This window comes from Nomascus leucogenys, chromosome 24, assembly GCF_006542625.1.
Source record: "Nomascus leucogenys isolate Asia chromosome 24, Asia_NLE_v1, whole genome shotgun sequence".
In the NCBI taxonomy this organism is placed as follows: Eukaryota; Metazoa; Chordata; class Mammalia; order Primates; family Hylobatidae; genus Nomascus; species Nomascus leucogenys.
The window spans coordinates 28,943,878-29,004,825 of record NC_044404.1 but is presented as its reverse complement, the minus strand read 5'-3'; the positions used below and the strand labels follow the sequence as shown (position 1 = coordinate 29,004,825).

At 48.5% G+C, this 60,948-nt stretch overlaps 2 protein-coding genes across 12 annotated transcripts in view; both read left to right on the top strand.

Moving 5' to 3' along the window:
- Positions 1-669: 669 nt before the first annotated feature.
- MECR (mitochondrial trans-2-enoyl-CoA reductase) lies at positions 670-40,018 on the top strand. 10 transcript variants are annotated; one of them, XR_004028433.1, is made up of 12 exons: positions 670-898; positions 10,941-11,024; positions 15,210-15,307; positions 15,762-15,893; positions 25,755-25,898; positions 29,727-29,829; positions 30,916-31,018; positions 32,378-32,451; positions 36,668-36,728; positions 36,911-36,983; positions 38,714-39,041; positions 39,319-40,018. XR_004028433.1 is itself a non-coding variant. In XM_030805497.1 (12 exons), the coding sequence occupies exons 4-12, from the start codon at positions 15,262-15,264 to the stop codon at positions 38,869-38,871; spliced, it is 894 nt and encodes a 297-aa protein (XP_030661357.1). In that variant the 5' UTR covers positions 738-898; positions 7,020-8,426; positions 10,941-11,024; positions 15,210-15,261; the 3' UTR covers positions 38,872-40,016. The 10 variants fall into 10 exon arrangements, 8 of the variants coding, with proteins under 8 accessions (XP_012353933.1, XP_030661356.1, XP_003271772.1 ...); XM_030805497.1 differs by adding an exon at positions 7,020-8,426 and having other exon boundaries at positions 738-898; positions 38,714-40,016; XM_030805498.1 differs by adding an exon at positions 7,020-8,426 and having other exon boundaries at positions 738-898; positions 10,941-11,028; positions 38,714-40,016.
- Positions 40,019-46,664: 6,646 nt separating this feature from the next.
- SRSF4 (serine and arginine rich splicing factor 4) overlaps positions 46,665-60,948 on the top strand; it is a 41,222-nt gene continuing 26,938 nt past the window's right edge. The window contains exon 1 of one of the 2 annotated variants that reach the window (XM_030805664.1): positions 46,665-47,316. Coding sequence is in view for 1 of the 2 variants with exons in the window: in XM_003271722.3 (XP_003271770.1) it covers positions 52,165-52,271 (107 nt within the window). In the remaining variant the exon portion in view is untranslated. Of the gene's footprint in view, positions 47,317-51,788; positions 52,272-60,948 lie in introns of those variants that run through there. The other variant, XM_003271722.3, reaches the window with a different exon arrangement.

Here is a 60,948-nt window from a genome sequence, read left to right as displayed (position 1 = left end):
TTTGAGAGAGGGCCCTTCTCCTTGTGAGTCCTGTCTTGTATCTCAACAGAGTTTTTTACAATGCGTTCTCCCACCCACAATAACGTTCCTCTATTATTTCATCCAATCCTCACAACAATCTGGAAGGAGGCATATTATCCCCATTGTACCAACGAGAAAACAAATTGAGAGTTTCACTTGCCCAGGGTGGCCAAGCTAGGAAGTGGCAGTGCTAGGATTTGAACCTAAGTTTTCTGACTCCAAGCCCCATACTCCTGCCTCCACAGCAGCTTTCGTGTACTCTCCTCAGTATAGGAAAGTAAGCTTTGCCTCCCTATGCCGTTACATGGTAGTGGAGATTAAATGAGATAATACGTTAAAGAGCCTGGCTCGGTGAGCACTCAGTATATTATGCGAAGGGTAAACTGAGGCCAGGGAGAGTAAATGATTTCCTCCAAATCAAACACCGAACTGTAGACACGACTTTGGACCAGCCCCAGACTCTCCTTGTTGAGACAACAGCTTTAGCGGCCTCGCAAGCTCCGCACCCCCGGGTCCCTCCGGGACCCACACGCAGTCTAGCCAGGCGCCACCACGTGGGCAGCAGAGGAAGGAAACGCCCTTCAAAGGGAGCGTGGGGGCGTGGTCACCCGGCGGGGCAGGGGCGGGGCGCGGCGCAGGCGCGCGGTCGCTGGAAGATGACGTAGCCGGGGGCGTCAGGCTCTGTGTTGCTTGGAGGGAGCATGTGGGTCTGCAGTACCCTGTGGCGGGTGCGAACCCCCGCCCGGCAGTGGCAGGGGCTGCTCCCGGCTTCTGGCTGTCATGGACCTGCCGCCTCCTCCTACTCCGCGTCCGCCGAGACTGCCCGGGTCCGGGCGCTTGTCTATGGGCACCACGGGGATCCAGCCAAGGTCGTCGAGTAAGAGACGGCGCCGAAACCGGGGAAGGGGACTGGGGTTTCTGGAGGGCTTTAAGACGAGCTGCGGACTGGGAAGGGAGGGACAGGGTCCGAGGAAGGGAGCAGAGAATAGCAAACCGAAGCCGAAGCCCAGGGCGCTTTGGGTAGCTCAGAAAGACCGTACTTGAAGGTAGCTGAAGACCCGAGAGGCAATTATCAGGGTATTCATGGCTGATGTTTATTGATCGAATATTGTGTCAGGCAATCCCTTGTTTAAATGGATGCTCTCATTTAATTGTCACAACAATGTTTTGGTGTAGTTACTTGATTTATCCCCATTTTGCAGATGAAAACTGAGGCAGAAGAGGTAAAATCACTCGTCCAAGGTCACACAGCCAGTGACAGAGTCAGAATTTAAACCTATGTCTGACTGACTGACCTGCCTGAGTTCTTACTATTATTATTATTTTTTGGAAGAAGTTTTCAGAATACTTTTACATCCATTTGGATCTTCACTTGTCAGTAAAGAGTAGGTCATAGATCATTGTTTCCAGAGGGCAAGGGACTTGCCCATTGTGATATCGCTAATAAGTGACTGGAACGGGGACTGGAATCCATGGCTTCTGATTCCAAACTCATGTGAGTTTCTCTCCACTGCACCGTATGTGCATCTTGGCTTGGTTAAAAAGAGCTGCTTTGGTGCCATACAGACCCAAGTATCTATATTTGGTCAAATACAGGCTCAACCTCTTAGTAGCTGTGTGGTCTTAGAGAAGTCATTCAACTTCTCGTTACTTTTATGACTGTCCTCCTTCTAAAATTCTGTTGGATCTTAATTCATGCTTTTTGCATGTGGTTGATAAAAACAGTATGTCAGTTGCCAACCATTCTAAATCTGCACATAATAGCCATTCAGAAGGGCTATCGGGGCCACTGAAGTGGAGCTAAAGCAAAAGCACAGGTCTGGGAATCAAAATACTTGGGGTCAAATCCTTGTCCTAGCTTTGGATTTGGCAAGTTACTGAGGTTCTCTGAGCCTCGGTTTCTCATCTTTAAAAATGGAGACAGTACAAAGTTCATAGTGGTGATCACCTAAGATCTGGGTAGTGCTCTCCATCAAAAAACACCTGCATACTCTTGTGCATTACCTTCTTTTTAACTCTGATTCCCAGCAAATAGTTTGATTATTTTCCAAAGGATAGGCAAATGTGGTATTACTTTAATGGTTAAAATTCAGGCTAGAGCTGGGCACGGTGGCTCACGCCTGTAATCCCAGCACTTAGGGAGGCTGAGGTGGGTGGATCACCTGAGGTCACGAGTTCTAGACCAGCCTGGCCAACGTGGAGAAACCCCATCTCTACTAAAAATAGAAAAAAATTAGCCGGGCTTGGTGGTGGGCGCCTGTAATCCGTGCTACTCAGGAGGCTGAGGCAGGAGAATCGCTTGAACCCAGGAGGCGGAGGTTGCAGTGAGCCGAGATTGCGCCACTGCACTCCAGCCTGGGCAACAGAGCAAGGCTCCGTCTCAAAAAAAAAAAAAAAAAAAAAAATCAAGCTAGATGTTTTGACAGGTGGTGAGGATAAGCCTCAGATAAATTCAAGGTCATGCAATCAGCCTGGCCACATCCAGCATTACAGAAATTGAAAAGAACGTCAAGAAGACACATCAGTAAACTCCAAATTGTATGTTGATCGTAGGTAATAAAGCCTTGTGTCAGGGAAGACATCTCACTAAGGACTGTGTTGTAAGGAACTGGTACAGCTCTGATGAACACTCCTCCATTTCCAGGAATGTACCCCAAATGAGAACCATGTAGTGTCTCTCCCATGGACTTGTAGTTTGTGTCTGCAGCAGGACCTGCCACAAAACAGGTGTTCCTAAAATGTTAGTTCAATCTAAGTCTAAATTTCCAAAAAAAAAAAGTGAACCTTTTATTAAGTTCTGCTGTGGTGATGAGGAAGGCCTGGGAAAGTTCAGCTGAATGCAGTTGCCTCCTAATTGATTCCCTCGTCTTGGAGAGCCAGAGAAGCTGGAACAGACTGGTCTGTTTGCAGATGCCACTTAGGAACAAAAAAAGACAGCTCTATTATGTCTGTCTGTGGAACTTCAGTAATTTCCCTCTAGTTCAAAACATGATACTTCCGGCTGGGCGCGGTGGTTCATGCCTGTAATCCCCGCACTTTGGGAGGCTGACATGGGCAGATCATGGTGAAACCCTGTCTCTACTAAAAATACAAAAATTAGCTGGGCATGGTGGTGCACGCCTGTAGTCCCAGCTACTCGGGAGGCTGAGGCAGAATTGCCTGAACCAGGAGCGGAGGTTGCAGTGAGCCGAGATCGCGCCATTGAACTTTAGCCTGGGTAACAGAGCAAGACTTCCTCTCAAAAAAAAAAAAAAAAGATACTTCCACAAAGCATCATATTCAACTTTGGCTTCACAGCACAGTCACCATTTGTAGTGCTTTTATTTTTTGTATTTGCCCACATAAAATATCAGACAGCTTTTATTTTTTGTGTATATATTTATTTATTTTGAGATGAGATCACACAATGTTACCCAGGCTGGTCTTGAACTCCTGGGCTCAAGGGATCCTCCCACCTCAGCCTCCTGAGTAGCAGGGATTGCAGATGTGTACCACCACACCCAGCTTGACCTGTAGTGCTTTTAGAAAGTACCGTATGTATTCGTAGGCCCCACTCCTGAGGTACTTAGTAGGTCTAGGATGGCTTGGAGCATCTGTTTTTTTCAAAGCTCTCCAGGTGACTCTGCTGCCCAGGCCAGGCTTGAGAACCACTGCCCTGTGGATACAGATTGTCAGACAAGCAGTAATTCTCCCCGTGCTCCAGAAGGGCAGCTTTCCTTTCTGACCCAGATTCAGGCGGCTTTACTTGTTCTCGTATGGACTGAAGCCAGAGACTGGGATTCTCTTTGTAGTCATGTCTTACAAGGTTTAGGGTAACCACACTGTCACAGAAAGAATCAGGTGTCCTTTACACATCCTGGTAACTGGGTGTCTGGGTCAGGTTACACCAGGTAGGGGTCATGGGACTACCTAGAGTCTGAACAGAGCATTCTCAGAACCGGTGTGGTTTGTGATGCTTGCGCTGTGGGCCACTCCTCTGCAAGCAGGAGGGAAGGAAGGAGGAACAGCCTGCTCAGGTCTGAGTCCTCAAAAGGAGGCCTCCAGGTTTCTCCTGTTCTCACGTCCCTGTTTTCATTCCTGTTGGCCTCCAAACATTGCAGCTGTTCTCTCCTAAGCCATTTTCCCCTGTTGCTTAGTTTCTTTCCCTTTCTTCCAAAATGGGATTCCCTAAATAAGTATTTGGGCCTTTTTTATTTAAAAGATTAAACTGCAGATCTAAGTAAAGTAAGACTGTGCAGAAGAATGACAAACATTTGAGAAATTTCAGCGTTCTCCATAGCCACTGTCCCTTGTGCAGAGTTCTAGATTCCCTGTCAGATAGTTCCCAGAAACCCAGGGGCCAGGCACGGTGGCTCATGCCTGTAATCCCAGCACTTTGGGAGGCCGAGGCGGGCAGATCACCGGAGGTCAGGGGTTCGAGACCAGCCTGGCCACATGTCGAAACTCTGTCTCTACTAAAAATGCAAAAATTAGCCGGGCGCAGTGGTGCATGCCTGTAATCGTAGCTACTCGGGAGACTGAGGCAGGAGAATCGCTTGAACCCAGGAGGCAGAGGTTGCAGTGAGCTGAGATTGTGCCACTGCACTCCAGCCTCAGCGACAGAGTGAGGCTGTGTCGCAAAAAAAAAAAAAAAAAATTTCCCAGAAACCCTTAGTTCTTCTCTTGCCTTCTTTTTTTCCTGAAAGTCCCCTCAGAACTTTGCCATTCTCTGAATCTTCTGGTGAAAACAGCTTTCATTTGTTGTATACCTGCTATATAGCAAGCATTGGACTAAATGCCCCCTGTATATTACGGGGTTTTAAAACCACAACGATCCAGTTTGGTTATTATTACTTCCACTTTACAGATAAGGAAATTGAAGCTCAAGTAGATTGAAGGGCACTTATCCGAGATCACACAGCTAGGGTGCCCCTTCTTCATTAAAAGTCCTTGATGTAGACACATAGGCCTGAGGAAACAACAGCGGTCACCTCACATGATTTCTTTAAATCAGCTTTTTAAAATATTTTAAATAAAAAATATAGATGGGGTTTCACCATGTTGCCCAAGATGACCTCAAACACCTGAGCCCAAGTGATCCTTCTGCCTCAACCTCCCAAAGTCTCAAATGATTTCTGGGAATGAGATGGACTATAAAATTGGGAAAAAGGTCAGAAGAGAAGGTGAAATTGTAGGTCATTCAGGTAACCCCAAATTCCTATGCTATAGAAAGGGCAGCCCCAACCCTGGGAAAGTTTAGAAATACCATTCTCTGTCTCCTCCCCTTTTCAGGATCCCGAGGCTTTTGTAAAACAGCATCCTGATCATGGCTTTCTCACCTGCCTGCTGCTAGTACAACAGTGAAACTAAGCTGGAAAGCCCATGGACATATACCCATTCTGTCTTTGTTTTTTGTTGTTTTTTTGGGTTTTTTGTTTGTTTGTTTTTTGAGACAGAATCTGGCTTTGTCCCCCAGGCTGGAGTGCAGTGGCACGATCTCGGCTCACTGCAACCTCCACCTCCCAGGTTCAAGTGATTCTCCTGCCTCAGCCTCCTGAGTAGCTGGGATTACAGGCACGTGCCACCACACCTGGCTAATTTTTGTATTTTTAGTGGAGATGGGGTTTCACCATGTTGGCTAGGCTGGTCTTGAACTCTTGACCTCAGGTGATCCACCTGCCTCAGCCTCCCAAGTGCCGGGATTACAGGCGTGAGCCACTGCACCCAGCCTATCCATTCTGTCTTAAGCCAGATGGACTTTGGAGGAGCAGGTGGTGGGGCCCCAGGCTGTCCATTCTCACTATAGGGCACTGTTTACTCTCAGGAATTTCTTCTTTTTACAGTTAATATAAAGCAAAACTGCAGGTGACTTGATTTTTAAACCCAAATTTTAGTACTTTGGGAAAAAAATAGCATTTTGGGTTTGGTGCTCTGTTTAGAGCTCTTCATTGTGGTCATGAATGGAGTGGGAACAGAAGGCATTGATACAGTAAGTTGGCCAGCATGTATTCTTTGACAGTTTGCTGAGTGCAAGGCACTGAGGGTACAGAGTGGAATCTGTTGTGGTTGTTGCCCTCTGAGCCTCACAGCCTAATCCAGGAGAAAGGCCACCATAGTCCACTGGGATAAGTGCTGTGATGGGATGTGTTCAGAGTGCTGGGGACACCCAGAAGGGGGGTACCTAACCCCCTCGGGTTAGAGTGTTCTCTGAAGAGACAGGGTGTAAACTGAGTGCCCCAGAGATCCAGTGAGCAGTATATGAGGAGAGAATGTGGAGAAATGTCCCAAGCAGAGGAACCCGCATGTGTAAAGACCCCGAGGGAAGAGAAAACATGGTGTGTCATCAGTCCGTATTTGTTGACTGCCTACTGCACACTCATGTAATCCTGTGAGAAAGGTGTCTGCTGAAACCAGCTCAGAGGAGACTACCCTTAGATCACGGGGCTCAAGCCTAAGCGGATTCCACATCCTATAACTCACGTTACCTTCCATCTGGCCTTCAGACTAGGCTGTGGAGTTGAGGGCCAAGCCCTGCTACCCTGGTTTTCTCATTGTTGCCTCTGAAGGTGAAAGCTGCAGGCACACCCCCCAGGAATCACACAAAAGACTGGAGTTTTCCCTCTGTCCAGAGAGTCTGGGAGGAAAGCTGCCCCTCGGTGCCGCTCCAAGTTGCCTCTTGCCCACTCCTAGCAGCCCTCTGGGATGAACTGGCCTTTCCCACCCTGGGTGAGGAGGGAGGGGTCCTCATTTTAGAGAAGGAAAAGCAAAGATGACACAAGGTGAACCTGTGACTTGGGATGTTTCTTGCCTGTGTTCCAGTCCCACCTCTGCCACTAACTATGGCAGTGAGGAAATCACGTTAGTCTCCAATTATCTTCAGTTACTCCTTGATAAAATGAAGAGAGTGACCCAGGTTAGCAGTGGTAAATACGGGTATGTGTGCTGTCCCCATGCAGACCTTCACAGCCCCTTTCTGTAGACCTCAAAACCTACACTCGTCTTTATCACATTCTCCCCAGACAACGCTCTTCCTGCCAAGACAAGATGGGCCCTCAGCATCCTTCTCAGCATAACACCGCAGCCATGGAAATTATCATGAGACGTGAATCCTCTTTGCTCCAATTGTCCGGCTCTGACAATTCTATGGAAGTAACGCAGGCGCTGACTGCCTGCTCACCAGTGGTTGTTCCCGCAGCCTCCAGGGAGCAATGATTTGGTTTGAAATCTGGGATCCTGGGCACAAGATGTTACCAAGGACCCCTCCTTGGCCCTTGGCTGGTTACACAGTCAATAGCCCTCCCAGCTTCCAGCCAGACAGGAGCTGCATGGTTGTGTTTTTACCTGGCAAAGAGATCCAAGCAGCTTGCAGGCAGGGACCGTGCCCCCAAGAGTTGGTCCTCAGCAAGCTGAGTGGCAGATTCTGCAGCTCCCTTGTAGTGGAGTTTACGTGGTGTCAGCAGATGTGGAATATCATGGGGCCCACAGACTTTCTGGTCCTCTTAGTTTAGGGAAAGTAGGGGATTGAGAAGGTTTCTTTGCCAGCTGGGTAGAAACTTCCAGAAGTTGCCCTAAGTCTCTGATTCCTTCAGTTCAAAACTGAAGGCTCCTGTGCTAAAGAGCCAAAAAATGAGTCCTGAGTGGAGTCCTGGGAGCCGTAAGAGGCGCAGGGAGGGTGTGGTTGTGTCCAGCACACCAAACCACCCGGAACAAAGGAGCTTTGCTCAGGGAAAGGAGCTCTCCCGAGAGCCCAGGACTCCCTTCATTCCCTGGGAGCCAGCCCCTTACAAGCTGTGAGCTGAGGAACTTCGTTCCTTCACAACTGCCTAGTTGTGCCCTGCTTATTAATTATTAGTCAAATCCCAGAACAATGTACCTAGCGCACCAGGCATCACTGAATCACAGAGGGCAGCTTGGTGACCGGGGGACTGCAGACACACTGGGGAGGACCACATGAGAGTCAGTTACATTCACCCAGTGCCCTGTGATGACATAAACATTCTTGGTTCTGTGCTAAGTAGACGAGAAGGTCTCTGGCCAGCAACAATTTCTCCCTACCTGTTCTTCCTGCTCAAAATGGTATTGACCGTTTGATGTGATTGAGTAAAAGATGAAAGATAAGTACAAATGATTGCTAATTAAGTGTGGAACGCAGGAAAGAGATCTCAGCAGAGCTAGCTAATGCCCACCTTACACAGCAAGTATAACTGCCAGTCCCCAGGGTACTGGCCTCTTTTCCCCCCTCTCAAAAGGCTCTTTCTTCTGCCTGCTTTTGTCTCCCTTGTACTTCATATGGCATCACAGGTGTAGAGCCTTGGCCTCAAAGGAGCCATTGTGACCTTATCCAGGCTGGGATCTGTTGACTGAGGACAGTGGCATCCCCTTGAGTTGCATGGCGCCATTACACTCACAGAGGGAGGACGTGAACGGTATGGGGGAAGCAATTTGAGATCTAGCCAGGCTGGGTTGGGTGCCTCATTTGTACTCCGAAACATAGCCACTGTTTCCTTTGGTGAGTTTTGTTTTTTTTTTTTTTTTTTAAAGAACGAGGAAGAAATTGCTGTCATTATACTAGAGGTTTAACTCTTGGAACTCAGACTTGGTCCCTGTTTTCCCTCCTGTCTCAGCAGAATGGTGTCCTTGTCGACGTGGTTAGCACTGTCTGCAGGAACAGCAGTGTGTGTGGTGTTGATGGCGTTCCCTGGGGCGGGCCAAGGCTGGCCTCCCTGGTGAGAGGCAGCCGGACCCCCCTACCCCTAGGCTTGCAGCAAGTGTGGGGCCAGCCCCCACCACCATCCACCTGTGTTTGCAGCTTCAACTTAACTTCCCATCTCCTAAACCCTCACCCCTGCGTGGCCCTCTTCACTCTCCTTCCCTCCCACTTCGGTGAATCTCAAATGGCAGAGCTGCTGGGCTTCCCAGAAGACAAAGAAGAGAACGAAGGGCCCAGAGCATCGTTTCTCAAACTGCTGTTTGGGGCAGGCTGTGCTGTGAAAATACTGTAGTGTTCCCAGCCCGCGTTAAATCGGGAAAGCTCTGGATGACACAGGCCACATGGGTTTCTTTATTCCAGGACTTCTCAGAGCCTTTATGACTAACGTGTAGTCAGAATCTTAGAAAAGGGGCTTAGTAGGCAGCATTTCCCAAACTAATTGGATCGCAGGAAATACCTAACAGCCAGGTGCAGTGACTCACACCTGTAATCCCAGCATTTCGGGAGGCCCAGGCAGGTGGATCAGGAGGTCAGGAGTTTGAGACCAGCCTGACTAACATGGTAAAACCCTGTCTCTACTAAAAATACAAAAAAAATTAACCGGGCGTGGTGGCACGTACCTGTAATCCCAGCTACTCAGGAGGCTGAGACAGGAGAATTCCTTGAACCCGGGAGGCAGAGCTTGCAGTGAGCCGAGATTGTGCCACAGCACTCCAGCCTGGGCGACAAAGCAAGACTCTGTCTCAAAAAAAAAGAAAAGAAATACCTAACAGTATCTCCAAGAAAAATTCAGCACACACAGTGTAGTGAATGCTGGTGTAGGGTTCAACAGCCTGCATTTTGGAGTCTAGCTTAAGATCAAGACTCTTAAGCCGGGCGCGGTGGCTCACGCTTATAATCCAAGCACTTTGGGAGGCTGAGGCGGGCGGATCACGAGGTCAGGAGATCGAGACCACAGTGAAACCCCGTCTCTACTAAAAATACAAAAAATTAGCTGGGTGTGATGGCGGGCGCCTGTAGTCCCAGCTACTCGGAGAGGCTGAGGCAGGAGAATGGCGTGAACCTGGGAGGCGGAGCTTGCAGTGAGCCCACTGCACTCCAGCCTGGGCGACAGAGCGAGACTCTGTCTCAAAAAAAAAAAAAAAAAAAGATAAGACTCTTGAGCAAATTATTTCTCTGAGCCTCAGTTTCCTTTCCTTTAAATTTGAGTGATGCCACCCTCCACATAGGCATTTTGAGGACTGAATGGCAGTCAGTCCTCATGTATATAAAATGTTAAGCATACTTGGAGCTCAGTAAGCCATCGACATAAGTTGTCATTTCATTGTTCAGTGAAATCACCCAGAATAAGTTTTTCGACTCTCCTAGACTCCACCCACCCAGCCAACTCACAGTTCTGTATGTCTAGCCCTGAGCACTCTCTGCTCTGTATCCATACTGCAGGTCACCTGTGTCCCCTCTACAAATCTACTCTTCCTTCCTCCCTAGCTCAGCATTCAGTTGTCCAACCCAAAGGCCTGGGAGCCATCAAAGACTTCTCTTCCCTCCCACCACATGGAACTGGTCACCAAGTGACATTAGTGTCGCTTATTTAAGAGATTTTACGTTATTGAATTCTTCTGTCAATTCTCGTGGCTCTTATGCAGATTACACCTGTTGCCTGGTCTACTCCTCGGTCAGATTCTTTGTCATTCCCTCTGGCAGGAAAACCTTTTGTCTTTTCTCCACCCGCCCTGTAAATGCCTATTTATCCTTCAAACTATGGTATGCTTTCTTCCAAAGACCCTTTTCTAATCTTCTGTTTTCTTCCTCCCACCAGGCTAGACACTGTCAGCCAACCTCAGCACCACAGGCCTCCCTCTATTATAGCCCTTCTCCCAGTGTTTCCACGGATGGGTTCCCAGTCCATCAAGGCCCTGAGAAGGGGATTTTTTTTTTTCCCCTGAGACAGGGTCTCCTGTTGCCCAGGCTAGAGTGCAGTGGCCATTCACAGGTGTGACGGTGGTACACAATAGCCTTGAACTCCTGAGCACAAGCAACTCTCCTTCCTCAGCCTCCCAGGTAGCTGGGACTACAGCTGCATGCTACCATGCCCACCTTTATTCATCACGAAACCCCTTGGCACAGTATCTGGTACTTCGACTGTCCATAAATATTTGTTGAATTACGTTTACTTGAATTTTCCAAAAAGTTGCTGTCTTCCTCTCGGTGACTCAGTGATTCTTTTCAGAGGTATAACCAGGCAATGGTTTCAGAGGTTTCCTTGGATATTCCTACAATGGGTAACAGCTGCCGTTTCTTCAGCATCTACTGTGTAGGTACTTCCATAAATGCTTTACATATATTAACTCATGTAATCCTGTGAACTGAGTTCTCGTGTTATTTTACAGAGGAATATTCTGAGGTTTATCTAGCTGATAAATGACCAAGGTAGGATTCAAACCCAGGGCTGCCTGCTTCACTCCAGATCCGTGCTCTACCCATCATCTATGAACTGAGATCTACCTGTATTCTCATCTCGACCACGGTCATCTAGATTTTTAAGAAGTGCAGTCTCACTGCACATGTGATATGGATGCCTAGACTGAATGCTCTTAAGGATAATCTCCATCTTTATGTGAGCCCATCCTGCAGGACTATTTTCCTAAAAAGCCTAGAACAAGGAAGAGCAAGTTCAAATAGCTAAGTCCCTTTGGTTTGGGCCCTGCGTCTGATTTCCTAAATGACTGACACTTTTTTTCTTTTGAGATGGAGTCCCACTTTGTCGCCCAGGTTGGAGTACAGTGGCATGATCTCCACTTGTTGCAACCTCCGCCTCCCAGATTCAAGCAGTTCTCCTGCCTCAGCCTCCCAAATAGCTGGAACTACAGGAGCACACCACCACGCCCGGCTAATTTTTGTATTTTTTTTTTTTTTTTTTTTTTTTTTTTTTTTTTGGTAGAGACAGGGTTTCGCCATGTTGGTCAGGCTGATCTCCAACTCCTGACCTCAATTGATCCACCCACCTCGGCCTCCCAAAGTGCTGGGATTACAGGCGTGAGCCACCATGCCCAGTCATGACTGGCACTTATGCCACATTTTCTCACTAGTGAGAAAAGTTCGATCCCAGATGTTTGCTCAACAGTGAGTTAAAAGTTCTCTGCCCTCTGGGAACTAAAAGTCTAACAAGGAGACAGCACATATACACACATTTTGACTGCAAAACTAGGTGATAAGTAAAAAGAGCTCTGAACTCAGAGTCTGAAAGACCTGAATCCGAGTCTAAATTTGTATCTGCAGTTCCAAAATCCTGAAAGTTCTGGAAACTGACAGTTTTTTTCTGTAACTCATTTGAAGTAAACCTGATCTAGCATGAGGTTTTTATGTGGTCTTTATTCATCCCACTTAGCCTGAGTATTCCTACATTTTGCTTTAGAAACATTCATGTGTGTGATCACAGGGTGCTGCAACAGCCCCCAGTGGGTATGTGGATAATACACGGCCCTAACAGTTGTGGAAAAGGGATCGTGAACCTATGTCTTGTCCTGATCAATTGACAAAAATGTATGAAATGGCTTCACAAACTAAACATTAGTAAACTCATATGAGATAGTCTTAAATAGCATGATGTATAATTCTGTACAGTGGGAACACCCTGCAAGTGATTTTTTTTTTTTTTCTGTACTATGAAGAGGGTTGAAAGATGTCTTAAGGGGAGTAAACTTTGAACTGGGCCTTGAAGGGTGAGTTGAATTCCTCACTTCATAGAGAAGCTGTGGAAGAAACATTCTGGGCTGTAGGAAGAACGTATAGAAGATGTGCAGAAAAGATGTGTTTAAACAGCTTGAACACATGGATTTTGTCAGCTCACAGAAAACCTCTGATGATCTGTGAAAATGCAGGAGAGAAGCACTGTGGACAATATAAAGGAGCAGCTAGTCCAAAATCCATTTGCTTTGGGCAGGATTTTTCTTTCGAATGCAGACTTAATACACACATTGGGAGTCAAACATCACTATCTGGGCTGATGCCTCCTTGCCTGGTGCCCACCTGTTAGCGCTCCCTCCATCTCCCCGTAAGGCAACTGCAGCGGGTCCAGCCTGTGCTCATTTCACTGCCCTCTGCTTGGTATGGGGTCAGCCCCTTACCTGCTGGCTTCTCTAGATCACACTGCCAGGTTCAAATCAGGTCAGCCACTTGCTACTTTGTAGTGGCCACGAGCAAGTTGTTTACCTCTTAGAGCCTTTGTTCCTCAGCTGCAAAAGCAGAACAGTAGTATGAGAGCTATTGTAATAGGAAAGCTGGCAGGTAAAGCACTTAGCAGTGTGCCTGACTGGTAAGCACTGAATAAACAGTAGTTATTACTATGACAAGGACTCCCCGTCCTCCAGCTACGTGTAAATACATACATTCCTTAATTGAGTAGCTGGGACTAAGGCACACACCACCACACCTGGATAATTTTTGTATTTTTAGTAGAGATGGCGTTTCACTAGGTTGACCAGGCTGGTCTTGACCTCCTGACCTCGTGATCCATCCACCTCAGCCTCCCAAAGTGCCGGGATTACAGGCGTGAGCCACCGCGCCTAGCTATGATAAAACATTTCTTGATAAACCACACTTTTACCACAAGATCAAGCCTCCAGTATAATTAAAAGGTCAGATTTCTGCAGGAAGTAGGTGGAATTACATCAGCTTAGTTTGGTGATACTGTTGCCTAATGCTAAGAACCTCTTGTTGGCAGTTATATGTGTCTTGGGTAAGTAAAAATGAATTATGACTTAATAAATGCATTTGGGCAGAGGGAAGCATTGCAAACATGAAATCTTAGGGGTGTGGAGAAAGAAAGAAAGTCACTGGTGATTAAAAAGTCACAGGCCCCATGGGTCTAGTACACTGACCAGTACTATCTGGTTGGCAGAGCTCCTTTTTTAAAAAGCTTTTTGGAAATAACAAAAGTAACACATGCACATTGCCACTGGGCCTCCCTCAAAAGCCTTCTTGCAGGTTTTGCCCATTAAGCAACGTGTCAGTGGCATAAAGATGTTGCTACCGTGGTGTCCAAGACCCACCATGAGCAGAGGGACTTACCACTGACTTCACATGGAAGAGGCTCAGAGGGGGTCAGGTCCAAACCACCACTGCAGCTCTGTTTTACAAATGGAGAAACAGAAGCCTAGAGCAGAGAAGAAACGCGCCCATGGTGACCCAGGCATCCTGCGGTGGAGCTTTACACCCAGGACCCTCAGCCCCCTACCCAGGGTCCTTTCTGCCAGACAAGAATCCTCCTCCAGAAAGGACATCACTCAGAGTGAATCACGGCCACCCAGGGAGTTCTTTGTGAACTACACAGGCCATCTCCCCATTACTCCCACACTCTGCAACTAACAGAAATATCTCCTCTCCCCGGTATACGTTAGGACCAAGAATAAAATCAGACAGGTGGAGGACATGTCAGCTAGCCTGGGATTTCCCAGATATGCCTGTTGGTAAGAACTACTGGGGGTGCCCTCATCTGGAGATTCTGGCTCAGATCAGAGGTGGGCCTGATAATTTATATCCATGAGCATACCAGATAATTCTTACAACCAAGCGAGTTTTGGGAAACACAGGGCTCATCTAGGCCAGCAGAGGTTTCCTGTCCCAGAGTGGGCAGTGGGGTTGAAAGGCTGGGTGCAGTGGCCCACGCCTGTAATCCCAGCACTTTAGGAGCCCAAGGCAGGCGGATCACGAGGTCAGGAGTTCAAGACCAGCCTGGCCAACATAGCGAAACCCCGTCTCTACTAAAAAAAAAAAAAAAAAAATTAGCTGGGCGTGGTGGCAGGCACCTGTAGTCCCAGCTACTCAGGAGGCTGAGGCAGGAGAATCGCTTGAACCTGGGAGGCGGAGGTTGCAGTGAGCCAAGATTGTGCCACTGCACTCCAGCCTGGGCAACACAGTGAGACTCTGTCTTTAAAAAAAAAAAAAAAAAAACACTGTGGATTTTCGACTTGCAGTTAATGAGAGTCAACCTGTATCCTATGTTGATTTCTTTTTTTTTTTTTTTTTTTTTTTTTTTTGAGACAAAGTCTTGCTTTCTCACCCAGGCTGGATGGCACAATGTCGGCTCACTACAACCTCTGCCTCCCACGTTCAAGCAATTCTTCTGCCTCGGCCACTCGAGTAGCTGGGATTACAGGTGCCCACCACCACGCCCAGCTAATTTTTGTATTTTAGTAGAGACAGGTTTTTGCCATGTTGGCCAGGCTGGTCTTGAACTCCTGACCTCAGGTGATCTGCCTGTCTTGGCCTTCCGAAGTGCTAGGATTACAGGCGTGAGCCACCACGCCCAGCCTCCTTTTTATAACAGAACCGTATTATGGTACCTCTTATGGTACCTCTCTTTTAGAACAGAACCGTAATTCCCGGGCACACATGGCAGCTCAGAAATGTTGCCTGACCTACTTTGGGGAGATGATTTGAGTGAAACACCCAATCTAGCCTGGATGATATGAACATCTCCGTTTGGCTTTGTGCTTAGACTCAAGAACCTGGACCGAGCTGCTGTGGGAGGATCAGATGTCCGTGTGAAGATGCTGGCGGCCCCTATCAATCCATCTGACATAAATATGATCCAAGGTAACCTTGGTTTCTGTGGCTTATGTTAATTGGCTTTTTTGTTCAGCTGCCACCTCGTTTTCATTCCTTCTCAGGTGTGGGTGTGAAATGCCTGTGATTAGCAGCAGCTGTTCTCCAGATGAGCCGCCTGCAGGCTGTGTCAGCCTTGTCTGGCCTCCCTTTTCTGGAATGTGAGGCTTTTTGAGAAGAAGATTGCAGTGGGGAGTAAACTAAGCATTGTGAAGTGCCTGCGACATGCTGGTTTCACTTCATATGTTATCTGATCTTCATAATAACCATGAACACTAAAGAATATTGTCCCCCTATACAGACAAGCAAGCTAAGGCTCAGAGGTTGGTTAGGCAGACAGTCCAAAGCAGAGCCCAGATCAGGCCTAGGATGGCGTGGACTCAAGTCCATGCCCTTTCACTGCCCAAACGTCACTGGTTGACCCTTCAATGCTCTTCTCCCTCAGGAAACTACGGCCTCCTTCCCGAACTGCCTGCTGTTGGAGGGAACGAAGGTGTTGCACAGGTGGTAGCGGTGGGCAGCAATGTGACCAGGCTGAAGCCAGGAGACTGGGTGATTCCAGCAAATGCTGGTTTGGGTGAGTTTCTCCAGGTGTCAGCTGCCTATTCGTTCTTCCAGATCCTATTTCACCCACTCTGTCAACATCCACTGATTGGCTCAGTGTACCTGGGTAATGCAGGGTTTATTTATTTATTTATTTATTTTGAGATGGAGTTTTGCTCTTATTGCCCAGGCTGGAGTGCAATGGCGTGATCTCGGCTCACCACAACCTCCGCCTCCCCGGTTCAAGTGATTCTTCTGCCTCAGCCTCCTAAGTAGCTGGGATTACAGGTGCCCACCACACCCAGCTAATTTTTGTGTTTTTAGTAGAGATGGGGTTTCACCATGTTGGCCAGGCTGGGTCTCAAACTTCTGACCTCAGGGATCCGCCTGCCTCAGCCTCCCAAAATGCTGGGACTACAGGTGTGAGCCACCACGCTTGGCCTTGTTTTGTTTTTTTTTTGAGACAGAGTCTCACTTTGTCACCTATGCTGGAGTGCAGTGGTGCGATCTCGGCTCGCTGCAACCTCCACCTCCCAGGTTCAAGCGATTCTCTTGCCTCAGCCTCCCGAGTAGCTGGGATTACAGGTGCACACCACCATGCCCGATAAATTTTTGTATTTTTAGTGGAGAGGAGTTTTTTTTTTCTGAAACAGAGCCTCGCTCTGTCGCCCAGGCTGGAGTGCAGTGGCGCAATCTCGGCTCACTGCAAGCTCCGCCTCCCGGGTTCACGCCATTCTCCTGCCTCAGCCTCTCCGAGTAGCTGGGACTACAGGCACCTGCCACCACGCCCGGCTAATTTTTTGTATTTTTAGTAGAGACGGGGTTTCACCGTGGTCTCGATCTCCAGACCTCGTGATCCGCCCGCCTCGGCCTCCCAAAGTGCTGGGATTACAAGCGTGAGCCACCGTGCCTGGCCTGAGAGGGGGTTTTATCATGTAGACCAGGCTGTTCTCGAACTCCTGACCTCAAGTGACCTACCACCTCAGCCTCCCAAAGTGCTGGGATTACAGGCGTGAGCCACTGTGCCCAGCCTGAATTTTGTTTATACATGGAGATGAGCCAAAAGTCATTTCATATGGAGGATGTAAAATGAGCAAAGACACAAACGTGAGATTGGGAAATGGTGGAAAATCCATCGTAGCCTCAGGAGAGGGTTTGCGTATGGGAGAAGATTGCACAAGTGAGAAAGAAGGCCAAAAAGGCAGGTTCAATCACATGAGCCCAGGAGTTCCAGGCTACAGTGAGCTATGATCGCACCATTGCACTCCAGCCTGGGCAACAGAGTGAGACCCTGTCTCTATTTTTATAAAAAAAGGTAGCTTGGGTCCACATGGGGTAAGGCCCTGCCCAAGCCAAGCTAATGAGTAGGGTTTTCTTTGATATATTATAAGGAGTCATAGGTGAGTTTTGTTTTTTAGCACTTAACAGTTTTCAAGGCATATCTGTTATACACATACATCCTCACAGCAGCTACAAAAGGGAAGCAGGACAGGTATTATCCATCCATTGGACATAAACTGAAGCTTCAGAAGTAAAGTCCTGGCCCAGACTCAAACAGCAAAGTGAGAGTGCCCACTGGATTCTTTCTCCTGGGTTCCCACTACACACCAGTGTTATGATCTTCTGGGTTGTAACTTACAGTGACCCAGCTCAAACTTGCTTTAAAAAAAGAAGTTGGGGCCGGGCCCGGTGGCTCACGCCTGTAATCCCAGCACTTTGGGAGGCCGAGGCGGGCGGATCACGAGGTCAGGAGATCGAGACCATCTGGATAACACGGTGAAACCCCATCTCTACTAAAAATACAAAAAAATAGCCGGGCATGGTGGCGGGCGCCTGTAGTCCCAGCTACTCGGGAGGCTGAGGCAGGAGAATGGTGTGAACCCAGGAGGCGGAGCTTGCAGTGAGCCGAGATCGCACCACTGCACTCCAGTCTCTGGGCGACAGAGCAAGACTCCGTCTCAAAAAAAAAAAAAAAAAAGAAGTTGGGGCCGGCCGCGGTGGCTCACGCCTGTAATCCCAGCACTTTGGGAGGCCGAGGTGGGTGGATCACCTGAGGTCAGGAGTTTGAGACTAGCCTGGCCAACATGGTGAAACCCCGTCTCTAATAAAAATACAAAAATTAGCCAATTAGCCGGGTGTGGTGGCACACGTCTGTAGTCGCAGCTACTCAGGAGACTGAGGCAGGACAATCTCTTGAACTCAGTAGGCGGAGGCTGCAGTGAGCCGAGATCACACCACTGCACTCCAGCCTGGGCAACAGAGCGAGACCGCATCTCCAAAAAAAAAATAAGGCCAGGCGAAGTGGCTCATGCCTGTAATCTCAGCACTTTGGGAGGCTGGGGCAGGCAGATCACCTGAGGTCAGGAGTTCGAGACCAGCCTGGCCAACATGGTAAAACCCTGTCTCTACTAAAAATAAAAAATTAGCCAGGCATGGTGGCATGCACCCGTAGTCTCAGCTACTCAGGAAGTTGAAGCAGGAGAATCACTTGATCCCAGGAGGCAGAGGTTACAATGAGCCGAGATTGTGCCACTGCACTCCAACCGGGGCAACAGAGTAAGACTCCATCTCAAAAAAAAAAAAAAAACGTTAATTGATTTGTGGAACTGAGAAGTGTAACAGGTTGAAAGCTTCAGGTTCAGCTAGATCGAGGAACCCCAGTACTATCAGAGTTGTGTCTCTCACTTGTTCTCAGATGAGATCTCCCTACATATTGATACAATCAAACCAACAAATATTGGCCACTCTCTTTGTGCCAGGCACTGCTCTAAGCACTTCATGTATATTAACTCAATTGTTCCCACAACATGAGGTGGATACTTCATCATTCCCACTTTTCAGGTGATATAACAGTAAATGCAACAGAAAACTGTAAACTCTTAAGCAGTTTATCCAAGATCACCCAGCCAAAAGTGATGGAGTTAGAATTCAGATCCACTCTGATACATACCTCTCATAGATGGCCACCAGCAGTCTGAGCTTCATATCACCCTAAAAACAAACAAATGAGCATATCCTCCACAATCATGTCCAGCACAACCATATCCATCCCCCAGAAGGGCCCTGAATGGGCCTTGCCCATCCCTGAACCAGTCCCCTGGGGTGGGGTAGGGCCACTCCGGTTGCTCTGATTGAGTCTCTCACCCTCCTCTGTGGTACAGAAGGTGGGGCCTTGTGGTTGACAGCCCCAGAGATTAGGAAGGAGCACTTGTAGAAAGAAAAAGATACTAGGCAGGAAAAAAAAAAACAGTAATAGGAGTCTACTACAAGCTCTTTGCTTCTCTGAGATCAGGAAGGCTGCCAAGAATGGCTCCACCGTCTCCTACACCCACCTGGCGGTGAAGGAGCTCAGCCATTTGAACAAATTGAGAGCTGCAAGGATTCACTGGATCCTGATGCCAGTGCTTCGGGCCAGCCCCCGTGCTGAGTGAAGGTCCTATCAAGGTGAGCAGACAGTTCCTGCCCTCAGAGTGCTCTTGGCTGGCAGTGAGAGGCCCAGGAAAGGAAAAACAACACTTAATACAATACAGTATTACAAGTGCTATAATCACAGGATTGACACAAAGACAAGAGTCCTCTATCTTGGAAAGCCTGAAGAAAGGCTTCCCAGAGAAGTGATGCTTGAACTCAGTCTGGAAGAGCTGCTGGAAGTGCAGGCAGTGGGCTAGGTGAGGAGGGCCTTCCCAGGCACAGAGTACAGCGTGTGTGAATGTAAGTGATGAGAGAAGGCACAGCACTGGTGGGGAACTGCAGTTAGCTCAGGGTGGCTGGCTCATGGGTGCGAGTGGGAGAGGAGTGAGATGGAGCTGGAAAGGTGGGCTGGGACTGGATCCCGGTGGGCCTACATCCGCAGTGCGAGGGGTACCAACAGAGAGTTAAGCAGAGGAATGATTTGATAGGATTTGTGCAATGCAGAGAATGGTCTGGAAACCATTGGTCTGGAAAGGCAGAGGGTGGAGGCAGAAAGCCAGTGAGGAGGTGGGCAAACAAGTCAGGCTTCAGATGATGAAGTGTGAGGGTCTGAATAAGACAGTGCCATAGGGCTGGAGAAGAGGGCATGGAGTCAAGAGCTAAAGTAACAGGACTTGGCAATACTTTCAGTTTGGAGAAGAGAACAATAAAGGATGTCTGCCAGGTGTATGGGTAATTGTACATGTGGTGGTGGGGTACCCAGAACAGGGATTCTTCCCTGGAGAAAAGGTGATTCTTTTGTTTTGTTTTGTTTTTCTTTTGAGACAGAGTCTCGCTCTGTTGCCCAGGCTGGTGCAATCTCGGCTCACTGCACCCTGCAACCTCCACCTCGTGGGTTCAAGCAATTCTCCTGCCTCAGCCTCCCGAGTAGCTGGGACTACAGGCGCCCACCACCACACCTGGCTAATTTTTGTACTTTTAGTAGAGACGGGGTTTCGTCTTGTTGGCCAGGCTGGTCTTGAACTCCTGACCTCAGGTGATCTGCCCGCCTCCGCCTCCCAAAATGTTGGGATTACAGGCGTTGAGGCACTGCGCCTGGCCAACAGGTGAGTCTTTTAAGCAAGGTGCCAGCCGGAGAGGATGAGGATTTTATAATTGGGAGGACTGCAATTAACTCAGGGTATTCAGTAAACATTTTGTGAGCATCTGCAGCATGCTGGGCTCGAGGACACAGCAGTGAACAGACATGGTCTTTCTTCTCGTGAAGACTGCCATTTAGTAAGAGTGGCAACTATTAAACACGTAAGTTCTTAGCCGGCCACAGCTTGGTCATTTTTCATGGTTCTGAGCTGCCCAGCTGTTGCCAAGCCCATAGCCAGCCTTTTCCCACATGCAGCCAATCCCAGGGGAGACTAGACCAGATGGTGGGGATAGATCTTTGCCAACTGACTTTCTCCTTGGGAAATATGCAAAACCTTCCTGAGGAAGCACAGAGCCTTAGAAAGTGCACTGGCTTTGGAATCAGGGGCAAGTTCTCTTTCCAGCTCCACTGTATGACCTGATTTAAGTCACAGCTACTTTGAGCCTCAGTTTTTTCATCTCAAAAATGGGACTAATAGTCACTGCCTAGCATGTCTCAGCAGTACTCAACTGAGAATATATGCAATGATCTTTGCAAATGCCAAATTTCTGTGTGCATTAGATCAGGAGTTGGCAAACTTTTATCTTAAAGGGCCAAATAGTAAATATTTTAGGCTTTGTAGGCTATACCATCTTTGTGACTAGCCAACTCTACTATCGTAAACAGCCACAGGCAATATATAAACAATTGAGTGAACATGGCTGTGTTCCAATAAAACTTTATTTACAGGAATGGGCATGGTGGCTCATGCCTGTAATCCCAGCATGGGAGGCCGAGGCGGGCAGATCGCTTGAGTCCAAGAGTTCAAGAATGGCCTGGGCAACTTGGTGAAAGTCCATCTCTACAAAAAATTAGCCAAGTGTGGCAGCGTACACCTGTAGTGCCAGCCACTGGGGAGGCTGACATGGGAGGCTCGAGACCAGGAAGCAGAGGCTGCAGTAAGCCACACTCCAACCTGGGCAACAGAGTAAGACTCTTGTCTCAAAACAAAACAAAAAAACACTTTATTTACAAAAACAAGTGGTGAGGCAGATTTAGCCCACAGGCCACAGTTTGCTGACCCCCAAGTTCAATAATGGAGATGGTTAAGGGTCAGTTGCATATGAGTGAGGAATTGGGAATCCTCAGAGCTAAGGTATGGGAATTAGCATCATTAAAGGAAAACAATGTGTGTTATACACCCACTGTGTACTAGGCATCGTGATAGTCTCTGTACAAATGTCTTTAGTTTAATCTTCACACTATGACATAAGTGTTACTCTCTGCATTTCACAGATTAGGGAAATGGAAACTCAAAAAAGGTGAAGTGATCATTCAAAGTCACACACTAGTGAGTGGCAGAGCCAGGGTTTTTAAGCAGGTCTCTCCAACTTCAAGCCTAAGAGTTCTACTTGAAACCCTGAAAGCCCTTGTCTCTGAGCACGAGTGCTGCCTCCCTCCCACCCAGAGTCTCTTGAGAAGAGGCTTAGGGACTGCTAAGCCCCAGAAATCCATATCAAGGGTTGGCTTTCCATTGTCTTGCCATAAGGGGAATTAGAAAATGCCCTGGATTTCATATATAGAAAGCCCTGCACTAAGCATTTGGTGCACGGTAGAGTGCAGTAAGTGTTAGCTGAGATGAATGGGAACAATGATTTGAAGGCCAGTCCAGGGGAAGCCCACAGGATGCTGGGGCACTTCCTGGATTCCAGAGGAATCCTCGCCTTTTCAGTCTCTTATTTTCTCAGCCATAGACCTACTCTAGGATTGACACGGCCTTCTCTAAAAAGTGTTCCTGGGCCGGGTGCAGTGACTCACGCCTATAATCCCAGCACTTTGGGAGGCGAAGATGGGCGGATCACAAGGGCAGGAGATCAAGACCATCCTGGCTAACACAGTGAAACCCCATCTCTCATAAAAAATACAAAAAAAATTAGCCGGGCATGGTGGCGGGCCCCTGTAGTCCCAGCTACTCAGGAGGCTGAGGCAGGAGAATGGCATGAGCCTTGGAGGCGGAGCTTGCAGTGAGCTGAGATCGCGCCACTGCACTCTGGCCTGAGCGACAAAGTGAGACTCTGTCTCAAAAAAAAAAAAAAAATGTGTTCCTGCCTCCTGTCCCCAGTTCTTGGTCACTAAAGCCCACATTGACATCCCCGTTTCATATAGCACAGTTAGTGATTACCCAGGCTGCCCCCTGCTTCCCACAGCTGACCCACATAGGACCAGGACACCATTAGAATCCCAGCAACTAGATAGTGAGCAGACATGCCCAAGAGCTTTGGAAGCATAGGCCAAGTCCCCGAGCTGCCACAGTGACCAGACGCTGAGCCAACAAGGCTCCAAGCAGTTTCCCTAAGGTGACACAGTGAGGACGTTGTGGAACCAAGGCTGGAGTCTCTGACTCCAAAGCCTACCCTCTTCACCCCTTCTTCATACAAGATCCTGCCCGTGTGAGTGCAGACCCCTCACACAGTCCCCACCAAATCCTATTGATTCTGTCTTTAAAATAGAACTCGAATCCATCTTCTGTTCCTCATCCCCATGGCCAAAGTCCCAGTCTAGGCAGCCATCATCTCATACCTCGACCCCCACAAAGACCTCTGGCTTCCATGCTGCCCCTCCCCACGCCACAGTCTTCACCCAGCAATGAAGTGATCTTAAAGAATACATCGGATCATCTCAGTCTCCTCTTAAAGCTTGTTACAGGCTTCCCACTCACTCATTCACTAAAACAAGATCAGCTCTCCCTACCACGGCGCTGAGGTCATGTTCTCATACCACAGGTTGTGACCCATTCGAGAAATCAATCTAGTGAGTTGCAAATAGCACTTTTTAAAATTAAAGTTGAGCAGCAAAGAATAAAAAATAGCAGAGTATCTCACATATAGTAAGGGTAAGTATTCTGTAAAACACAGGCTTGTGTTACATGTATATTCATGTATGTATATGTACGAATTCACAGTGGAACTCATGGTTACTGTGGGTCAGAATTCTGAAAGTCTAATATCACCTGCCCGGCCCCTGCCGCATCAGCCAAGCCAGCCATGTCTCAAGCCACTGTTCCCATCACTCTCCACCCTGCAGTGCAGCATCATCCCATCCCAGTCCCGTGTCTGTCCTGCTGCAGCATCTCTGCATCTGCTGCGTCCCCTACCTAAGATGTTGCTTGTGTGCTCTGAGTGGGTAGCACCTCTATCCTTTCACGCTTAGCCTGTCACCTCCTCAGAGAAGTATCCTTGACTCCCATCTAAAGTAATTCTCTTGATGTTACTGTCTCTTTATACTTTATCATTATCATATCTGCTTTTTTTCACCTGTTCGACTCCACTAGAATGAAATTAAGGAAACTGTCTGTGTTGTTCAAGTGCCTGGGTGCAAGATAAATATCTGTAGATGGAAGGAAGGCAGCCCAGATACCCAGGTTCCAGCTCCAACTCTGCCTAGATAAGCCAGGGGGCTCTGGGCAAGTCACTTCCTCATTTCCTCCCCTGTTGCATGAGGGGTTCAAAGCGGATGCTCCATAAGGGCCTTCTCAGTACTGACATTCTAGAATTCTTTTGTCTGGAACTGGAATGTGGGCTGGAAGTTGAGACTCATTTCTTTCAAGGTTATAGAATTTTTCATTTCCTTATCTCATTTGATTCCTACTGTAGCTCCTGGAGGAGGCGAGTCAGGCTGTTCTTGCCTGTGCCGTTTACACATTAGAGTAACTGATACTCAGTGTCAGGAATTTTCTCAAACCAGCAGAATAGCAAAACCAGGTTTGGCATCTGTGCTCTTGACTTCTACTTTTATGCTTTCTTCCCTAAAACCACCTGAGTCAGGCCAGGCTCGGTGGCTCACGCCTGTAATCCCCGTACTCTGAGAGGCCGAGGCGGGCAGATCAGCTGTGGTCAGGAGTTCGAGACCAGCCTGGCCAACATGGTGAAACCCGTCTCTACTAAAAATACAAAAATTAGCCGGGCGTCGTGGCAGGTGCCTGTGATCCCAGCTACTCGGGAGGCTGAGGCAGGAGAATCGCTTGAACCCAGGAGGCAGAGGTTGCAGTAAGCCAAGATCATGCCATTGCACTCCAGTCTGGGAGACAAGAGCAAGACTTCGTCTTAAAAAAAAAAAAAAAAAAAAAAAAACACGTGAGTCAACCTGCTCTAGATGAGAAGAATGAGGACTGTGTAGGAAAAAGGGGGCTTTCTCAGCTTCTCCTGCCCTGGTGGTAACGTTACTACTGTCTTACCCTTAGATTGCAGCAGTTTGAGGTCATTAACTACCTGCACGGTGACATTAACTAAATCTAATGGTAACTCAGAGAAGCAGCCTCTCTGAATCGCCCTTACAATGGTATTTGGCATTTTTTGTTTTGGTTTGTTTTTTGTTTTTTGGGTTTTTTTGAGACAGGGTCTTGCCGGGTCACCGAGGCTGGAGTGCAGTCACACAGTCATAGCTCACTGTGTCCTTAAATTACTGGGCTCAAGCAATCTTCTCACCTCAGCCTCGTGAGAAGCCGGGACTGCAGGGCATCATGGGAAGCCGGGACTGCAGGTCATCATGGGAAGCCGGGACTGCAGGGCATCATGGGAAGCCGGGACTGCAGGGCATCATGGGAAGCCGGGACTGCAGGGCATCATGGGAAGCCGGGACTGCAGGGCATCATGGGAAGCCGGGACTGCAGGGCATCATGGCAGCTAATTTTTTTTGTTGTTGTTGGTAGAGACAAGTTCTCACTATGTTGTCCAGGCTGGTCTGGAGCTCCTGGCCTCAAGCAGTCCTCCCACCTTGCCTCCCAAAGTGCTGAGATTATAGGCGTGAGCCACCACACCCCATTTTTACTACATGTTTCAGATAAGAATAACTATCTATTTTGGGCCAGGCACAGTGGCTCATGTGTGTAATCCCAGCACTTTGGGAAGCCGATTCAGGTGAATCACCTGAGACCAGGAGTTCAAGACCAGCCTGACCAACAAGGCAAAACTCTGTCTCTACTCAAAATAAATAAATTAGCCATGTATGGTAGTGCATGCCTGTAATCCCAGCTACTCAGGGGGCTGCAGCATGAGAATCACTTGAACCCAGGAGGCAGAAGTTGCAGTGAGCCGAGATCGCGCCCTTGCACTCCAGCCTGGGCTACAGAGCAAGACACTGTGTCAAAAAAAAAAAGAAAAAGAATAACAATCTATTTTGCGTAATTATCATGAGGACTCAGACATTCAGAGGAACGTCCAGATTTTCTTCTTTTTCTAAACATCCTGGATGCTTCCAGTGGATGCTACCCACTATCCTGGATGCTCATTGGCCAAGGAGGGTGAGCTGGGGTTGAATGTGCACAGGCCTCCTTCCTTATGATCCTGGCTTCATCCTCTGACTCAGGAACCTGGCGGACCGAGGCTGTGTTCAGTGAGGAAGCACTGATCCAAGTTCCAAGTGACATCCCTCTTCAGAGCGCTGCCACCCTGGGTGTCAATCCCTGCACAGCCTACAGGATGTTGATGGACTTCGAGCAACTGCAGCCAGGTAGGAACCCGCAGGTTGGGGGAGCAGGCCAGGGTCTTGCAACTAGGGTGCCACTCACATCCTGACCCCAAGGCCAGGAGAACTTGCAAGGTGGAGGTTTTGAGCGGGTGATGGGCCTCTCACCCAGGTGAATGTTGTTGCTTTCACTTAGAAAGATGTTAGCTTGGTTCCTAGGAAACATGCTGAAACCTCATGAGGAGTACACTCGAAAACTGCTGCAGGGTCACATTCCCTAGAGCTTGGGATTGAATTCTGTCATTCAGCAAAAATGTGTCGAGCTGGGCTAAGCTCTGGGATACAAAGCCAGACAAGATAGACACAGTCCCTGTGTTTTCAATAAAATGCTGAACTTAGTGTTAATAATTCCACTCAGCGTTTACACAGCACTTTCCAGTTCACAGAAGTGCTCTGACAGGCATTATCCCCATTGAGTGCATTAAATCTTCAAAGCATTGCAGTGAGGTTGGCACCATCACTGGTTACGAGCTCAAGCTCTGGGCAGATAACCTGGGTCTGACCCCAGGCTTCACCTTTCCCTGACTGTGAATTCACCTCTCAAATCATCAGATTTTTCTTCTGTAAAATGGAGAATAAAGAATGTGGAGGGTGAAACACTGCAGCATAACACTTCACACAGTGCTGGACATACAGTGCAGAGACTGTCCACTGCTTTTATTCTTCTTCCCTTTCATAAATGGGAAAACTGAGGTCCAGAAAGGTAAACTATTTGCATGAGATCAGCCAGCAAGTAAATGACAGAGCCAAGTGTTTTTATTTGGGTTTCCCTGAAAGCAGAGCCTAAGACCAGGACTGGGTGCAGAGAGTTTGTTTGGGAAGAAGAAATGAGGGGGAGTGGGGAGAGTGAGACAGAGATGGAGGCAAAGCCCATGAAGCCTGGTTACTGCTGCGGGCAACTATTGCTCAGGCTGTTTTTTTTTTGAGACGGAGTCTTGCTCTGTCGCCCCAACTGGAGTGCAGTGGCGCGGGCTCACTGCAACCTCCACCTTCCGGGTTCAAGGGATTATCCTGCCTCAGCCTCCCCAGTAGCTGGGACTACAGGCACCTGCCACCACGCCTGGCTAATTTTTGTATTTTTAGTAGAAATGGGGTTTCACCATATTGGCCAGGCTGGTCTCTAACTCCTGACCTTGTGATCCGCCCACCTCGGCCTCCCAAAGTGCTGGGATTACAGGCGCGAGTCACCCACCCCCACCCGCCTGCTCAGTCTTGCTGGGGCCCTCTGAAGACTCATAGAACCCACTGCAGAATTAACCCTTAAGGCCAGGCATGGTGGCTCATGTCTGTAATCCTAGCACTTTGGGAGGCTGAGGCTGGCAGATCACTTGAGGTCAGGGGTTTGAGACCAGCCTGGCCAACATGGTGAAAACCCGTCTCTACTAAAAACACAAAAATTAGCTGGGCGTGGTGGCGGCGCCTGTCATCCCAGCTGCTCAGGAGGCTGAGGCAGGAGAATCGCTTGAACCCGGGAGGCGGAAGTTGCAGTGAGCCAAGATTGTACCACTGCACTCCAGCCTGGGCGACAGAGCAAGACTCCATCTCAAAAAAATAAATAAATCAATAACCCTTGAATGATGAGAGGCTGGGCCAGTTTTCCACTAATTCTCACACCCCATTGTTTAAGGGTCGCCCTAAGGGCATTAACCTCCTGGACTGCCCCTGCACACCGTGCACATCCGTGAGCCGCAGTGGCTGTAGAACTCACCCAATTCACCTCTCATGCCAGCGAGGAAACTGAGGCCCACAGTTGTTGGAGTGTGATGAAACATGGTGCCCAGCCACTGTCCAAGGCCTGGCTGAAAGCCGATGCCAGTTCCCACAAAGAGAAATACAGGTTTCTTGCAACTATGGCAGATGGTTCCCGGGAGCCTTTGGTGGAGAAAGCCAGTGGCTGTGACCAGGGACCTTTGCTGGAGTCCTAGTGCAGCAGACACTTTGTTTGCCTGCGTCCCATGCCCTAAAGCCACCTCCCATTTAGGCTGCAGCTGTGGTAACAGATCTAGGCATTTCGATGCTGCCCACCCTAAGTACCCACGGCGCACCTCTCCACTTTTCCTGCCTCAAGACTGATATGGCCTGAACTAGATCACTGTTGAATAAACTTAGGATCTTGACACATGGTAAGAATTACATTTTACGGCCGGGCGCGGTGGCTCACGCTTGTAATCCCAGCACTTTGGGAGGCCGAGGCGGGCGGATCACGAGGTCAGGAGATCGAGACCACGATGAAACCCTGTCTCTACTAAAAATACAAAAAATTAGCCGGGCGTGGTGGTGGGCACCTGTAGTCCCAGCTACTCTGAGAGGCTGAGGCAGGAGAATGGCGTGAACCCGGGAGGCGGAGCTTGCAGTGAGCCGAGATTGCGCCACTGCACTCCAGCCCAGGCGACAGAGCGAGACTCCGTCTCAAAAAAAAAAAAAAGAATTACATTTTACACTGTGATCAGTTTATGCAAATAGGAATATATATATAATGGAAACCAAAGTTTCGTGAAATACCCTTACTATGTGTGACATACTCTGTTATTTTTTATTCTCTTCTCAATTTTAACTTTAAAAAAAAAAGGTGCTTGCAACCAACTAAATTGATTCATAGTCCACTAGTGGGGACCACCTGTACGTTGACCCCCGGTGAAGGCGAGTGGGCATTCGTCTTCCAGGAAGTCCCTCTCTCTCTAGTTTCAGCCCGTTGTGTGACAGATCCCTGCTGCCTCTCAAAAACCAGAGAGCATTTCAAATTCAGCAAAGCACTTTCCCGGACACGATGCATTTGGCTCTAATCGGGGCAATTTTTTTTTTTTTTTTTTTTTTTTTTTTTTTAGAGGGAGTCTCACTCTGTCGCCCAGGCTGGAGTACAATGGCGCGATCTTGGCTCTGGCTCATTGCAACCTCCACCTCCCGGGTTCAAGCAATTCTCCTGCCTCAGCCTCCCTGGTAGCTGGGATTATATTTTAAGGGAAGGAAACTGAAGTTCACAGAGGTCATGACTTGCCCTGTCTGTTTAGTTACAATCATTGGTGAAACTGAGACTCATGCCCGGATCCGTCTCATTCCAGAGCCCACATTTTTCCCAGCATGCCACACTGCCTTCCCCAATGGCCAGGTCCAAAGCTAAACCTGGGCTTTGCCACAGAACTGTAGGACCCTGTTTCAGGGGCTGCCAGTTTCTCCAGCGTAGCTCTAATCCCATTTCAAGGCAGTGCACCTTTATTAAACACTGCAGAGGGGAATAGGGCATGAACCTTCCCTCTCAAGAAGCTGCAAGCTGTTGATAGAAATGGACCTATATATAATGAAGTGTAAGATGGGGCAGACCGTGGTATGTGCATTAATATAGAGGCCCACAGAGCACTGTGGGAGCACATAGAGGGAACAATCTAGGAAGGCTTCGTGAAGGCTGCACTTGAGCTGCGCTTCAAAGGATCTACAGGATTTCAATAGGAAGGAAGAGAGAAGGAGGGAAACACTGCAAACCAAGGAAATAACCTAAGCAAAGACTTGAGGACATAAAAGTTGGGAGGATGACGAAGGCTATAAAATCTTTTACATAGCAGGGCAGGGTCTAAATTATATCCAGTGTGGATGCTGAGTTGCCAAGCCCTGGGAGGCATCGTGAGTGTTGTGGAAGTTTAGGAGGCATTAGGAGAACAGTGAGAAACAGTGAAAGATCTGAGAAGACTCAGCAGCCAGGTCCTGGGTCCCTGTTGAGCCTGAGGACTCCCTTGCCTACGGAAGGACCCCCGGCTGGGAGCCTTTGACCTATTGCAGATCTATACAGGGCTTGATTTGGTTCTCTTCCTGGCTCCACAGGGGATTCTGTCATCCAGAATGCATCCAACAGCGGAGTGGGGCAAGCGGTCATCCAGATCGCCGCAGCCCTGGGCTTAAGAACCATCAATGTGGTCCGAGACAGGTGCGTGGGGGAGGCGGCTTCATCCCAGACCGTGACTTGGGTCTTTCCCACCTCCCATCCCTGCGGTGCCCAGTTGTCCACCAGAGGGCGCCCCTGCATAAGCATAAACTGGCCTTAGGCGTCACTAACAGTTGGCGGCTGAAACAGATGAGTCAGCCCTAAGAAATGAAGTCCAGCTGGCTTTTGGCGATAGGATGAGTGAATCTGACATGTCAAGAGAGGGCAGGAAGGAGGTGGAGACTGCCCTTACTGAACAGCTAAGACTTGCTGAGACTCTTGGCTTGTGATAACCTCATGTTTTCAAAACCCCAGTTGATATTTGGGAATGTTTTGAGCTGTATTATTCTTTCTGTGAACTGTCTAACCCAAGGCCCCTTTACCCTTGCTTTTGTGTGGCACTTGGAAGTGCACTAAATACAGACGTGAAGGAGACGGGCAGGTTTGTCATCTGTCTTTTACAGATGAGGAAACTGAAGTTTCAGGGAGCAGCTTGCCCTGGAAGACACAGCAAGTCAGTAACAGACTCGGTTTCCTCACTTACTCTCTTTCCATCATATCGTCCAGTTTCTCTAGGCCTCACTGTCCATGAATGTGGCTGTGACTGTCATGGAAGCCCACTCAGTATAATTGAAGCCAGCTTCAGTTCCTCAATTGTACTCGCAAAAATCATTCCCTTTGCCTTAACCAGAGAGACCCAGAGCCACTCCTGGGCTAGACTGTGTATGTCCAACACTCTGAAGAACCACTTGAAAAGGGCGGGGCGGGGGAGTGGAGTTTGTCCTTGCAGTAGAAGAAATCAGGAAGTTAGGTGACTTCTCCCTGGGCACAGATGGGTTCTAGCACTGTTGAGTTGTCAGGGCCTGTGAAAACCACCCAGTCTCACTCCGTTTCCAGTGAGGAGACAGCCAAGGGCTGTTGAAACTGGATGAAATTAGGTGGCTGGTCCCTGCTCAAGCCTGGCTTAAACCTAATCCCAGCTTCCTGCAAAAAGCAGCACGGGTTCTCCCAGCTGTGGCAGAGAGGTCCTGGGGGACTTTGGTGGAAAAAGTTGGCAGATGTGACCAGGGACCTATGTTTGGTTTCCAGACCTGATATCCAGAAGCTGAGTGACAGACTGAAGAGTCTGGGGGCTGAGCATGTCATCACAGAAGAAGAGCTAAGAAGGCCCGAAATGAAAAACTTCTTTAAGGTACCTAGGAAGAGGGACATTGCCCCTCTAGTCCACACACATCTCCCTGAAGAAAGTTGACATGCATCAGAGAAGCTGGGGACTGGCCCCATTGTTCCTCTCTGGAAACCTCCCTTTGCCTCTTCTTGGTTGGTTAAAGCCCATTCCCCCTAGCCAGGCGGCAGGCAGCGTGCATTAAGTGCCCAGATGCTGGAAGGGAGGCACGAGAAACAGACAGTTTAGGAAACCCAGTATGACTTGCAGTTTAAACATTTGTGGTGGGGCCGCATCAGCCCACATGTAACTCTTAGAACTGGCAGGAGAGGACCTGAGGAAACAGAGACACAGAAAGAGAAAGAAAAGAAGTAACCTTTCCCACCTACCTGCCTTACATTTTATCTGATAATTTCCACAAAAGCTCTTCAAAGGAACTGTTATCTGTTTTACAGATTAGGAAACCAAGACTCAGAAAAGAGGAAATGCTTAACCGAAATCATATAGTTTATAAGGGGGAGAGTCAGAGCTGGCCTCAGTCTCTCTGAACTCAAAGCCTCTTAACCGTCCAGAACCTCCACCCCACAATATGCCTAGTAAGTGACCAGACCCTCAGCCCCTTTTCACTGAACCGTCTGGAGGAACCAAAGACACACACTCGAGGGCATGCGTTTCTTGCTAACATTTCTGAAGCAGTAGATCAGCATATATAATATCAACTGAGTCAAAGGACTGAAAAGGGGGGCACGCAGGGAGCTGAAACCCACCAAACTGCACGCAGATGCCCTTTGCCTGTTCTTTCCCAGAGAAGACGACTTCTGCCAGGTCCTAAAATGGACAACAGGATTAAGTTGCTACAGAAAAGGCCTTTCTTGGCCGGATGAGGTGGCTCACGTCTGTAATCCCAACACTTCAGGAGGCCAAGGCAGGCAGATTGCTTGAGTCTGAGAGTTTGAGACTAGCCTGAGCAACATAGTGAGACCTCTATCTCTACAAAAAAAATTTTTTTTTAATTATCTGGGCATCATGATAATCATCTGCAGTCCCAGCTACTCAGGAGGCTGAGGTGGGAGGATTGCTTGAGCCCAGGAGGGTGAGGTAGCAGTGAGCCATGATTGCACCACTGCACTCCAGCCTGGGTAACAGAGCAAGACCCTGTCTTAGAAAAAGAAAAAAAAAAAGAAAAGACCCTTCCTAAGCAGAGAAAAAGGTGATTTCAAAGGCAGAAACACACACACACACACACACACACACACGCATGCGTGCACACAAACAAAGGCATAAACATCTCATTGACTCCCTCCTTTTAACACAGCACTTGGGCAAGCTTCAGACCCCATATGTAGAGCGGGGATGCTCCCTCACTGCACTTCTGTTGTTTTCCAGGACATGCCCCAGCCACGGCTTGCTCTCAACTGTGTTGGTGGGAAAAGCTCCACAGAGCTGCTGCGGCAGTTAGCGTAAGTCCCTTGGGCCTGCAGGTCCAGCTCACCGGAGCTCTCCAGGTCTTTAGCTAGGAGGACCATCAAGTGACTGAGTCCCATGGCCAGTTCGAGCCAAGGCCAGGTCAGCACAATGTTGAGTGGAAACTAGGACCAAAGTCATCCAGCTATTTGGGCACTGCTTTCTCAGCCTTCCCTTGTGTAGGTGACCAAAATTTTGGCCTATCCAGCTTTATTTTTCCAAGGGACCCCAGAAGTAGACTGCTAAGCTGCCTGCCATAGAGGAATAGTCAAGGATTTGTAACCTAGGGATGTCTGAAAAAGTCACTTAGTCCTAGCTTATTTAACCTTTCAAAATTTGTATTAGCTTTTAAAATAGATTCTAATTTTAAAGGTAACACTATGCTTATTACAAAACATTTTGAAAACATATAAAAGTGCAAAGGAAAACTTAAGCCTAAAAGTTTCCTGTTGGCTGGGCACTGTGGCTCATGTCTATAATCCCAGTACTTTGGGAGGCCAAGGAGGAAGCATCACTTGAGGCCAGGAGTTCGAGACCAGCCTGGGTAACATAGCAAGACCCCATCACTACAAAAAAAAAAAAAAAAAAAAATTAATTTTTTTTTTTTTAAGTTACCTGGACAGGCATAGTGGTTCATACTTGTAATCCCAACAAGACAGGCAGATCACTTGAGGCCAGGAATTTAAGACCAGCCTGGCCAACATGGTGAAACTCCGTCTCTACTAAAAATACAAAAAAACTAGCCAGGTGTGGTGGCAGGCACCTGTAATCCCAGCTACTCGGGAGGCTGAGGCACAAGAATCATTTGAATCCAGGAGGTGGAGGTTGCAGTGAACCGAGATCACACCACTCTACTCCAGCCTGGGTGACAGAGGGAGATTCCGTTTCAAAAAAGAAAAAAAAAAGTTACCTATCACCCCACCACCAAGGGGGATAAGCCCTATTGACAATATTAATGCATGTCCTTCCGTTCTCCTTAATATAAGCTTCTAGGCCAGGCGCGATGGCTCACGCCTGTAATCCCAGCACTCTGGGAGGCTGAGGCGGGCAGATCACGAGGTCAGGAGATCGAGACCATCCTGGCTAACATGGTGAAACCCCATCTCTACTAAAAATATAAAAAATTAGCCGGGCGTGGTGGCGGGTGCCTGTAGTCCCAGCTGCTCGGAAGGCTGAGGCAGGAGAATGGTGTGAACCTGGGAGGCGGAGCTTGCAGTGGGCCAAGACTGTGCCACTGCACTCCAGCCTGGGCGACAGAGCAAGACTCCATCTCAAAAAATAAAAATAAAATAAAAATAAGCTTCTTGAGCTAGAGTGTGTGTAAAAAGACACTTCCTAACTAAAGCAGGAACCCCCTCAATAGCATGGATTCAGCTAGCACATACTTGCTGAGCACTTACTAGGTACCAGGTACAGAGAGGGCTGCGACACTGATGTGCCCTCTGAGAATTCACAGGCTAGATGAGCAGGTGAGCCACGTGGCCAGAGTGCTGTGGTGAGTATTCACCGTGCACCAGACTGTGTGCAGTACTTGACTTACCCCTCCCACAACCACCTAGACAGGGGGTGCAGTTCTAATCTCTGTTTTATACTTTAAAACAATGACGCCCAGGCCGGGCGCGGTGGCTCATGCCTATAAACCTAGCACTTTGGGAGGCTGAGGCAAGTGGATCACCTGAGGTCAAGAATTTGAGACCATCTTGGCCAACATGGTGAAATCTCGTCTCTACTAAAAATACAAAAATTACCCAGGCATGGTGGTGGGCGCCTGTAATCCCAGCTACTTGGGAGGCTAAGGCAGGAGAATCGCTTGAACCCAGGAGGTGGAGATTGCAGTCAGCCAAGATCGTGCCATTGCACTCCAGCCTGGGCTTCAGAGAAAGACTGTCTCAAAAAAAAACGAGGCCCAAAGAGGTCAAGTACCTGGCCCAAAGTCTAGTCAGCAGGAGAGCCAGGCTTGACCCCACATTTGAGCACACCGCTTCAGCCCTATACCTGACAGCCCCTACGGCAGACCTCAATCCCAATGTCATTGCAGGAGGAAGCGTTACGGGTGTAGGCACTGGAGTCAGAATGGCTGGGTTCAAGCCCCAGCTCTGTGACTTACTAGCTGTGGGCCTATGGAAAGTTAGGCAGTATGTGAAAAACAATCCAGGCCTCCATCTCTTCATCTGTAAAATGGGGGTTATATAAACCCTCTGTCTCTGAAGGGTAGTCTAACACAGGGGTCCCCAGCCCCCAGGCCGCAGACCAGTACCAGTTCGTGGCCTGTTAGGAACCAGGTCACGCAGCAGGAGGTGAGCAGTGGGTGAGCGAGCATGGCCGCCTGAGCTCCGCCTCCTGACAGATCAGCGGCAGCATTCGATTCTCATGGGCATGTGAACCCTATTGTGAACCACGCATGCAAAGGATCTAGGTCCCGCCCTCCTTATGAGAATCTAATGCCTGAGAATCTGAGGTGGAACAGTTTCATCCCAAAACCATCTCCCCCACTCCAGTCCATGGAAAAATTGTCTTCCATGAAACCAGTCCTGGTGCCAGCAAGGTTAGGGACCGCTGGTCTAAAGGACACTGGGTGATATACAAATTGCTGTACAAATGACGGATGGGCCTCAGCTTTCTCGTCTCTAAAACAAGATTGTTACGAGGATTCCCTGAGGCAGTACATGCAAAATGCTTAGAGCCGTGCCTGGTACGTAGTAGAAGCCTGGTAAGTGTCAGCTAGTCTGATTAGACGAAGTGCAGCAGGGATACAGAGGGGAGAGGGCTCGGCTCCCAGGAGCTACTTTCTATAGCAGGTGGCAGTCGAGGGGCACTTAAGACCAAACTACCCAGCAGCCTCAGGGACAGAAGCACCTGCCCTAGGACAGCAGCTCCTTCCATTCGGTGGTTTTGAAAGTCTACCTTGTGTTGTCCCCAAATGTGCCTGAGGTCATCCTCGATCAACAGACTCCTAGAAGAGCCAGGGAGTGGGGAGGGGAACACAGGTTAAGTCAAGCATGTGAACTCCAGGCTTATTCACTTAAAAATTATGTTGGCCTCACTCTTGTATGTCAGCTGATGTGGGGGTGTGGGTGTCAGACAGCAGGTACTGAGAAGGCACCTCCTGCAGTGAGAGGATGCTTCTCATTGTTCCCTGCACAGTGCACGTCACTCCTTATCTGTAGAGTGTTTCCTCACGTTGATTCTTAGAATGAGCATTGGCAGATGAAGAGATGAGGTCTGGGCCATTTTCACTGCATCGCCCAAGGTCGGACACCTGTGAGAGCAGAGGCAGGGCTGACCTCTCAGCTGGGGAGAGCATGTTTCTTTTCAGCACTTAATCAAAGCCTGACTGGGTGGGTTAGATCAATGGATTCCCAACCCTGGCTAAACACCCAAGTCTTCCAGAGCAGGTGTGTGTGTGTGTTTAATATACATTCTCGCCTCCTGATTCACTGGGTCTGGGATTGGACCTAGGAATCTGGTTTCCTTATTGTTTTGTTTTGTGTTGAGATGGTCTCACTGTGTTGCCTAGGCTAGAGTGCAGCAGTGCAGTCTCAGCTCACTGCAGCCTCAACCGATCCTCCCACCTCAGCCTCCTGAGTGGGGCCACAGGCATGTACCACCATGCCCAGCTAATTTTTTTTATTATTATTTGTAGACACAGGGTCTCACTATGTTGCCCAAGCTGGTCTCAAACTCCTGGGCTCAGGCAATCCTCCTGAAGTGCTGGTGTTACAGGTGTGAGCTGCCATCCCCAGCATGCATTTATTCATTCATTCATTCATTCATTCATTTTCTGAGACAGGGTCTCACTCTGTTGCCCAGGCTGGAGTGCAGTAGTGCGATCAGGGCTCACTGCAGCCTCAATTTCATGGCCTCAGGTGATTCTCCCACCTCAGCCTCCCAAGAAGCTGGGACTACAGGCATGCCACCTTGCCCGGCTAATTTTCTGTACTTTTTTTGTAGAGGTGGGGTCTCCTTTTCTTGCCTAAGCTGGTCTTGAACTCCTGGGCTCAAGTGATCCACCTGCCTCAGCCTCCCAAAGTGCTGGGATTATAGGCAGGAGCCACTGCGCCCAACTGGAATCTGTATTTTTCAGCCTTTCCCAGAGATTCTGACAGCAGGGTTTATAAAGGAACCAGGGTTGGAGTAGAAGCACCTTGGCAGGTTCAGGAAGGGCTCTGTCTCTGCCTTGCACCCACTCTTTGTTCTCTTCGGACTCTTTAGGCGTGGAGGAACCATGGTAACCTATGGGGGGATGGCCAAGCAGCCCGTCGTAGCCTCTGTGGTAAGCTGGGTGCAGGGGGAGGCATGCCTGGAGCCGGGCCAGACACCTCAGCCAGGCCACATCCCCTGGCACGACAGCTGTCTAAACAGGCAATGCCCCGTCCCTGGAGGGGAGTCTGTACCCTTAAGCGGTACCTGAAGTTCTTGCCCTCAGAGCCCAGCATGTCCTTCCTGTGTCTGCAGAGCCTGCTCATTTTTAAGGATCTCAAACTTCGGGGCTTTTGGTTGTCCCAGTGGAAGAAGGACCATAGTCCAGGTGAGTGCATGGCCCAGTGCCAAGAGTCACAGATGAGGGCAGTGCCTGAAAATGGCAGCAGAAATGACCAGCTATTGTGAGCCCTGGAGGGGTGATTGGGTCCCCAGCCCCACAGAAGGATCAAAGAGAATAGCCTTAGCCCAGCTACAGTCAGCAAATAGTTATTGGACTAAACTGGGTTAGTCTTAGGGGCACAGAACAAGACAGACACTGCCCCCCATCCTGAAATGCTGACAGTGGGGAAAGATGGATAGCCAAGCAGAGAGAATAGACTCTGGAGCCAGCCTGCCTGGGTTCCAATTCTGCTTCCACACTACTGGATAGAGGTTCTGCCTAGCCAGCGGTGGGACCTTGGGCAAGTTACTTAATCTCTGCCTCAGTTTAAATGTCATAAGTTTAAACTCTCGTTAGCGAGGTTCAGCGTGGTTAAGTAGTGTGCCCAAAGTCACCTCCCCGCAGGGAGGGATGCAGCCAGGATGTAAACAGGTCATCTCCCTATTCATCTTCTGGAGGACTGGCTCCCCAGAATAGGATCTCCAAACTCAGGACAAAGAATAACATGGAGTTATCCAAGTGAAGGGGAGGAAGGTGGTGGCATGAAGGCAGTGTTTCGGGCAGAAAAAATCGAAAATCACATGTGCAACTAGGCACTGAAGTGCTTCCGAGCGACCTGGAGCACTAGATCTGAGCTGGGGCTGGAAAATTGGGTGAGTGGGTTGTGACCAGGTTACAAAGGCCTTATAAACCTGATTAAGGCATTCAGACTCACTGGGGGTTTTTTGCTGTTTTGAGGGGTTATTTTTTTTTAGACAAGGTATCACTCTGTTGCCCTGGCTGGAATGCAGTGGTATGGTCACAGATCACTACAGCCTCAACCTCCTCGGTTCAGGCGATCCTCCCACCTCAGCCTCCCAAGTAGCTAGGACCACAGGCACACGCCACCACATCCAGCTAGTTTTTGTATTTTTAGTAGAGATGGGGTTTCATCATGTTGCCCAGGCTGGTCTCAAACTCCTGGGCTCAAGCGATCCACCTGCCTCAGCTTCCCAGATTATAGGCGTGAGTCACCACGCCCAGACAAGACTCACGCTTAAAGGCAACTGAGGAGCCACTGAAGTGTTTTAACCAGTAGATATGACTAGATTTGAAGGCCGAATGAATTTAGTCTATGGAAAAACACTTCTCAGCCGAGGCCTTCACTTCTCAACTTCCTGTACCATGTAGGGTCCTTTGCAGGAGGCAGGCCCAGGAAGGGGACGTTGGTGGCATCAGGTCGTGGGGTTCTAAGGGAGTCCTGGGCTCTCGGAGAGCGCCATTGCCTGAGCAGAGCTCGACTGTTCTGCATCACTTGGTGTGCTCCCTGGGCCTCCTCTGGCCTCCCTGCCTCCGCCATCCTTCTCCTCCCACCATGCAGTGCTCCTGGCTCCACTGCAGCCAGGTTCTGTGAGTCTGTGCCATCTTAGCCACCACTCTGAAGGGTGGTCTCTGCCTGCCTGCCCCTCAGCCCCTAGAGCCACTCCTATGTTCCTCTGTCCCCATCTGGACCTCACTGTCCTAAAGATAGGCAGGGACCAGGCTGCCCCCACAGCCACCCTATCCTTGGCACAGCCAGGACTCTCAAGGCTTTATTGGAGCTCGATGCCAGCTCCTGCCCATAGGGCATCCCCGTGCCACATCTCACCAAGCCCCAGCTGCTGTTCTTCTGTCTGATTTCCTCCAACCTCCTGCAGACCAATTCAAGGAGCTGATCCTCACACTGTGCGATCTCATCCGCCGAGGCCAGCTCACAGCCCCAGCCTGCTCCCAGGTCCCGCTGCAGGACTACCAGTCTGCCTTGGAAGCCTCCATGAAGCCCTTCGTATCTTCAAAGCAGATTCTCACCATGTGATCATCCCAAAAGAGCTGGAGTGACATGGGAGGGGAGGCGGATCTGAGGGGCTGGGTGCAGGCCCCTCAGTTGGGGCTCCCACCTTCCCCAGACTACTGCTCTCCTCACTGCCTCTTCCTATTAGGAGGATGGTGAAGCCAGCCACGGTTTTCCCCAGGGCTAGCCTTAAGGTATCTAATAAAGTCTGAAGTCTCCCTTCCAAAAAGTAGAAGTCACCCCTGTCGAGAAGGACCATCACTGTACACTGGTCAGCTCACAGCACCAAGAGGCCCCTTTCCCGCTTTTCTGTCATGTGTTCCCCCAGTAATCATTTTCTGACCACCCTGAAAGCAAAGCCTAGGTGGGTACTGGCAGTACAAAGGCCAGTAGGCCACCATCCCTGGCCCCAAGCTGCACAAGCCCACAGAGGAGGGTCCTGCAGAATGAACGCTTTGATGTGCTTCTCAGGTAGCGTGCCGCCCAGTCCAGGGCTTGGGGAGGGCCAGCTGCATGGAAGAGTGAATGCCAGGCTGAGGTCATCAGAGCCCTGAGGAACTTGGACGTGGGGTCTCCACTCTCATGGAACTGCCATTCTAAGTGGAGACATAGACAGTATACCAGTGGCTCTCAACCAGAGGCGATTTTACCCCCAGGAGATTTGACAATGTCTGGGGATATTTCTGGCTGTCACAGCTTGGGAAGGAGGTTGCTACTGGCATCTAGCAGGCAGAGTGAGTGCTGCTGTTAAACCCACCACAGGACACAGAACAGCCTCCTGCAACAAAGAATTATCCAAGGCCTGGCACAGTGGCTCACACCTGTAATCCCAGCATTTTGGGAAGCCAAAGCGAGTGGATCACTTGAGCCCAGGAGTTCGAGGTCAACCTAGGTAACATGGTGAAACGCCATCTCTACAAAAAATACAAACATTAGCCAGGCATGGTGCTGTGCACCTATAGTCCCAGCTACTCGGGAGGTTGAGGTGGGAGGATCACCTGAGCCTGGGAGGTCTAGACTGCAGGGAGCCATGACCATGCCACTGCACTCCAGCCTAGGCAACAGAGCAAGACCCTATCTAAAAAAAAAAAAAAAAAAATCCAGCCCCAAATGTTCAATGTTCATGAGGTCGTTGATAAACCATGCATTAAACAGTCTCACAGTAATTACCATAGTGACTAGTGCTGTAAAGAAGATATGTGGGGTGCCGTAAGAGCAGAATAAAGATCTTGCCGTAGCCCCAGGGTCGGGGGTATGCCTCCTTGAGGTGAAGTTTGAAGGTAGGCTCTGACAAATGAGTGAGCTTTATTCAGGCCGAGAGAAGAGCTTGACGTGACTTTTTGGTATTTGCTTCACGATTCATTTGCTCAAAGCAAAGAACAGAGGCTTCAGGGTGTCTCCCTTATCACCTGGCCCTCTGTACCCTGCACTCAGGAGCCTCATTCACGATGTATTTATTGAGTGCCTCCTGAGTGCCCAAAGCTAAGGATGCCAATGAAAGAAGTGCTGCTGGCCCTCAGGTTGCTTAGCCTATGCAAGACTGACCAGTACAGTATAATGATGGGGTCACTGACATGGAGGTGTGCAGAGGGCCTTGAGAGGACACACAGGGGCCCCAGCTCTGCTTGAGGGCATCAAGAAAGGATTGCTAGAGGAAGTGTCTCCCACAGCCAGTCTTGAAAACCCAGCAGGAAACTGCGTACCCAGCAAAGCCAACAGCACATGTGAGAGTTTAGAGGCCTGAGAGCCTGGCACTCAGGGAACTGCAGTCAAGTGTAGCTGCTGCCTTAGACGTGGGGGAAATGTGGGAACTGAGGTGGGAGACATGGGCGAAGGTCAGATCACAAAGGACCATGATGTCAGGACTTACCCTGAAGCCCTAGGGAGGCACCAAGAGATTTTAGGCAGTGGAGCAATATGGAAAAAACTGGCTCAGAAGGTTTTATTTATTTATTTATTTATTTTTATTTTTTATTTTTTTGAGATGGAGTCTCACACTGTCGCCCTGGCGGGTGTACAGTGGGGCAATCTCGGCTCGCTGCAGCCTCCACCTCCCGGGTTCAAGCGATTCTCCTGCCCCAGCCTCCCGAGTGGCTGGGACTACAGGCACGCACCACCACACCCGGCTAATTTTTGTATTTTTAGTAGAGACGGGGTTTCACTATGTTGGCCAGGCTGGTCTTGAACTCCTGACCTCGTGATCTGCCCACCTCGGCCTCCCAAAGTGCTGGGTTTACAGGCGTGAGCCACCGCGCCCGGCCGGAAGGTTTAATTGCATGCCAGTTTGCACACGGACTCCCAGCATAATCATCTTTTCTTTGGGAGCATCTTTTGTTCTGCTGGAAAAAAGGACTTAGCTTCAGCCTGGGGCTGGGAAAGGTCTGCATTGCCCTCTGGGGAAAATGTGCCACCTTCTGGGTTCAAGATCAGACCCAACTCTTTCCTGTTCCCTGTCCTCTAGGTTAGTGGGACAAGTGATTGTACAGATGATCAATGCAGGCAAGCGAAAAAAGCCTAAGAAGGAGGGAAGGCTGCCAGAGGCCACAGGAGTAAAATTAAGATTAGGTTCTTTAGGTCAGGTGAGGTGCCTCACACCTTTAATTAGCCAGGCGTGCTGGTATGTGCCAGTAGTCCCAGCTACTCAGGAGGCTGAGGCAGGAGAATCACTTGAACCTGGGAGGCAGAGGTTGCAGTGAGCTGAGATCACGCCACTGCACTTCAGCCTGGGCAAGAGAGAGAGACTCTTCGTCTCAAAAGAAAAAAAAAATAGGATTCTTCAAAGGGAATCCATAAGGTTGGGGTTTAGGGAGAGTGGTGAGCCTGACTCCTGGTGAAGGAGCAGGCCCCTGGTGCCCACTCTAAGAGTAGGCATACAGGAATGTTTGTAACACCACGCTTCAAGTTCTGGAGGAACGTGCAGAATGCCTGAGAACAGCAAAGGCATCGATTCCTTGTACCTTTAGGGGTCTGGAGGTGACATTTGGGCTGGTCTTCAGAGGATGATTATAATTTACTCAGGGAAGGGTGACAAGCATTACAGACTAAGAGACCAGATTAGGCAGTTACAGAGACAGGGCATTTATGTTAGAACTGTCTCATTTTCCCCATTCTCTTCCTGAGAATTAAAACCTGCAACTTTTAGGAGGGTACATGGTAGGCTGGAATAAACACTGTTTCTCTGCATCCCTTGCAGCTAACAAGATCTGCCCCAAGTGATGTAAGCAGAGGTGTTAGGTGTCAGTTTCTTTTTTTTTTTTTTTTTTTTTTTTTTTTTTTTTTTGAGACGGAGTCTCGCTCTGTCCCCCAGGCTGGATTGCAGTGGCGCAATCTCGGCTCACTGCAAGCTCCGCCTCCGGGGTTCACGCCATTCTCCTGCCTCAGCCTCTCTGAGTAGCTGGGACTACAGGCGCCCGCCACCACCCCCGGCTAGTTTTTTTGTATTTTTAGTAGAGACGGGGTTTCACTGTGGTCTCGATCTCCTGACCTCGTGATCCGCCCGCCTCGGCCTCCCAAAGTGCTGGGATTACAAGCGTGAGCCACCGCGCCCGGCCTGGAGGTGTCAGCTTCTTAGGAACCTTTTTTTTTTCTTTTTTTGGAGAGATGATGGAGTCTTGCTCTGTCACCTAGGTTGGAGTGCAGTGGTGCAATCTCAGCTCACTGCAATTTCCACCTCCCAGGTCCAAGCAATTCTCCTGCCTCAGCCTCCCGAGCAGCTGGGATTACAGGTGCCCGCCACCACGCCCAGCTAGTTTTTGTATTTTTAGTAGAAACAGTGTTTCACCATGTTGGACAGGCTAGTCTCTAACTCCTGACCTCAGGTGATCCGCTGGCCTCTGCCTCCCAAAGTGCTGGGATTACAGGTGTAAGCCACTGCGCCCAGCCCAGGAACCTCTTTAAAATATAGCTGGCCTGCATCCTGTACCTTTTTCTTCCCCTTCCCCTTCCACCCTCCTTATAGCTGTGATACACAGACATGATTCCTGGAGTTTACCCAGCCATCTTTGACTATGTTAAGAATGGGACAGCAGGCCGGGCGTGGTGGCTTACGCCTGTAATCCCAGCACTTTGGGAGAACGAGGCAGGTGGATCACGAGGTCAAGAGATTGAGACTATCCTGGCCAACATGGTGAAACCCCGTCTGTACTAAAAATACAAAAATTAGCCGGCCATGGTGGCGGGCACCTGTAATTTCAGCTACTCAGGAGGCTGAGGCAGGAGAATCACTTGAACCTGGGAGATGGAGGTTGCAGAGAGCCAAGATCGCACCACTGCACTCCAGCCTGGTGACAGAGCAAGACTCTGTCTCAAAAAAAAAAAAAGAAGACCGGGCACGGTGGCTCACACCTGTAATCCCAGCACTTTGGGAGACTGAGGTGGGCGGGTCACGAGGTCAGGAGCTCGAGACCATCCTGGCTAACACGGTGAAACCCCGTCTCTACTAAAAAGACAAAAAAATTAGCCGGGCGTGGTGGTGGGCGCCTGTAGTCCCAGCTACTTGGGAGGCTGAGGCAGGAGAATGGCGTGAACCGGGGAGGTGGAGCTTGCAGTAAGCCGAGATCGCACCACTGCACTCCAGCCTGGATGACAGAGTGAGACTCCGTCTCAAAAAAAAAAAAAAAAAAAAAAAAAAAACGAATGGGACAGCAGCAAGATCAAAGGAGCCTGGCTCCCTGACACCCAGAATCCCCAACTGCCCACCTCAGGACTTGTTTTACATGAGAAATAAGCTTCTGTCTTATTCAAGCCCCTAGTATTTGGGGTTTCACTGAACCTAATCCTAAATAATACAAATTCAATGATTTAACTTAGATTGAAATCAAGTCAATCTGAAGCCGAAAAAGGGAATTGTGGCAGTTTATGATTCCCAGCTAAGGAATTTGGACTTTATTGTGTTGGCAGTAAGGAACGAAAGATTTCTGAGACAGAAGATCAGAACTGTGCTTTGAAGAAAAATCCCTCCAGCAGTAGCCTGGAGGACAGTTTGGAGGAGGGAAGCTCTAAAGAAAGAAAAAATCAGAGACTCCCAGGTTCCGAATTTCAGGTAGGTAAGCCCACCCCGCCCCCTTCCACTAAATGTCAAAGACCAACTAGGGGTTGCCGACATTTCAGAGACCAACACTGGAAAGGCAACAGTGCCAAAAGAGAATCGGACTTAAGATGGATCCTCTCTACTTTACAAGTGCAGGAGATTGTTTTTAATTTCAGACGGTCCGGGCACAGTGGCTCACGCCTATAATCCCAGCACTTCGGGAGGCTGAGGCGGGCAGATCACTTGAGCCCAGGAGTTCGAGACCAGCCTGGGCAATATGAGGAGACCCCCCCCGACCATCTCTACAAAAATACGAAAATTGCCCGGGCGTGGTGGCTCACATCTGTAACCCCGGCACTTTGGGAAACTGAGGCAGGCAGATCACCTGAGGTCAGTTCCAGACCACCCTGGCCAACATGGTGAAACCCCGTCTATACTAAAAATATAAAAATTAGCCAGACGCAGTGGCTCACACCTGTAATCCCAGCACTTTGGGAGGCTGAGGCAGGCGGATCACCTGAGGTCAGTTCGAGACCACCCTGGCCAACATGGTGAAACCCCATCCCTACTAAAAATACAAAAATTAGCCGGCAGTGGTGGTGCACGCCAGTAATTCCAGTTTTTCGGGAGGCTGAGGCAGGAGAATTGCTTGAACTCAGGAGGTAGAGGTTGCAATGAGTCGAGGTCGCACCATTGCACTCCAGCCTGGGCAACAAGAGTGAATCTCCATCTCATACAAAAAAATTAACATAGGCTGGGCGTGGTGGCTCACGCCTGTAATCCCAGCACTCTGGGAGGCCAAGGCAGGCAGATCATGAGGTCAGGAGTTCAAGACCAGCCTGGCCAACATGGTGAAACCCCGTCTCTATTAAAAATGCAAAAATTAGCCCGTCCTGGTAGCGGGCGCCTCTAATCTCATCTACTCGGGAGGCTGAGGCAAGAGAATTGCTTGAACCCGGGAGGTGGAGGTTGTAGTGAGCCAAGATCACGCCATAGCACTCTATCCTGGGCAACAAGAGTGAAACTGTCTCAAAAAAAAAAAAAAAGACAAATAGGCATTACCTGCTAAAACAAAGCGTGAGCGCACCTGAAGCCCTGCAGCTTCATGACTCTGCCATCTCTCCCTGTCCTCTTCTGGGACCATCCACCCAGTGACTACCTATAGTTGCTGCCATAATATTGGTAAATGGAGGCCAGGCGCAGTGGTTCATGCCTTTAATCCTAACACTTTGGGAGGCCAAGGCAGGCAGATAGCCTCAGGTCGGGAGTTCGAGACCAGCTTGAGCAACATGGAGAAATCCCATCTCTACTAAATTAATTTGTACTAAAAATACAAAATTAGCTGGGCGTGGTGGCACACGCCTGTAATCCCAGCTACTCAGGAGGCTGAGGCAGGAGAATCGCTTGAACCCGGGAGATGGAGGTTGCAGTGAGCCAAGATCACGCCATTGCACTCCAGCCTGGGCAACAAGAAGAAAACTCCATCTCAAAAAAAAAAGAAAAAATATATATATATATTGGTAAATGGAGGCCAGGTGTAGTGGTTCATGCCTGTAATCCCAACACTTTGGGAGGCCAAGGCAGGCGGATCACTTGAAGTCAGGAGTTTGAGACCAGCCTGGCTAAAATAGTTAAACCCCGTCTCTACTAAAAATACAAAAATTAGCTGGGCATGGTGGCAGGCACCTGTAATCCCAGCTCGTTGGGATGCTGAGGTAGAAGAATTGCTTGAACCCAGGAGGTGGAGGTTGCAGTGAGCCAAAATTGCACCACTGCATTCCAGCCTGGGCAACAGAGTGAGACTCCATTTAAAAAAAAAAAGTAAACTCCAAATCCTTCCCATGATCCTTGAGGCCCCTCAAGATCTGGTCTCTCCAGGAGTTCAAGGCTAGCCTGGCCAACATGGTGAAACCCCATCTCTACTAAAAATATAAAAATTAGCCAGGCATGGTGGTGTGTGTGTGTGTGTGTGTGTTTTTTTTTTTTATTGTTTTTGTTTTTTTTGTTTGTTTTTGTTTTTTTTTGAGACAGAGTCTTGCTCTGTTGCCCAGGCTGGAGTGCAGTGGCACAATCTCAGCTCACTGCAAGCTCCGCCTCCTGGGTTCACGCCATTCTGCTTCAACCTCCCAAGTAGCTGGGACTACAGGCGCCTACCACCATGCCCGGCTAATTTTTTTGTATTTTTAGTAGAAACGGTTTCACCATGTTAGCCAGGATGGTCTCTATCTCCTGACCTCGTGATCCACCCACCTGGTCCTCCCAAAGTGCTGGGATTACAGGCATGAGCCACCGCGCCCAGCCTGTGGTGTGCGTCTTTAGTCCCAGCTACTTGGGAGGCTGAGGCAGGAGAATCACTTGAACCCAGGAAGCAGAGATTGCAATGAGCCGAGATTGCACCACTGCACTCCAGCCTGGGCGACAGAGTGAGACTCTGTCTCAACAAAAAAAGAAAAAAAAATTGATAAATGTGTTCTTTCTTGGGAGATGAGATAATTACACCCACTTTCCTCAGGGGAAGACTGAGGCCGAGAAGAATAAAGCTCTTGCGGCCAGGCGTGGTGGCTCACGCCTGTAACCCAGCACTTTGGGAGGCCGAGGTGCGCAGATCACCTGAGGTCAGGAGTTCGAGACCAGCCAACATAGTGAAACCCAGTCTCTGCTAAAAATACAAAAAAATTACCCAGGCATGGTGGCTCATGCCTGTAGTCCCAGCTACTCAGGAGGCTGAGGCACGAGAATCGCTTGAACCCAGAGGCGGAGGTTGCGGTGAGCCAAGATCTCACCACTGCCCTCTAGCCTGGGCAACAGAGTGAGACTCGGTCTCAAAAAAGAAAAGAAAAAAGCTCTTGCGTTAACCTGTGTGTGCCAGACTGTACTTGTGCATGGAAACTCTCAGAACACCCACCAGCCCCACGCTTATTGTCAGGCACCATGCCCTGAGTAGAGCACTAGGCCAAGCCAGAGCAGCTGGAAATGGTGGAGAAGAGAAGGCTCAGTCCTGGTACAACATCTGCTTGCATCTGAAGGTAGGAACATTCCTGGGAAGACAGCAGGGCTAGCTGAAAGGTAAGTGGAAAGGAGACATTGGCACCTTATGAAAGAAAAAAGAGATTCTTACAACTTTCCTATGTCATTGAGATGTTAATGTCACCACTTTACAGAAGCAGCAGTCTCCCAGAGATGTGAAGTGAGTTGTTCCAGATCACACAGCAGGATGCAGAGCTGGCACTAGAAGCCAGGTCCCCTGACCATATCTGGTCACTACAGCAGACAGTCCCAATTCTTTTGGCTCCACAGGTGGCCTTGGAGGTCCCACTCTTCTCAAGACTCCTTTTGTTCTTGACATGTCAACTGGAAGAGAGTTCAGATTTCCCTGAGTCTGTGTCTCATGGGGAGGCATGAGAAAAAGGCAGAATCAGGAGGCCACTGAAGTAGTCCAGGTGAGAGATTATTTATGTGTTCATTCAGTAAGTATTTTAAACACTCTTTATGTGAAAGGCACTGTTGTTAGGTGCTAGGGATAGAGCAGGAAACAACATGGCCTGTGAGACCAGCGAGCTTACATTCCCGTGGTGGAGAAAGACCATGCACAAGTAAATAAATAAACAAGGTAATTACAGACTGTGTAGTAAGTGTTGTGAAATATGACAGACAGCACTTGAGGTAAGGTGGACAAGGAAGGCCTGAGGCCTGATAAGAAGGAGCCGGCCGTATTCCAGGCAGAGCGAGTAGCGCATATCAAAGCCCCGACTGTGAACAGTCTGATGAGGCCTGAACTAGTTTAGGAAGTGGGAATGGAAAGAAGGGATGAATTTGTGAATATTTAGAAGGAATAATCAGAAGGACAGACTGAATGCAGTGGTTGAAGGTTGAACTTTGGCACCTCGCTGATGGTGGTGCCACTTGCATTGGGGAAGGAGAAGCAGGTCTTTAGGGACAAGCATTTCCCCTCTGGAGGGCTCTCATTCCCATCTGTACAATAGGTTAATATAATAACCAAGGTTAGTGCTAGGATTTTTGTTGTGTTGTTTTTTGTGTGTGTGTGTGCATGTGATGGGGTCTCACTCTGACATCCAGGCTTGAGGACAGTGGCGTGATCACAGATCACTGCAGCCTCAACCTCCCTGGGCTCAGGAGATCCCCCTCATCTCAGCCTCCCAAGTAGCTGGAACTACAGGCCTGCACCACCATGCCTGGCTAATTTTTTGTTGTTTTTTCTGCAGAGACGGTTTTTTGCCATGTTGCCCAGGCCAGATTGCTAGTTCTTAAGAATGTTATGTTCCTCACACCTTACTGAATTCCAAATGAATTAAAGATTATGGCCGGGCAAGGTGGCTCACACCTGTAATCCCAGCCCTTTGGGAGGCCCAGGCGGGTGAATCACCTGGGGTTGGAAGTTCAAGACCAGCCTGACCAACGTGGGGAAACCCCGTCTCTACTAAAAATACAAAATTAGCTGGGCGTGGTGGCACATGCCTGTAATCCCAGCTACTCAGGAGGCTGAGGCAGGAGAATCACTTGAAACCGCGAGGCGGAGGTTGTGGTGAGCGGGGGTCGTGCCATTGCACTCCAGCCTGGGCAACAAGAGTTAAACTCTGTCTCAAAAATATATATATATAAATTAGCTTGGCGTGGTGGCACGGACCTGTAGTCCCAGCTACTCAGGAGGCTGAGGCAGGAGAACCGTGTGAACCCAGGAGGCACAGGTTGCAGTGAGCCAAGATCATGCCACTGCATTCCAGCCTGGGTGACAGAGCAAAACTCTGTCTCAAAAAATAAAATTGAATTAAATTTAAAAAATAATAAATAGGAGGTCGGGTGCAGTGGCTTATGCCTGTAATCTCAACACTGGGAGGTCCAGAAGGGAGGATTGCCTGAGCCCAGTTGTTTGTTTGTTTCTTTTTTGAGACAAAGTTTTGCTCTTGTTGCCCAGGCTGGAGTGCAATGACACGATCTTGGCTCACGGCAGCCTCTGCCTCCTGGGTTCAAGCTGTGCTCCTGCCTCAGCCTCCCGAGTAGCTGGGATTATAGGTGCCTGCCACCATGTCTGGCTAATTTTTTGTATTTTTAATAGAGACAGCGTTTCACTATGTTGGCCAGGCTGGCCTCGAACTCCTGGCCTCAGGTGATCCACCCACCTCAGCCTCCCAAAGTGCTGGGATTACAGGTGTGAGCCACTGTGCCTGGCCTGAGCCCAGTAGTTTAAGACCAGGCAGGAAAACAACGAGACTCCATCTCTAAAAAAGTAGAATAGGCTGGGCACTGTGGCCTGTTTTTGAGATGGAGTTTTGCTCTTGTCACCCAGGCTGGAGTGCAATGGCACGATCTCGGCTCACTGCAACCTCTGCCACCTGGGTTCAAGCAATTCTCCTGCCTCAGCCTCTTGAATAGCTGGACTACAGGCCCACACAATCACACCTGGCTAATTGTTTGTATTTTTAGTAGAGATGGGGTTTCCCCATGTTGACCAGGCTGGTCTTGAACTCCTAACCTCAGATGATCCTCCTGCCTTGACCTCCCAAAGCGCTGGGATTACAGGCGTGAGCCACCGCACCCAGCCGCTAATTATTACTTTCAAAATAGATTTCTTGCCGGGCGCAGTGGCTCACGTCACCTCACCTGAGGTCAGGAGTTCGAGACCAGCCTGGCCAACATGGTGAAACCCAGTCTCTACTAAAGATACAAAAAAATTAGCCAGGCGTGGTGGCACATGCCTGTAATCCCAGCTACTTGGGAGGCTGAGACAGGAGAATTGCTTGAACCCGGAGGCAGAGACTGCAGTGAGCCAAGATAGTGCCACTACACTCCATCCTGGGCAACAGAGCGAGACTCCATCTCAAAAAAAAAAAAAAATGCCAGGTACAGTGGCTCACGCCTGTAGTCCCAGCACTCTGGGAGGCTGAGGCAAACAGATCATGAGGTCAGGAGATCGAGACCAGCCTGGCCAACATAGTGAAACCCCTTCTCTACTAAAAATACAAAAAAATTAGCCGGGCATGGTGGCAGGTGCCTGTAATCCCAGCTACTCTGGAGGCTGAGGAAGGAGAACGCTTGAACCCAGAAGGCGTAGGTTGCAGTGAGCCAAGATCGCGCCACTGCACTGCAGCCTGGGCGACAGTGCAAGACTCAGTCTAAAAAAAAAAAAAAAAAGTAGAATAAATAAAAATTTAAAAATAAAATCCATAATCAAAGAAAAATAAAGGATGGATAAATTGATCCCATAAATATCTAATGTTTTTGCATGGCTAAAAAACACTCCTGGCAAAGTCAAAAGTCAACAAATGGAAAAAATATTTGCAACTCATTTGACGAAGAGCTGATTTTCCTAATATATAGTGAGCACTTATGAATAAGAGAAATGGGGAAAGGGTATACACAGACACAAATAGGAAAATATATCTCAAACATATGAAGAGAGACTCATATCTCTGCAAAATATGGTATTTGCAAATTAAACCACTTGGAGATAACATTTTTCACCTCTCAGATTGGCAAAGATCAAAAAGTTTGATAACACGGTGTTGATGAGGATATGAGGAAACAGCCACTTAAGGGGAATTGAGCAATAACTTATCAAAACTCTGACCCAAATATCCTATTTCTAGGAATAGATGATATATATATATATAGAGAGAGAGAGAGAGAGAGAAATGCAAAGTTACTGCAGCAGTGTAATAACAAAAGGTTGGAACTTATTTCAATGTCCTTCACTAGGGCACTGGCTAAATAAATTACTGTCTATAAAATGGTATGAGCCATAAAACTAGTCCTTTTATACTCTTATGGAATGATTTTCAAAATATATTTTGTGTAGAACCATATGTGTAGTATCCTACTATTTGTTTTATAAGGGTAAATTAACCTCCTAAAGGACATTTCAGAAACTGTTTGCCTCTGGGAAGAAAAACTAAGTGGCTGGTGGACAGCGAAGACTTTTCACTGTATATCATTTGAACCTTGAGTTATCCTTTCAAAATATTCAAAAAACAAAAAACAAGCAAAGAAACAAAACCCTTTGTGGTTCTAGGTGCATGGAGTTAATGAGAAGGGAACCAATATTTATTGAGCTCTTCCCATGTTTCAGACACTGTTCCAAGTACGTTCACATACACTACCCCATTTAGTGACGCTGTGTAATCCTTGAGATGGGTATACATTATCCTAATTTTACAGGTTAGAAAACAGATTGGATAGGCCAGGCGCAGTGGCTCACGCCTGTAATCCCAGCACTTTGGGAGGCCGAGGCGGGCGGATCACCTGAGGCCAGGAGTTCGAGACCAGCCTGGCCAATATGGTGAAACCTCCTCTCTACTAAAAATACAAAAATTAGCAGGGCATGGGGACGGGCGCCTGTGGTCCCAGCTACTCTGGAGGCTGAGGCAGGAGAATCGCTTGAACCCGGGAGGCGGAGGTTGCAGTGAGCTGAGGTCACGCCACTGTACTCCAGCCTGGGCGACAGAGCGAAACTCTCAAAAAAAAAAAAAAAATAGGTTGGATTGTGGTGAAGTAATTTACTCGGGGTCATGCCTAGTCTAGCTCCGAAGCACCAGCCTCCTCCGCTTCTCACACTGCTTCTATTTAAGCAGTGTCCCCTCTTAAAAAAATACTGGTCTCATTTATTGGGCACTTTATATGACATAACTACTAAGTGCTTTATGTACGTATTCTCATATAATTCTCAAGACAACTCTGGAAGGTAGGAACTACTCTCCCCCTTTTACAGAAAAGATAAAGGAGGGTCCGAGACATCGCGCGTAACAAGCCCAAGGTCACGGGTACACAATCGTTTGGAAGCTAGGTTTGATTCCAAAGCTCCAAAACGCAAACCACACCCGGTTCAAAGGACAAAAGCAGGAACGCTCGCTCGCTGGGCTCTGGGAGGTGCGGACACTTCCGGGGGAGGGGCAAAGCCAGCTGGCTGCGGAAGGCGGTGCAGGAACCCCTTTGGCGAGCTCGCGCGAGGACGTGCCGCAGCACCGCCTGTCGATCACCTTGCCCCGCCCCACGTCGGCGCGCCCCCGGGCAAGCTCCTCCCCCAGTCCTGGCCGAGCGGGAAGCGAACGCGCGTTCTCTCCGGTTACCCTCCGCCTAGGGGAGGGGCGGGGGAAGTGGAAGCGCGCGCTCGCGAGCTGCGTGCTCGCGTACGTCGCCGGGGTTCGGCTGCGTCCGTCCCGCCGCCCGCCCGTTGCCGCCGTCGTTGCCGCCGTCGCTGCCGCCGTGCTCTCGCTTTGCCCGCCGCCGCCTGAGGGGGGCTGGGGCCGGGGCCAGCCATCACTGCCGTTGCCGGGATGCCGCGGGTGTACATCGGCCGTCTGAGCTATCAGGCCCGAGAGCGCGATGTGGAGCGCTTCTTTAAGGGCTACGGGAAGATCTTGGAGGTGGATCTGAAGAACGGGTGAGGAGGGCGAAAGAGGGTCCGGCCGGGCGGGGACAGACCCCAGCGGTGGTGGGGAGGCCGCGGGGACGGGAGAGGGACGCCTGGTCCGCGCGGAGCGGCTACCGGCCTGGCCAGGCTCCGCCATAGTGGCGGCGCCTCGGGCGCGCGGGTAGGCCCCGGTTCCCACTGCGCCTGCGCGGGTGGGGGTGGTGGAGGCATAATGGGAGCTGTGCTGAGGCCCTGAGTGGGACGGGGAGAAGGAAAGCCCGAGTGGGGCTGGTGCTCCGGGCAGGGGGGGCACGGCCCCAGGGCGCCCGGGAGACCTGGGTTTTCCCTTCCTAGGCCCGGAACTGGGGCCTGATTCGTCTCGGGTAGAGACCAACCTTTCCCGCTCTGAGGACTACTGGAAATAAACAGGATTTCCTGCTCCCTTTCACCTCTTGCCCAGTCTCATGGATCAGACGGTCACAGCGCGTTTTTCCCGAGGACTGGAGCCTTGGAGGGAGGCCCTTTTTAGCCATGTGCCACTCTCTTTTTGGGCGGGAGACTCCAGTTTGAGTAGTCTAGTGACAGTTTCGAAAGTATCGTCTTGCCGTGCTGAAAGCCTTCACCGTTCCCTCTGCAAGAGTAAATTAAAGTCTGAACTCCTTATCTTTAAGACTCCGTACAGAGTTTGCACGCTGTAGTTTCCGTTCTCCAACTTACCGAAAAATGGCTCTGCCGTTGTAGAATTTGTTAGAATAGTGGCCACCCTAGCTAGTATCTGCGTCTGGTTAACGCAGACGGAGACGAAATTGTTAACTTACTGCCTCCCCCAGAGTATGATCTATTACTTATATTCTTAATCTACTTCGGCAAAAATAGGGCCAGCATGAGCTACAGGTTTCCGGGGAAACTGTTGAGGAATCAGGCCTGGAGAAAATACTCAACGGGGAAAACTGAGAACCAGGAGATGTTAGGTAGGGCTTGGAAGGCATGGATATAAAATTAAAAGGACTGGGGTGACATTTTAGGGCACTAAACCTTGGGTGTTAGAGAACTCTTGGCTTAAAAAAAAAAAAAAAAAACCCTCTACTTTGCAACAGGTGTAATATAGCTACCGTTTACTCCCCAGGGTTATACTAGCAACTGACACCTGAAACATTTTGAAAATTACCTAAGTATGTTTCACGTTTGAGACAAATTGGTAGCTACCGTATTCTCAAATGATTATCTGGGTTTAAAAAGCCATTTCAAATTAATCGTTAGGAAGAATCGTTTTCTTTCTGAGGATGTCTTTAGTAAAGTACTGATTTCTTTTACAGTAAAAGGCTTAGAAAATTATTCCTTTTCTACAGTAAAACGTTCAGTTCTTAAGGATATATTGAAGTGGCGGGTAGACGTTATTGTATACATATCATATATGTGAAAGTTAAAACTCCAGTTTTTTTCAGAGCCCAGCTAAATTGACAGAATAACTAACATTGGTGGGCAAAGTGTGGATTTTGAAGCCAGCCAGGCCTAAGTCAAATCCTGGTTCCACCACTTACTACGTATGGGCAAGTTACTTCTCTGAACCTCGTTGCTCATTCATGTGGAAAAGGAAGATTAGAGATAATAAATGTAAAGCATTTGGCTTAGGCAGTAAGTGGCAGCTATAATCAGAGGGATGAGGGAACATCTTTGCTTGTTGGTGTTTGATAAGATAAAGCATGTTTGGTGAGGTCTATTTTCTAAGGTTTCTCAGGTGATAGTGTGCAGGAAATGACAAGACTGTTAATGGGAAACTGATTCACCAACCAAATGTATTGATGACCCATCAACAAAATGTCCACCACCATGCTAAATGAATTGGGGGAGGAGGCAGAAAACAGTTCTGCTCTTGAATAAATTAAGCATTATGACATGTGCACTTTGAATTAAGAAATGTTTGCTTTCGCTCTAAACTGTAACTAGTAAAACTTGGAATGATTTGCTTGAAAAGATGTGTTGAAATGGGCTTTGAAGAATAGATTAGAGCTTGAAGTGAAGAAATTTAGGTTTCTGGGAATAGTATATGTCGTAGTTGGGGCTCAGGCATGGTGACTTGTGCCTGTAATCCCAGCTGAAGTGTGAGGATTACTTCAGGCCAGGAGTTTGAGACCAGCCTGACCCCATCTCTACGAAAAAGAATTTTAAATTTTTTAAATTTGGTGGTGGTGGCACTCGCCTATAGTCCCAGCTACTTCAGAGGATGAGGCAGGAGGATCACTTCAGCTTAGGATTTCAAGGCTACAGTGAGCTATGATTGTGACACTGCACTCCAGTCTGGGTAACATCAAGACCCCCATCTCTAATAAAATAAGTACAATGATGACTTTTTTTGCTTTTTGATGAATAGGGAAAAATATTTTTTTAATGTCATAATGTTGAAGACATGGTCCACTAAGAAGCAATTATGAAAAATAATAAACAATCTAGCATGGATTGAGCCTTATGAAGAATCTAGAAATTTAACAACATAAACCAGAAACAACGACTATTAAGATTTTACACTAAAAATTCAAAATCAATGAGTAGGAATTCAAAGGCTGTGGAAGGAAGAAGTGAGCAACCCAAAAGGAAGATGGAGCAATAAGAGGAAAGAGTCTTTCAGGACTCTAAATACCTGGGTGGTTTTTTAAGGAACTGTTCATTCTTTTTTTTTTTTTTTTTTTTTTTGAGACGGAGTCTCGCTCTGTCCCCCAGGCTGGAGTGCAGTGGCGCAATCTCGGCTCACTGCAAGCTCCGCCTCCCGGGTTCACGCCATTCCTGCCTCAGCCTCTCCGAGTAGCTGGGACTACAGGCGCCCGCCACCACGCCCGGCTAATTTTTTGTATTTTTAGTAGAGACGGGGTTTCACCGTGGTCTCGATCTCCTGACCTCGTGATCTGCCCGCCTCGGCCTCCCAAAGTGCTGGGATTACAAGCGTGAGCCACCGCGCCCGGCCCGGAACTGTTCATTCTTACAGTTATGCTGCCAAACCATGATATGCGTGAAATGTCATTGAAAGTCAAGGTTGAAATGAAGTCATTTTAGAGTTTCAAAGACAGGTACGACGGTCACCAAACAGCACACAATATGACCACCTGGCATCATTGAGGAATCATTACAGAGGAAAACGACTTCTGGGAAGAAGACCAATGGTAAAGATGTATTTCAAGCAAAAATTGCCTGTATGGCAAAAACGCTGGGGAGTCTGAAAGGAAGGAGTGAGTACAAAAGAAAAAGCATAACTTAGCTGTAGATGTAAGCTTATAGTCCCCAAACAGAAGGGCAGTGGATCTCCATACTGAGAAGCATGTTTGAACATATCTAGATTGTGATTAGTAATTGAAACTCAGAGGCCGTGCGCGGTGGCCTGTAATCCCAGCACTTTGGGAGGCTGAGGCGGGCCGATCACGAGATCAGGAGATCGAGACCATCCTGGTTAACACGGTGAAACCCCGTCTCTACTTAAAAAAAAAAAAAATTAGCCGGGTGTGGCGGCAGGCACCTGTAGTCCCAGCTACTTAGGAGGCTGAGGCAGGAGAATGGCGTGAACCTGGGAGGTGGAGCTTGCAGTGAGCCGAGATCGTGCCACTGCACTCCAACCTGGGTGACAGCGAGACTCTGTCTCAAAAAAAAATAATAATAATAATTGAAACTCAGAAACAGATTTTGGATGCTTTAGATAGGTCTTTGAAGAATTGCTGGAGTTCAGATTTGTAGAAGTGAGATTTATCAGTAGATATGTTAGGCTGAAGGGTTATAGGTTAAGTTTAAAATGAAACAAGGCATAAAATGCTTGTCTAGACCGGTCACAGTGGCTCATACCTGTAATCCCATCACCTTGGGAGGCCGAGGTAGGTGGATCACTTGAAGTCAGGGGTTTGAGACCAGCCTGGCCAACATGGTGAAACCCCATCTCTACTAAAAATACAAAGATTAGTTGGGTGTGGTGGTGGGCACCTGTAATCCCAGCTCCTCTGGAGGCTAAGGCAGGAGAATTGCTTGAACCTGGGAGGTGGAGGTTGTAGTGAGCGGAGATTGCATCGCTGCAGTCCAGCCTGGGCAACAGAGCAAGACTGTCTCAAAAAAAAAAGAGCTTGTATAATAGGAAGATGACCAAATAAAGAAACAAATGAGTTCTTCAGAGATTTAGTGTGCAGGAAAGGATTCTATGGACCCTGAGAGGATTTGGAGAAGAGGTATGTAAGCAAGAGTTCATTGCCTGCCATTTTATTACACCAGGCAACCCTAATGTAGATTGCCACTGTTTTAGAGAACTTTTTGAAAGATGATTTGGGACCACAAATACAAAGAAGATCTCCCAGGATCATATAGACCATTCCAGTTCCCATTAAGGTCTCTTACATTTCTACCCGCCCCATAAACTTCAAGAGTCACTGCAAGGGCCTGGCGCAGTGGCTCACGCCTGTAATCCCAGCACTTTGGGAGCCCAAGGCAGGCAGATCACCCGAAGTCAGAAGTTCAAGACCAGCCTGACCAACATGGAGAAACCCCTGTCTCTACTAAAAATACAAAGTTAGCTGGGCATCGTGGCACATGCCTGTAATCCCGGCTACTCGGGAGGCTGAGGCAGGAGAATCGCTTGAACCTTGGAGGCATAGGTTGCGGTGAGCCAAGATCGTGCCATTGCACTCCAGCCTGGGCAACAAGAGCAAAACTTCGTCTCAAAAAAAAAAAAAAAGAAAAAGAAAAAAAGAGTCATTGTAGGGAAGGGGGGGCAGGAATCCTAGATGCATGTCAAGGAAGCAACGATATTAGCAGCACTTGTTTATATCTTTTCAGCTCTGTGGTAACTTTTGCTGGCTTTGATTGTATTATATAGATTTTATTTTTTGTAATAAGCCACTTCATGTAAAGTGTGAAAGAATTTTGAGTACACTAGTTGCCCTTTTGTCACAAAATCTTGTGGTTTTAGTCAGATCTTTATATCTTAGCTTTTCCATATGTTAGTTAATGAATAAAACTTACCACATATTAAGATTATTTTGCCTGTCTAGTAGCTAGAAGGATAAACCCCCAGATCATTGAAATTTATAGTTTTATTTTTTAAAGTCATGAATTAAAACTCTCAAGAGAGGCTGGGCGCGGTGGCTCACGCTTGTAATCCCAGCACTTTGGGAGGCCGAGGCGGGCGGATCACGAGGTCAGGAGATCGAGACCACGGTGAAACTCCGTCTCTAGTAAAAATACAAAAAAATTAGCCAGGCGTGTTGGCGGGCACCTGTAGTCCCAGCTACTTGGGAGGCTGAGGCAGGAGAATGGCGTGAACCCGGGAGGCGGAGCTTGCAGTGAGCCGAGATCGCGCCACTGCACTCTAGCCTGGGGGACAGCAAGACTCCATCTCAAAAAAATAAATAAATAAATAAATAAATAATAAAACTCTCAAGAGAAAGTTGGATTTAAACTTCAGAACCTGTGTTTCATGTAACAGTGAAATCATGAATAGCCTGAATTTTCAGGGGGTGTTGTGGTCTGTTTAGTCATGCTATCTAATTATTACCAGAAAATTTTTGTTTTCGCCCTTGTTTAATGCACCATAATTCTTTTAATGTGGAGTTCAAGACTCTTCAAATGAGGCAGGTCATTGTTCTGTGTGTCACTGCTCACTGGAGGGCATTATTAAGCCTTAGATACTGAGAAGAATTTCTTCCAACCCCAGCACCTACACAGGGATTTTTCTCTTTTGACTCCTGAATTCTTGACAGTTTAGGAAGTATATAGTTAGTTTAATGTTCCAGGTTGCTGGTTTCTGGTTAGATGAGCTGTTACAGTATTGTTTTTTTCTATTTTTTTTTTTTTTTTAGGTTTTTAGTTTTTAATTCTCCCAAGGCTTCTCCCAAGGCTGTCATTCATCGTTACTGTGTTCTTAATTATGAGAGGGATTATCTTCACCCACCACCAAGTGGCAGAGAAGTGCTTTATCATTTTTATGATAATGCTGTAACTAATGAGTGACAAAAAAATGACAAAAAGTAAACACTTTGCCTTTAGGAACCCTACCACCTTTTTGTTTTTTGTTTTTTGTTTTTTTTTTGAGATGGAGTCTTGCTCTGTTGCCCAGGCTGGAGTGCAGTGGCACAATCTCAGCTCAATGCAACCTCCGCCTCCTGGGTTCAAGCAATTCTCCTGCCTCAGCCTCCCAAGTAGCTGCGACTACAGGCGCGTGCCACCACGCCCGGCTAATTTTTTGTATTTTTAGTAGAGACAGGGTTTCACCGTGTTAGCCAGGATGGTCTCGATCTCCTGACCTCATGATCCACCTGCCTCGGCCTCCCAAAGTGCTGGGATTACAGGTGTGAGCCACCATGCCCAGCCACCTTTTTGTTTTTAAGCCCTTCTGCCAGCCTCAGAAATAGCATCCCATTTGCACCGGCATGTACAAAGCATTGGAGTCTGTGTTAAGAAAAGGAAGACATTTGGTTCTGGATTAATTTTAGGATTATCTAAGAAGAGGTTAAAACAAGCTTTGTTTAAAAGTGTGTTTAAACAACTGCCTTTATGTGTAGTTAAAATTAAAGACCCACTCTTAATTTTCAAAGTAGCACATATTTATGATTGGAAATTTTTTTTTTCTTTTAAGATGGAGGAGTCTGTCTCTGTCGCCCAGGCTGGAGTGCAGTGGCACAATCGTGGCTCACCTCCCAGGTACAAGCGATTCTGCTGCCTCAGCCTCCCAAGTAGCTGGGATTACAGGTGTGCACCACCAGCCCCGGCTAATTTTTGTAGTTTTCGTAAAAATGGGGTTTCACCATGTTGGCCAGGCTGGTTTTGAACTCCTGACCTCAAGTGATCTGCCTCACAAAGTGCTGGGATTACAGGCGTGAGCCACCGCACCAGGCCTATTTTAATTTTTTTTATATGGAGAAGGACCAAAAAAAAATCCAAAGATGAAACTCTTTGCATTTTGGGTTTTTTAGTTTTGCTTTTTTTTCCACATACAGGTATTGGCATGTGCATGCACACACTCTGTCTCTCTTCTTTTCTTTTTTTTTAATTAAAAACCCACCAGCCGGTTGCGGTGGCTCACGTCTGTAATCCCAACACTTTGGGAGGCCAAGGCGGGCAGATCACGAGGTCAAAAGATCAAGACCATCCTGGCCAACATGGTGAAACCCTGTCTGTACTAAAAATACAAAAATTAGCTGTGCATGGTGGCACGTGCTTGTAGTCCCAGCTACTCAGGAGGCTGAGGCAGGAGAATAGCTTGAACCCAGGAAGTGGAGGTTGCAATGAGCCGAGATCGGGCCACTGCACTCCAGCCTGGTGATGGAGCGAGATTCCATCAAAAAAAAAAAAAACCTATCTCCTGCACAGTCTCTCCCTTTTCTTATGCCTCTCCCGACTCCTTTTTTTTCAAACTTGGAATCATACTATAAGTTATTTTATAATTTGCTTGTTTCACCCTAACAGCCTGATTCTTTTCCTTTGTCATTAAGTATTCTCCTACAACCTGGTTTCTAATGGCTACATAGCACTCCTACATACATATGTTATTTAATGGACATAATTAGAACCATGTTGCAAGGCATTTAGGTTATCTTTATTTTTGTACTATTTTATGCATGTATAATACTGTTGAATATCCTTTATATGAAGTATACACTTCTTTTTGCCTTAGGGCAGATTCCTGCAAGTAGACTTTGGGAGTCAAAGCATATACATGTTTTAATGCTTTTGCTAGCTATTCCATTACTTGGTAAATTAATATTTATGTTTCCACCTGCCGTGTTTAAGAGCTCCTATTTTTCTTTTTTTTGAGATGGAGTCTCCATCTGTCTCCCAGGCTGCAGTGCAGTGGCATGATCTCGGCTCACTGCAACCTCTGCCTCCCGGGTTCAAGCAATTCTCCTGCCTCAGCCTCCCAAGTAGCTGGGATTACGGCGCCTGCCACCACACCCTGCTAATTTTTGTATTTTTAGTAGAAACGGGGTTTCACCTTGTTGGCCAGGCTGTTCTCGAACTCCTGACCTCAGGTGATCTGCCCACCTCATCCTCCCAAAGTGCTGGGATTACAGGTGTGAGCCACCACACCCGCCAAGAGTTCCTACTTTTCTGAACAGTGCCCTTTATTATAATTTTTTAAACTAATTTTTTCTAATTAAAATGTTTAGAATTATATATGAGGAAATCATCTGGCAGCCTTTAAGGCTTGTCTGTTTAGCCTATCAAGCATAACAAATTCAAGAACTTTTTGGACCAGGTGCGGTGGTTCACACCTGTAATCCCAGCACTTTTGGGAAGCTGAGGTGGGCGGATCACTTGAGGTCAGGAGTTTGAGACCAGCCTGGCCAGCATGGCAAAACCCCATCTGTACTAAAAAGACAAAAATTAGCTGGGTGTGGTAGCACTTGCTGTAATCCCAGCTACTTAGGAGGCTGAGGCAGGAGAATGGCTAGAACCCAGGAGCCAAGATTGCACCATTGCACTCCAGCCTGGGCAACAGAGTGAGACTCCATCTCAAAAAAAAAAAAAACTAAAAAAAAAAAAAAACTTTTTCGGCCAGGCGTGGTGGCTCACACCTGTAATCCCAGCACTTTGGGAGGCGGAGGTGCGCAGATCACGAGGTCAGGAGATCGAGACCATCCTGGCTAACATGGTGAAACCCTATCTCTAATTAAAAAAATACAAAAAAATTAGCCAGGCCTGGTGGCCGGCGCCTTTAGTCCCAGCTACTCGGGAGGTTGAA

Excerpts from the sequence above, each read along its gene's own strand:
- MECR (XM_012498479.2), top strand. The coding sequence starts at position 723 with ATGTGGGTCTGCAGTACCCTGTGGCGGGTGCGAACCCCCGCCCGGCAG. Across the intron at positions 29,830-30,915 it reads ATCAATGTGGTCCGAGACAG|ACCTGATATCCAGAAGCTGA; the intron begins GTGCGTGGGGGA and ends TTTGGTTTCCAG. Across the intron at positions 36,984-38,713 it reads GAAGAAGGACCATAGTCCAG|ACCAATTCAAGGAGCTGATC; the intron begins GTGAGTGCATGG and ends AACCTCCTGCAG.